The following is a 51,957-nucleotide window of genomic DNA, read 5'->3' as shown; positions in this document are numbered from 1 at the left end:
CGCCCATCATGTGTGCCTCGTCCAAATCCGGATCACATCACATGCCCCAGGCGGATCTCCAGGTTGTTGCTCTTCTTCTTATCAGGTCTCGTGTGACGACAGGCAGGGCCTCTTCTCGATCGCTGCTCCTTCCGTCATCTCACCAACAGCTCGGTTCAGTACACTACACGCGTGCATTTGCGGTACCCCTAGAATCAAGCTCCTCAGCAATCCAAAATGAGGTTGTAATCACTGTGCTTATGCTATGTAATTTTTTTTAGGAAAAACTACAGCGGGTCAGAAGCCAGCCTGAACAATTTTATTGATGCGAGGTTTTGGATACAATCATTTTAGAAAGGGGATGAAGAGAAAGTAAGCAGCAAAAATTAGGTTACATGACCCCATACACTTGCCCAGCAAAGTAAGAGAATCATCCGGCTTAGAACGGCAAGCCCAACTCTGGAGAAACTTTCAGGGGTCTAGACAAACCCCACCCCCTATCTGCAATAGTTTTCTTTAGGCGACCTATCTGCAATAGTTCTAGTTTCTTTCAGGCATTTGGCTTTGCATTTTGCGGTAGCTCGTCGGATTCTGAACGTTTCTGGCGAAATCAGTGTAGGTCGCCTGCTCAAGCTCAAGTCCTCCTCGGTTCCACGCAGGCGTGCCACTTATTCGCACAGATCAGAGCGGGATCGCGAGGATTGTCTAGTGCCACCAAACGGGATCCGTATCTGCACAAAACTAACAACGCGCTGCACGCAGGGACTGTCAACGAAGAGGAATGTGATAAAAAATAGTCGATAAGTCGCTAGTCGCGCAACAAGCTAAGGACTAAGGTTGATTTTTCTAATAAAAATAAGGGGTCAAAGTAATACGGGGTTTATAAGTTCATAAACAACTCCCTGTCTTGTTCTGTTGAAGTGCCCCATTATCCAAAGATCTTGTTTTCTAATCGCCCCAGCAGTGCAGTGCAGACAACGGGAATGCCAACCTATGAATCGTCCAGCTCAAACCATTCAGCATTCAGGAGCTATAAAGTATTTCCATGCCCGGATACACGGCCTGAAGAAAATTTGAAGAGATCGGATCAGATATTCCATGGGATTCGAGTTATTAGTAAACTGAGACTGACTGGTCCAGTTCAAACACCCAAAAACATGTCATTGTGGCTTGGTCGTGCAAGCATCTGTGATATCTTGCAATGACTAGCCAATTGCAAGGGAAGTTGGTGATGATGGCCCTCAAGGACTAAGTGACACGACCTCCAGTTTCATGTCTTACAAATTAATTTATGCAGTCGCTAAATACTAATCGCTGCAAAGATAAGGACTATCCGGCATTCCAGCTTCAACGAGAAATTCTAACATCGTGTCGTCCTATCATGGTAACCCTCTATTTATATTTGCATAGTATATCCTAAGTCAAACTTGTCCACTAGAAAAATAAAATAGCATTTACAAGATCAAATTTGTTTCACTGAATCTATTTTGATATGTATTTTGATAATGCGTATATTTGAGCAGTATAAATGTTGTTATATTTTCTATGAACTTGATTAAATCGAATAAATCCTACTAAGGACAAACCTAATATGATGCGTAAAAAACCCAAAGGTAGTATGCGTTATCTAGATGATATTTTGTAGCAAGGCTTTGAAGATGAGGTGGGAATTATACTATTATTATCACTTTAGGAGAAAAATAAATTTTGTAGCAAAGCTTTGAAGATGAGGCGGGAATTATACTATTATTATCACCTTAGGAGAAAATAAAGAAGGCGCGAAATGAGCGTAGCTCAGCTGGTAAGATTTCTCGTAATGGAACCTGCCCAATTGAGTTTGAGTCCTCAACTCGACACGAGTGTTCGCATTTTGCTGGAAATTCTAGAAATTTAACTGGAGCTATTCTTATAGGCGACGCGATTGTCGACAGTGAGCTGCTTTTGGTGACTTCATCAATCTCAAGAATTTAGTGGCTTAGTCTCTCGATGATCCTCATAGGGGTACGGTTGTGTGCCTGTACGTGAGTATATGTGCGTGTGTGAGGGTATCTATGTCTTTAATGTGTTTTGAAAAAAATAAAGAGAGCAAAATGCGTATTATTCCCTTTCCTTTCTTTTCATTTTTTTCCGAGAACAGAGCAATTGTTTTACCATAGTGTGATGGACTGATGGTGGAAGGCCCAGTTTCTATGTCTAATTCCAACGGGCTGGCGAGGCTGAGCCCAGACATGAACGCGCACATGCCGCGGCGGTGCGGCGGCCTGGTGCTCAAGTTCTGTACCTTTGGGGATTTGGGCCAATCAAACATGAGTCAAGACGAATAACACCACACACTTTCTGCATTCAAGCCCGTACTTTGAACTTGTGGGCCTCGTAGAGCCCAAGTCTTCTCGGCTGCAGACATCACGAGAAAAAGTCCAAACACACTCTCTAGTGTCTAAAAGTCGGGAGTTCTGAAGTCTGAACCCCAATCCCAAGTCAAGGAAAACATTTTCCTGGAGGTGGGTCAGTCACTTAGTGAGATACAGATACCTTGGAGATTAGATATCGCTCGCAAATACAGTAGCAATAACAATATCCGTTGGAGAATCCGGTCGTTTAGAAGCACCAGGATTTATCGCGGGGAGTGCAGGAATCAGATCTCCCCCCTTTGGCCTTTGGGGTCAGCAAGATCTCCCACTTTCTGTCCAGCACCGGAAAGTAAATTTCTCTAAAGGACAAGCACAGTGACGCATCAGCTCCAATCCTCTCCTTTAAAAAAAAAAATTGGGGGGGGGGGGGATGTGCAGTGTAGGATTACCAACCAATCCCTAGAGGGAAAACATATATTCTGCCTCCCGTGCAAAGCAATCCGGCACGAATTCGCACCGTATCCCCTCGGAAAATATTCTTTCCGCAGAGGGAGGGAGAGAAGAAATTCAAAGGCGAAGGCCTTGTTTAGTTGCAAAAGTTTTTGGAATTTTAGTACTGTAATATTTTTGTTTGTATTTAATAATTATTATCCGATCATGAATTAACTATGCTCAAAAGATTCGTCTAGCAAATTACAGACAAACTGTGTAATTAGTTATTTTATTTAGCTATATTTAATACTTCATGCATGCATTTAAAAATTCGATGTGATGGAAAATTTTGTAAAATTTTGGAATTTTGAATGCAACTAAACAAGGTGAAAGGTGATAGCTGCACGTGCCTAGGATCTTACTATTTCCCGTCAAAAAGAGCACGGGAAGGAAGGGCCCGGAAACACCCACACCGCAGCAGCCTGAGGCCACGCCCACAGTGCGCGGAGCGGAGCATGAGCATCGATGGGCGATGGCATCCCGGCCCAGCTCAAGCGCCTGCACACAGCAGAGAGGTCCTTGCAGCTCGGCCCTTGGCCCACACGCCCGGGTCTGTCAGCCAGTCAGTCTTGGCTGTCGACCGCACGCCGGAACAGAGCCGAACCCTCAAAAGCCTCGGAAAGGCAACGCGCGCACACGCGCACCCAATTATTGAGGCCAGCCGCGGGCCGGCCAGTGCCCAATGGGGGTCGCTTCGCCTCGCGTGCCGCTTACTTTAAGATCCGGCGAACTCCCCCCACCCCAACCTCCGGCGATCATCAGCTAGCGGTGGCGATGACGATATTGATTAGTCAACCTTAAACCGGACGACGGAGGCGATTGATGCGACGATAATTAAAGGCAGGGTACAAGCAATTAAAGGCGCCCCGGGCGCTAATGATGCTGCCCCGCGACTACGCGGCAACTATCTGAGGTCGCTTTTGTCCCCTGCCTCTGCACTGCATGCCTCTCACTCATCGCTTTGGCGGTTTGTTTAGTCGGGGCACTAGTAGGATATTTTGCGTGCTAGCCCCTTTTCGGCATTAGTTGGGCGCTTTTGACGTTGTTAATTGCCCGGGCTGCAGGGGCGGCTTTTTGTTTACTCGATGTAAGCCAAGACTATTCAACAAAGATACTAGTTGGTTTGGAAAATTTCAGATATATTACTAGTAGTAGTATACTGTTTATTTGGAGTAGTTGTGATTGAAGACCATGCTGTTTATTTGATTCCTTAATCATCAATAAATGCAAATACATTTGAACAAGACAAGTAATACAGTATCCACTCAAGCATTTGATTGGCTCTATATCCTTCTCTATACAATTATTTTTTAGTATTTGATATTGCTCTAATTAGATGGACTTTACAACAACCTAAACGGACAATCTTTGTGAGATAAAATTTTAAGGCTAAATGAGACGAAGGGAGTAGCTCATACAATTTTTTTTCATACTTAATAGGAGAGAAGAACTTCCCTTACTCAAGAGATAGTCCCGTACAAGCACTTTAAGATTACGTGAGGATGGCGTGTGGGCTTATTCATATTATGAGTCAGATTATTGAAAGAGTTGTTTCATAGAATGCTTAGAGTTAGATACTAGCTCGTCTCATAGAGTGGTTTATCTTTTATCTAAAAAAATATAAGCTAAGCTAAGCGCTCGTGATGCGTGGAGGCAATCAGTGGATTAGGCGCCCGAGTCCTATCCCTTTCTCCGCTCGATCCCTCGGTCCCCCCTTTGTGTACATATATACACAAATGCTTCTTCATATGTCATGTTCTCTCCCCTTTTTCGTGGATCCACAAATGATGCAATCACGAGCACCGTGTCCGCGGAGACAGGCACCGTTAATTTCTCTCTTCATCGTCTTCGTTCTTGTTGTCAAATTAAACAAGATCTAGGCAGCTAATAACATCACAACTGCTACTACGCCACTATCTTGCATCTCGTAGCTTCTACGACAGATGGCTACCTTAGCCCGTTCATCTTTATTACGAGATGCTATCAGTGAGGCTACTAGAAACTGGGGCGCACCGTTGGTGCGCAAGTTTGAGCTCGTCCAGTGGATGTCGTGTGATAGTATTAGCGGAAGGTATGTTCTGCAAATTTAAAAGGCTGTGTAAGTTGAAGTAATCCATTTCAATAAGCAAATGGTATGCATGAGAATACATGGAAATTAGAAGCAAACAATCTCCCATATTTCTAAGTTTCTTTATGGCTAAAAAAAGAAGTATGACCAGCTGAGGCTCTGGTATTGAATCATATACAACAGCTACACTATTTAATACCTTTGTTCCATAGCTGACGGCATCGTTTAGTTTTCCTTTATCCAGTGCCACCTTCGATGATTCCAGCAAGTTTCGACCATCAATTGAGGAGTAGACCACATGCTGAAACAGAAGGAACACACACACACACACACACAAAACAATATAATAAAAAACCATATCCAAGAAACAGACAATATATAGTTTTCTAAGTATCAGAAATATACTACCTTGCATATAGGAACAATGCTGATAATGTCAGACTTGTCGAATGGGTTAGGGCTATTCAAATTATAATCTTTTGCAACCAACTCTAGTCCAACCTGAACAACAAACCATATCAGTGCCTATTTAACAGAACTGTGAACGTTCCCATAATTAACTTCAGTAAACATACCTTGCTGCAAAGCCCTTTCAGAATGATAAATTTTCGCAGGTGTGCAAATTCATCTTTCAGTTTCCAGCTGAATCTTTTTGAAAGGAAGCTCTCTACCCATTTCAATCGCAAATTATGCTCGACATGTGCATCTGTATCAGCACCATTTTCAAGTCTGGGGGAGCCTAGTAATATGTTTAGAGTCTTAGCTATAGCTGCAGACATATTTTGCATGTCATCAACAACAGCAATAACAGCTCTGATGATGTGCTTAAACGACCTAATGACCATTTCATGAATGCATATAGACTGTATATGTGGGAGCTTCTCTGCTAGCTGTAGCTGATTAATTTATAGAAAGAACGTCAGATTCTTATCTTTGTGCAAACATGGTATTAAAAGCAATCATACATAAAATTTACACCCACCACACGACCAAAGGAGGACATGTTAAGTCCCCTTGTATGCATGAAATCTGTCATGGTTCTTCCATCCACTGGAGAAAGTTCCAGGGACGCAAAATCAGACACCTGCGCAAATTGCATTCCAAAAGAAAACAAATTAAGCATTATGGGAGTTAAAAAACAATTAAGTCTCAAGACCATATATGCTTGAGTACCTTAAAGTATCAGTAACCTAACTCAACCCCCAGTACCATAGCACGAGTTTTGTATGATGTAATGTAATTAAAGCACAAATCAGGATAAGATAATTGAAGTATAGAATGTTGATACAAGGCTTACCAGCTTTGGGAGTGCAGTATCATCATAGAAATTATGGGCCATCTCTGTAAGTTCTTCAAGGGACTGGATCAACAAATAATAAAATTAGAAAACAAAACAACAAAAAGTTCACCAATATTTCCTTGGTGAGCTCTTGTATTCCAATATAACAGACTTCGATACAGAACTTCTGACAAAAATCCAGTACTGCAATTAGTTGCTTGCTACGTTTATCCAAAGTGAAATAGCATTAGAAGGCTCATCAGAACATAAGTAAACTTTCATACCAGAAGATATTGATTGATAGTGTTCAAAACTCTAGTATAACTGGCTTTCAAATTATTCAATAGACTTTCAAAATTTAAAACAACTCTGTGAACTTGCCTACCTTTTTGTTGTAGACATCAACAATAGTAGAACAGAAATAATGTACAAGCATTTTAGAGAGAAGTTATTAGCCAATCAGAAGTGTACTTCTAGCCAGCTTAAAACATAATTTCTAAGAGAGTGAACTTGCATAATTAAATCACCTTTTCATGAAGGCCAGCTCCCAAACTCTTCAACCGGAAGAAAGCATCCTCTGACATTAGCTTGCTTATATCAGCCCCCTTGATCGTTTCATCAACAACTATCCTATCTGATTTTGGCATACCATTCGTTGGTGAGCAATTATTGTTAGATTCTTCCTTCTCAGAACCAGAACATTCAATGTTGCATTCTTTCTTTTTTATTTTCCTTAATTGTTCAATGCTTTCCAAGACCTTTGACAGCTGGTTCTTTGTCAGCCTTTATTTTGTCCCCTTTACCATTATCAAACGTTGGAGAATCCTTTTTCTGCAAGTGCTGCAGCCAGGAGGACCCAAGTTCCCATCTGATAATTCTAGGAATTTTGTTAGGCATGCTATCCATCTTTCTCAAGCTGTCCTCAAGTACTGTGCGTATTGTGAATGCAACATTATTCAATCTAGGGTCATTTAATGAGTTCCAAAAAAAAATATCTTGGTTGAACATTTAGGTAATCATAACGTGAAAAATAGTAGTAAAAGGAAACTTCAACTTACGCATATGAATGGCTTCTTGGTCAATTGTAAAAGGATAGAAAGTTGTAAGTGCAGGTGAAGGGCATCGCATTATGTTTATCAGTTCATCCAGATTTGTTATAGTCCACCAACAAGCATAATTGAATGTTTATCAATCAATGGGCTTACATAGATTTGCTTCTTAAATATGTAAGCATAATCACAATTGACGTCCAATTTAATTATCAATATCTAGTTATTACTATGTTATCCAAGAAAGTTCAAGAATCAACATGTCCAAAAAGAAAGAGGGCAAAACAGATAGAGAAGGAAGTATACCTTTACATTAGAAATAGGTAGAGAGAAAATATGCAATGGTACATGTTCCAGGGGACATTTCTTTTCTAAATTTGGATTCTAGTAATGCATATTTGAGCAGGGAATCACTATCCAGCAAAATTGATTCTGGAAATTTCGTACTTACTGAGCAGGACTGATAGATGCTAGCTGCGATGTTAATGCGGCAACAGGAGCCGCCGTTATGTCCGACGAGCACCTCGACCATGTGGCTGATCCAAGCTTTCTCTGCAGCAATCTCCATTCCATGTAGTAGAGATCTTCAAGCTGAGCAGGGAGCGGGAAGAGAGATCGAAATCCAAGCAATATGAATCCTACCTGAGCCAAATCCACCTAGCGTAGATGCACTGCTCCGTAGCGGAGACCTCCAGGGCCAGTAGCGTCGGGGACGTCGACCTCCGCCAGGAGGCGGATCGAGTGAGGACAGATCGAGTGAGGAAGGGGAGAGGGGTCAACGCAGCGGAGGACGCCGACCTCCGTTCGGAAGGGGACCGAGCCGCCGCGGCTGCCACGCGCTGCCCGCAGCGCGCTTGCCGCCCGACGCGCGGCCGCTCGCCCGCAGCGCGCTCGGCGGCCCCCGGTCGCCGCGCGAGGGCCTCCGCCGCCGCGCCCCGCGAGGTCCTTTGCCGCGCCGCTGTGGCCCCGCCGTGGCCGAGCTCGAGGCCGCGGCGCTGCTCGCGCGAGGCCCCGCGGCGTCGTCCGCCCTTGCTCGGCGCGGTCGCCGGCCGCGCACCTTTGCTCCGCGCGCCCGCCGTCCGCCCTTGCTCCGCCCTGCGTGGGCGCAGGGCCGTTGCGGCGGCGCGCGCGCGGTGGGGCGTTGCGGCGGCGGAGGCGGGCGCGGGTGGAGGTGGGGGATTCCCGTAGCCGTTGGATCGCCGATCCGACGGCTGTTTTTTTTTCGGGTGACGTGGCGCCATCTTTGAGCTCGCATGCAGCTAACAACTTGAATGATAGAGGAGATGGACCGTCTTGTATTCCAGAATGATGTCTTTTGTTTATTCCTTTTGTCGATGTGCAGTGTATCAATGGCACCTTGTTACTTGGATTCAGTATTATGCTGCAACTTTAAGTTTTGATTCAGTATTTTCCAGTATATTTTACTGGACTGCTTCTGTTCTCTGAATCTGAGAGCAGGACTAGCAATTTATAATATCCGTGTCTTTTGTATTAAATTTCTTGATATCCTTGACACTGTTGTGTTTTGCTGGGCAGAGAGACACAACTGGATTTTCTGCGGAAAATGCAGAGCTCAAGATAAGGTTGCAGGCCATGGAGCAGCAGGCTCAATTGCGTTAACTTTTTCACAACAAGCTTGTGTGGGATGGTGTCTCATTGTTGTAGCCTAGCTTCATATTAGGCAGACCAGATAACTTAGCAAATGGATGGGAGTTCTTTTTGTTAAGCGTTCTAGCGCGGACCATACCTTAAAAGGAGTCAGCATGTTCATGCTCAAGGTCTACAAATTACTACATTACTAGTAGAATGCCCGTGCTAACGCTACGGCTTAATTGGGTAATTGCAAAAGATAATTTATAATTGCAAACAAACAAAAACTTTTAATATGGTAAGAAAATGACAGAAATTATATATTATATGACAAAAACTTTTACAACTCTGCAGTCTTCGAAACCACAAAGATGTTATCACTAATCTGAAATTCAACTCATTTTTATATACACTTTACACACATACAAACATACTTTTCACAAATATAAATCTCAAGCCTTTACACTACAGAGCAAAGCTGCATACACATATACAAAACTATCAACCTAATGCTATCATGTAAACACACTATTTACAAACATGAACCATACTCCGCATTGGAAACTCTAATGTGGTTTTAAACAAACTTTGTGACGTAGCTGCTATGCAGCTGTTAATCAGTGAAAACAATATATAAATCTGAAAGTCCTTAGCTCCATAAAAATGAGAGCCCATTCCAACCATGACCACACAACTCAGAGATAAGATGTGAACACAACTGTCTGTGTGTGTGTGTGTGTGTGTGTGTATATATATATATATATATATATATATATATATATATATATATATATATATATATATATATATATATATATATATATACTGGATACAAAATAAGCTATTCAGTACCTGAGCTCAATCCGTGGACCCGACCAGACTCCTGCAACCGAGCGCAACACCCCCACCGGCCCGCCCCCGTCCGGTTCGCCTCGTCCGCACGGTTTTTTTCTCCCCAGCTCGTAATAGTCTAATAGATCGTGGGATCGTGGGAGAATTCGGTTCACCGGCGATGCTCTGTTGAGGCGAGGCTCTCTCGCGCGTGGCCCTGCGCCACCGGCTCCCGCGTCGCCCCGGTGGGCTGCATCTCGCGACTCACCTCCCGCCGGCGACTCTCTGGTGACTGGTGAGGCGGGTCTCCTGGTCTCCCCCTCGCGTCGTCCCGGCGAGGTCCTGCGCCGCCGGCTCTCTCGCTGCCCCCGACCCCCTTGCGCCATCCCGGCGAGGCCCTACGCCGCCGGATCCCGCGCCGCCCCGGCGAGCTGCAGCCTGAACACGTCCGCGCCGGCTGCCGTTTTCAGAGGTATCGCTGCCCGTTCCCCTGGTGAGACACTGCGCCGCCGTGGACCCTCCTGTCGTCCCGTCGATTTTTCATCCCATGCCGCCCCGGCGAGTCCCTAAGCCGCCGGCTCCCGTGCCGCTCCAGCATGCTGCTGCCTGCAGACGTCCGCACCGGGCGCCGTTTCAGAGGCTGCATGCTTCCTCGCCGAGACCCTGCGCCGCCGGCGACCCTCCTGTTGACGCGTCGCTGTTCCGTCCTGTGCTGCCCCGGCGAGATGCAGACGGTCGCGCTGGGCGTCGCCCCCCCCCCCCCCCCCTCCTGCCATCTCGGTGAGAGTCTCCCGTCGCCGCGCCGCGTCCTCGAGGTACCCGCCTCCGGCCGTCTCGGTAGCTGTGGATGAGGTCTCAAAATTCTTCTGATACAATGGATCTTGCTTGTGATTTTTGTGCAGTATTTTAACCCTATTTCCAATTCTAATTTATATGCTCCTGCGTGCAGATCTAATCATTGTTTGCCAACCAAATCTTTCGTTTAGCACTAGTTTTTTTTCTGTATGTTCCTGAGCTTCCCAATAGATTGATTTGTTGATTGGATGGCGCTGCTGTGATGCCTGGAGAGGCATGCAGCCAGTGCGATTGTGCGAAGCCACCAATGAGACAGATACATGCAGAACTGCTACTCTGCTAGCGTGGATGAGGTACAATGCCTGATGAGATAGATATGTGCATATGTTTCTTTACGCATTCTCATGCTATTTCTATAATTCCATTAGTACATCTCATTCAGAGAAGCAGACCTAAGCTCTTAGCTCTATTCAACTGATGCATGCTGCTTCTTTCCAGTATACTGATATATTCACGATTCTTCCTGTAGCCATGACATTAATTATTTTAGGATTACATAAATCAAAGCATGCCCTTCATCTCCTGACTAGCTTTAGAAACATTGAAGATTATTCCTTTTTTGACAAGGTTGTATGCAGTTTTGAGCTCTTCTATAAACTATTAACATTGGAGATTATTTCCTGAACTTTTCATTGCTCCTTTTTTTTTCTGGCAATGGCAGAAGCAGAGCAGAGGTGATTGTATCTATTACATATAATTAGAACTGTCCAGTTCTTACCTTCTCTTTGTATTCTACCATTATTAGCTAGACTCTTTGTGGTCATATATATACTTTATTTCATTAAGCTTGCATTGTGCTGCCAGTTAATTAACATTGGAGATTATTTCCTGAACTTTTCATTGCTCCTTTTTTTCTGGCAATGGCAGAAGCAGAGCAGAGGTGATTGTATCTATTACATATAATTAGAATTGTCCAGTTCTTACCTTCTCTTTGTATTCTACCATTATTAGCTAGACTCTTTGTGGTCATAAATATACTTTGTTTCATTAAGCTTGCATTGTGCTGCCAGTTAATTAACCCGTTATGCCATCTTCTTTCCGTGTTCCTGTGGTGCTCCTCGGCGAACTCAGCCTCAGGCATCAGAGATGAGCTCCTTCCCGAGCTGTGGAGTATGTGGTATTCTATTTTTATCGAGAGTTTTGACTGCTTGTCCAGGAGAAGTAATTGTTTCAATTCATTTGCAAAACCTGATGATTTTTAGGTGCTCCTTGTTGGATCATATTAGTTCTTGTTCCAAACCTTGATTTTGTAAGCAAAATATCTTATTTTTATTTCATCTTGAAACTGACAGGACAGAAACTTGGACCTGGTTTAGTTATGCCATCTTGAATGTGACAGGAGGCTGAGGAACTCGCGGTCATTGCATCCAGGTGGAGCATAGAGTCAGATAGGTGCCATCATGGTAGCATCTCAGCAGGACTTCTTCATTGACAGGAAATCGTCATGCAAATTCTTATTGTCCATTCAGTTTTATGAAACCAAGCCTAATCTGCTAGTGATGTGGCCTTTTTTTAACTCTTGTAATAATACTGTACAAGTGATGTACACACGGCACTTGTGCCATTATTGGTGACCAAAATGCTAATTTGATGCTTGGTTGCAAGTAATTTCATTGTGTCCACACTATCATTTGTTTACATGCGTTGCAAATAAAATTGGATCAAGTAGTCCATCAAAAAAAAACTTTGAGCCAATCAATAATGTTCAAACAAGTATTGATTAGATCATGCGCCTAAGTATACAACCGATAGCATTAGTCTGTAAAAAATATGCCACACCAAGTGACTCCGGAACTTAGTACTAGAAAGCGTGAAGGCTACGCGCGGGAGAGAAAAAAGGGCACATGCTACCTGAATAAAAAAACCCACCGCGTGGATGTTAGCGGCAGCAGATGTGTGCGCGCGCAAAACCGGACGCGGGGAGGGGTGTGTGCGTGTGATGCGCGCAGGCCAGAAAAACCGGAGGCTTGTTTGAAAACCACCCCTGCGAAGGCAGGAGAAGAAAAACCGGCCTCCCTCGCCTCGGATCGGTTGGGTGCTGGCGCGCGCGGGTGGGGCTGGCTCGGGTATGGAATAGTTATTTCATACCCAGGGTAGAGATTAGCCATATCTTTTATATATATATATATATATATTACCTAAGCATTCCGATCCAGCAGCAGCAACTTTTTTCTCTAAGAGGTAGGAAAATACAAACGGCACTTGCATCCTTAACAAATTGACCTGCCAAAGAATGGCAAATATAATAAATATATAAATAGAGGCATGTTCTATCAAAAGGCTTAAAAGGTATTGCCCCCTTTTTCCCTCCTGGGACACAGAGGACAATAATTTTAAAAAAATGATGGTAGAATACAAAAGTTAATAGTAAAAGCATTTCGTGTTGAGAACTCTCAGCATGCTTTCCATTAGTCTTGTGGAAATGGAGGTTCTGTGACACAAAGCAACAGCCAAGGATATCATACTGCAATGGTACAGAGGCGAAGCAAAAGAAATTAAGGCAACCAAAAGAATCACCAGACAGCAACCTTACATACACCTAGGAGTGCAGCAGGAAAGCTGTACCAAGCAAGACATAAAGCCACAAAGCCATTACTATAACTTAGATGTCAGAAAAGAATAGCATAAATACAATATGCCAAATATGGAAATGAAAGACAAATCGATTGATAGGATCAGCTCATGTAATTGTCGAGAAATTGTGATGTCTATCAAATCCATTATAGGCCTAATTTTGAAGGGAAAACATGCAACAGTAGTTAAGAGTAATTTTCATAGATACAAACATAATTTTCACAAATATAATTCCCAAGTCATTACGCTAAAGCTCAAATCCCACCCACTTGTATTGCAACAGTTGCTCTGGTCTGCACCAAGCCATTATATTGCATGCAGAGAAGAGAGTTGGCTCAACATATATACCACTTTTCCATTTTTTATCAGTAGCATGCTGTAGTACTTGACCTTGTACAGCAAAATCATAACATAAATTGATTAGGCCATAGTTTTTTAAAAGAAAAGCTATAAAAAGCACTCTTTACAGGTTATGATTTCCATAAATCTTCTATTTCTATGCAAAGCAACAATACCATGTAGTCATTTAAGCTGAAAGTACATACCAGACGGAGAGAGAGAGAACACATAGTTTGATCTGGAGTAAAATAATCTGGAATTATGTATACCATCGTGCAGGTAGTTAGTAGCAATTGGAAGCCACCCTCTGAAAATTACAATGGTAGTTGTGCTCACCTGGGTGTAGATCATGATCTGTTGACCGGGGCAACCCCTTGCTACCTGCGCTAATTTTCTTGTATTCTTGTCTCCGTTGCAATAACATGCATAACACAATCATTCTAAAAGGCCTCAAGCAGGAACTAACCCCGTAAATGCACTACAAGTCACAGAACTTGACATAATTGAACCCCAGCATATCAGATAACTGATTATTGCTCAGAGCACGTCCTCCCAGAAGTCAAGTGCCTCAACCCCATATTTCATTCAGACAGAGAAAGCCAAAGTTTTGTTGAGATGTGGGTTTTTTTCAGTTATAGTTAATTTTATCTTAGTTCATTCTTTCTGATTTGTAGATCACACCAAGCTTTGGTTTGCAACTTCGCATACCTTGGGCTGGGCAATGTACAGGTCTTGGATCCACGGGAGTGGAGGACTGTGAACCAAGATCGAGGCAGGACTGCTCAATCTGCATTGAACCATGTAGTTTTCTCATTATCAAGAAGTTACTTTCACCAACTGCTACTAACAGAACTCCGAAGAAATATGCCAAGTACTTTCACCAACTGCTACTAACAGAACTCCGAAGAAATATGCCAAGATCATTGGCCTTGCAAGTTGCAAGTAATGACAATAAAGGGGGATAGAAATCTGAAGGAAGTTACTGAGGTTCCTGAATCCGAAGGAGCTGACGATGGAGTGGCGCCGATAAGTGGAGCAAAGGAGGAAGAACGCCGCCCAGCTCATCGCCGTTCTCCTCTGTTGCAGGCTTAGGTCCAGCCTGCACTCACCGGATCTGTCGAATCTGAAGGAGAAAAGTGAATCTCAGAGAGAGAGAGAGAGACAGAGAGAGAGACACGACGGGCCAAGGGCCGACCTGCCTTCCGGCTGTGACGCGAGCTGCCCCATCCAGGGAGGGCCACCGCGCATGCGCCGCCCCGCTTGTGGTGAGGCCCGGACACCGAGCAGCGAGCGGCGGCGGCGCGCCGGGTCGGCCCCTCCCTCCCACGGGCGGGAGCGGAGGCAGCGCCCTGGGCGGCCCTTCCCTCCCTCAGATGGGAGCGGCGGCGCCGGGTCAACGAACAGGAGCGGCGGCGGCGCCGTGGCTCGGAGCCTCCCGCAGACGGGAGCAGTGGCGGTGCCCCGGCTCGGAGTCCCGGCGCGTAGGTTATGGACGACGGCGCGCGGAGCCCAATGGGAGGGTGGAGCGGCACGGCACGGCGAGCCCACGGGCAAGGCCGCGGAGCCCAAGAGGAGGGCGGGCGGGACGGAGGCCGCAGAGGAGGAGGCGGCGGCGGCGGCGGTGGAGGAGCTAGGGTTAGGGTTAGGGGAGGCACGGCGCGGCGCGGATGGAAGGGAGGGGAGGCGCGGCGCGGCGCGGTGAGGAAGGAGGGGATGGGAGGGCAGGTGTGCGCGCGGGAGGAGGCGGGGGATTCCCGTCGCCGTTCGATCGCCGATCCGACGGCCGTTCGTTTTTTTGTGACGTGGCGCGGCGACAGGCCAGGGAATCGACCCACGAATCGTGTTATAGAGATTCGGTCCAACCATGTGGTGGAATCTGACCACTCGAGATTCAGTCTTCAACTCGGCATGGGTGCTCGTATTTTTCATTAGTTTATGTCAAGATTTTATCATCGTTATTGTTTTAGTGGTAGGCAATATAACCGTTGACAATAAGGCGCATGTTGTGACTTCGTCAAACTCGATAATCGATCTTCAAGCTCAGTCTCTAGGAGATGCTCATAGGGATACTCATAGGGATAGGGTTGCATATATGTATTCATAGAAGTGAATGCTCGTTCGTGTCTGCAAGCGGTCTTCGGGTGTGTTTAGATCCTGCAAAATCCTGTAAAATTGGCACTGTAGCGAATTGTAGCACTTTTCGTTTGTTTGTGGTAAATATTATCCTATCATGAGGTAACTAGGCTCAAAAGATTCATCTTGAAATGTACATCTAAACTGTGAAATAAGTTATTTTGTTTACCTACATTTCATACTTCATACATGCGTCTTTTGGTACATTTAATGATTCGATGTGATGGAAATTTTGGAAAGTTTGGAGGAAGCTGGGGGATACTTCATAGGGATACTTCATACAGCCTTCGTTGTTTTTTGAAAGAAAAGCTATTCGATGGGTCCCAAACTAATACCGACCATTTTGTTTCTACGTGGCATGCGTGGTTCTTTATGGATACTGTTGACCGATCGAGGATCATGATAGGCCCCTTTACGTTCAACTTCGATCGTGCTGTAATGTTGGACTCACAACGGTAGTTAAGCCAAGCGGGACGTTGGGTTCGCCAATTTTTGTGCCTAAGGTTGCAGGGATGGTCCTGCACCGTCGGATCACGTATAAAAATGGCAGCACACATTACATTGCTGGCAGCAGCATAAACAATGCGATCGATCGATGTTGTTGCTTTAGGGGCGATCAAGTTGCGTGTTTTAGTGCCCGGTTAGCATCATCTTGCTGAAAGCACAAGACTAGCTACCTTCCGGCGGCAGTCGTGCTGCCCTCGATGTAGCCATCACTGCTTTCCTTTCGTCGTCGTCCTTGTCTTTTCTTTTCTGTTTCTCCGCCCGGAAACAGGCTGGAGCTGGAGCTGGAGCTGGAGCTTATCCACACTCGACACCACGCATTGGCTGGAACATGCATGCTTCATCTAACCAACCTACTCGCTAGCTGCTACTACTACCGTCTCGTCCAATTAAAAATTAACAGTGGGCTATACAGTTAATATAAAGAGCACGCATGTCACTGTCACCCTGTGGGGGACTCATAGCATGCAAGATAAAAAAAAAGCGAATGGTGGTGGTAAATAATTTAATCAATTAATTACCTCCTCCCGTTGTAATCTAGCGTGTGCAATTCCTCCAGTTGCAATCTAGCACGCGATCGCAATGTTCTCGTGTGTTGTTTTGCTGTCGCGGGCTTAATTTGTTTGCTTGCTGTACATGTTGGTACTTGCATGCGGTCCGGATGCACCATCAGTTACGTTTGATGATACGGATGGTTCCCAATTTTTAAAACGTTTTTAAATTTGGTCCTTCTTGTTGTTATTTGTTAGGAGAAACTGTGACCGGGATCAAAGAGATGCTCCAGACCACTAACGTATGCAGAGGAATTGAGGAAAGAAATAGAATGGGGCCTTCTTTTTTAACAATGCGTCACCGGATCAGAGAGTTCTTCCTTCTTCTTTTTTTTTCTGATAAGGATCGGGGAAGTTGTTTTCACAGAGGAACCAGGGAGGCAGCCACGGTTTTACGCTGTGCGCCACACGAGCAAAAGTATTCCCCTTGTCCACTGCGTGTACTGCCTTTTAACTTTGATGTGCCATGGGAAAAGAAGCTTTGGTGGCAAGTGACGTGACGTGAGGCGTCGAATGCTGTAGCCTGTAGCCGGCCGGTCGGTCGTTGGTAGTTTTTCAAGCATGGTTTGCAGGAAAGAAAAATTAAAGATCGAGATCAGCGGAAGAGACGATGAAGAGGCAACGACACCCTGGACGTGCCCGGCGAGGTCGTGTCGTGGCTGGTGCTTGTCTCTCCGCTGCCTTGGTCCTTGGTGCTGATTACTATTTATTATCGCCGCCTTCCCGGTGGCATGCATGACGACACATGTGACTCTGTTCTGCTGGCTACTTCACCAGCCAGCCAACAGTGTTTTTCTCTCACACCAAATCAACACCAGCCATTAGCCACCAGTCATTTAGCAGTAATTTTCTCTCACAACAAACCAGCACCAGCCACCAGCTACAGCCTGCAGAACAGAGTCACAGCACCCTGGCTTGTTCTATGCTAGGCCCTGTTTGGTTTCCTTCCTAGCACAAGTAGCACAAATTTTGACTAATAATTAGAGATACTAAGAGCATCTCCAAGAGACTCTGTATTTGATCTCACTCAGCTACAAATAGAAGAAATCAGAGAAAATCTTCATCCAAGAGCCTCGCTATCATGGTCTGATCGCCATCCTACTCGCCATACAGACCCCCTTGCTCGGCAATTTTCACGACGGACTCCGCCTCGCCATCTCGCTCGGCCCCACCCATCGTCGAGGCTGCGCCCGCCCATCTAGGCCGCGCTCGCTCGTCGAGCCCTCCCGGCCTGCCGTCGTCGAGGCCGCGCCGTCCGCCGTCGAGGCAGCGCCGCGCCCGCCATCGAGCCCTCCCGGCCACCGTCGCCTCCTCCCGCCGTCGGGGCCGCCGTCGAGGCCGCGCTGCACCCGCCGTTGAGCCCTCCCGGCCGCTGTCGCCTCCTCCCGCCCTCGTGGCCGCCGTCACATGTCAGAGGAGCGCGACGAGTGCGACGGCATGGCCACCGTGGTGGGCGACCGCAACCCACGACACCTACAGCTGCGCCCGACCTCCTGAGCAAGCTGCCCTCTGCCTTCAAGGCATGAAGATCGTCATCACCGTCCACCCGCTCTGGCACAACGCCTCCTCCAATGGCTCCCGACGTGCAAGGAGAGCCTCCGCGGCGACGCGCAGGACGAGGAGCGCCGCGTGGCTGGCGTTAATCACTGTCGCCGCAGCTGCTGTTGGTGCTTTCTGTTAGGAGTTTGATTCCCATATTTCTCTGAACATTTTTTGTTCTATTTGTGTGCTTTGCTCCATTATATTTGCTCTCATTTCATGGGTCTTCATCAACTTCTCTGCAAGTGAAACGTATCGACTATCGAGGAAAGTTAAGCAGAACGAGAATAGCTACAGATTCAGTAAAAGATTGGGATCATTCATGCCTTGCGGCAGACTGAGGAAGAAGATGACCGAGTTTTGGGGCTCCGTTGGTGGATTCAACTCGAGAAGAGCTCAAATGGATTGGTGGTAATCTTACGATGCGGTGTATGTAAGGAATCGAGCTGAGCACAAACAACTGCGATGAATTTCAGTGTCAAAGGGAGCTCGGCTAGGAGGGGATGAACTGACATGAAGGATCCAGAAAGAACAGGGAATATGATGGTCGATTGAAGTAGAACCGGTTTTGAATATAGGCACCCAGTTTACCTAGTCTCTTGATTACCCCATAGAATTAGGTGGTTTTCTATTTTTACAAAGGGTAACATCTCCAAATTTAGCTAACATAATACATAAGTTATTGGAGATGCTCTAAATAATGGTATTTAAAAAAACTAATTTCACGACCCCGCGCTACTTTGCAAGATGAATTTAATGAAATCTTTGACCATATGATTCGAGGATGGTTACTATAGCATCACTGTAGCCAATCATCGATTAATTACCGTCATTAGATTTGTCACGAAAAGTTACACTCATATGTGAAAAAGTTTTTCAAATAAATTTTGTTTATTACTCCATGCATACAAAATTCTTTTTTTAAAATGCGTGTGCTAGGAATGTTAGGATAAACCTAACAGGGCCCTATATACGTAGTACTGATGGCTCTTTTCTCCTCCACAGACAGATAATTGCCCGGTCGTGGCACGGGGAATAGCAGGGTATACTATTTAATTTCTTGCATTTTTACATAATTTATTTGTAAAAGTTCAGACATGAGCGTGCCAAGACTATATATTTTCATATCATTCACTAGCACCAAGTAATATTATATATAGATAATAAATAAATATAAACAAGTGTCCATAGCCAGTGATTAATAATACCCACCATGGCTCTGTTGTGCCCCACCATGGCTCTGTTGTGCTACACAGTATTTTTTTCTCACACCAAACTAGCACCGGCCACTAATCACCAATCATTTAGCAGTAATTTTCTCTCACAGCAAACCAACACCAGCCATCACCCGCAGCTCAAAGAACGATACCCCCAACAACTCCAGCAGACAACTGACAGAGCGACACGTATGTACGGCCCCGCTACCGGGTCTCTGCAAGTGGCTTCAACTGCGTGCCACCAAGATCAATGTCAGGCGCAAGTTGCCCGCCCAACTTGCAGCGGTGGTGGTCGTGCATTCCGAAACAAGAAAGGGAGGCCGCCGGTAACTAACTAATTCAGCTGAGGCTGTGTTTAGTTCTAATGCAAAAAAATTTTTGCAATGAAATATTGCTAATTTAAAGTACTAAATGAAGTCTATTTACAAAACTTTTTGCACATATGGGTTGTAAATCGCGAGACGAATCTAATGATTCTAATTAATTCATGATTAATCCATAATTAGCAGATGGTTACTGTAGTATCACTGTTGCAAATTATGAATTAAGTAGGCTCATTAGATTCGTCTTGCGATTTACAGCCCATCCCTACAAAAAGTTTTGTAAATAGACTTCATTTAGTACTCCATACATGTGTCAAAATATTCGATGCGATTTTTTTTACGTTTACAGGATTTACGGTTAAAAATCTAAACAGGCCTGAGTGTGCGAGCCACGCCCATGGCACATGGAGTGACACCAGCAGAACAAAGCAACTGACAAAACACCAGTCCTGCACAGCACACACTGCTCAACAGAAGATGCATCGTCTCTTTGTAGTCTAGCTTAAGGGTGTGTTTAGTTGGTGAAAAAGTTTGAATTTTGGTACTGTAACATATTTTATTGTTATTTAACAAATAATATTCAATCATGAACTAATTAAGCTTAAAAGAATCATTTCGTGGTAATCAGCTAGACTGTGTAATTAGTTACTTTTTTCAATTCTATTTAATGCTTCATGCATGTGTCTGAAGATTCGATGTTACGGGTACTTTAGGAATTTTTTTGGGAACTAAACAAGGCCTAAGGTGTTGTTTAGTTCGAAAAAAATCTACAGTACCTGTCACATCGAATATTCAGACACACGCATGGAGCATTAAATGCAGTTGAAAAAAATAACTAATGACACAGTATAACTGATTAGCATGATATGAATCTTTTAAGCCTAATTAGTCCATGATTGGATATTATTTGTCAAGTAACAATAAAATGTGTTATAGTACCAAAATCAATAACTTTTCACCAACTAAACAGGGCCTAAATTGATTGATTGTTTATGGGAACTATACAGTAGCTAGCACCACAACGTGAGACGATGTAAAATCACAAGCACAACAATTAGCTGTATATATATAAAATAACCTTTTTTCGTTAACACATAGTATAAAAAAGAAGGAGGGAGACAGAGATTGGATGTGAAAAAGAAGGTAGTACATGAGAAAAGATTGCATGCAGCATCAGCGCTTTGATGGACCGAGTGCTAGGATTTGGTTTCTTTTCCACGAGGTTTGGGAGATGCAGATCATCAGTCATCCATATGCCGCGTACTACACATGGCCGAATTTCGCCTCTTCTCTTTTATTTCTCTTTGGCCCCCTTTGAAAAGTACAATGGTGGGGATGGCGGGCGTGCGGTGCTCCCCACAGGAGAATTTGGTGTCGCGCTCAGCGGTTGGCTTTGGCCATCAGCCCATGCCCCATCAGTAGCCCCCTTTCTTCTCCTCTTTACTCCATTTTTTTTCTCTTTAGTTTTGGTCCTCTTGCTTCGCTAGTACGCTAGTACTACAAGCGAGCTCTAGCTCGTGATTCTTGAACAATGAACATTCAACAAGGGCGGAAGAAGAAACTGCCGAGCTTTATCTTTTTTCTCTACTCATCAACTTGTGCACTCTCTCTCTCTCTCTCTCTAAATAAATAAATAAATAAATAAGCATATAATACAAGAAATATGCATGATAACGAGTACAGCAACAATTACAAATTCCTACTTGACAAAGCAAACTATACTTTAAACTATTAAGATCATTTGAAAATGTGTCAGTCCATACGTGATAGGTTATAAGTAATGTTGAAGCCCATCTGGTGTATTGTGCCCAAACAACCAAACAAAGAATTCCAAGAATAAATTATTATGACATGCACACTGTGGCATCTTTTTTGATTGGTTGGTGTGGAGTCCAATGATTATCCAAAACTAGGCAACCTGCTACTGTACGTTTCGGTTTCAGATACCTCCTTTCTTCATCTTTAGGCAAGGTACTGCTAATAAATTTCATAAAAAAAGTGATATGATATATGCTAGAACTATGAGGCTACAATAGTAAGTTTCGTTTGTGTGTGTGTTTTTTTTGAGTTGCCACTCATGCATGGGCCCACGAATCCGCACTTTATGAGACCGTTATTCCTAACTTAAAGGTAAGGTATATATTGTATTGATAAGTGCTTCATCTTTATGTGTCGGGTCGCAAGATTCTAAAAAAAACTAGGGCTAATCCCAATGGCAATAAATTATATCATTAGATGCAGTTAAACCATATCATCTTGTTATATTTTCATCATATAATCGCCGAGCAAATGCTAGACTCAAATGTGTATCCTACTAAAACATTACTTAATTTTTGACATACATATTTGCATAGTAGTATAGCCAACATGAAATATATAAAAATTCTGTTTAAAAGCTGTAATCCCGTACCTTTTCTCTACGCATACCGATTGCAAGTGTCTTGCACTCAAATCTATTGGGTTTCCTAATTATTTTCAAAGAGCACAAAAACCATCGAAAAGCCGCTACTGATTTTTCACCGTGTCTTGTCTTGGGCACCAGGAGATTTTTTTTTTTTTTGAAGAGAGGCATCAGGAGAACTTAGCTGTCCTCCTTCAACAAGCTGCGCGGCGCCCACCACGAGCGGACTAGTTTCACTGTCGCGCTGTTGCTTCCTTTACAAGAGCTCTAGCACAGACAGCTGGGGCCCACATCTCCAAACTTTAACTGGTCCCACCTGTAAATGGGCTATCAAGAAAGGCTTTTGCACGAGTGCTGGTACGCCAGCCATCTTTTTTTTTTGAACAATTAGGCAGGAGCACTGCCGAGGCATTTAAGAAAGAAGCAGATGTTTACAGTTTAAACAAGTAGACAACTATTATAGAAATAACTAAAAAAACTCCTCTTCGACATTAGCAATAAAATTACTCCACGGCCGGCTGAACGCAGGCTACTCTTCTAAGTAGCACTTCCTCCTTGATAATACTGAAAACATTGTGAGGTTGCAAGCTTTTTGAGTCGAAGACGTGCCTGTTTCTCTCCTTCCACAGGTTCCAAGTGGTATACATAAGAACAGCAGCTACTGGACGCCTTTGAGATTGTGACAAAGAAGACAGGCTTCGCCTCCACCACTCCTCGACGTTTTCAGATGGGTCTTCTGGCATTGTTACTGAACCAGCGGTCCAATTACTTACCAGCAGCCAAACCTGCTTAGCAAAAGGACAGTGCAAGCATAGATGAGCAGTTGTTTCCCTCTCCTGATCACAAAGGACGCAATTCTGTTCACATGGCCAATTCCTAGCCTCCAACTTGTCTGCCGACAAGATTTTGGTTTGAACTAACAGCCATGCAAAGAATTTGTGCTTTCCTTCAGCATACACGCGCCAAATTGATTGTGCATCAAAAGTACAGTAAGCTCCTTGTAGCTGCGCCAAGTAAGCCGACTTCGAAGTATATGCGCCATTAGAAGTCCACCTCCGAGTTATTTCATCAGGCCGATCCACAAACTCCACTTGTTGAACAGCATCCCAGAGAATTACAAACTAAGTCATTTGTTCCACTGAATTCATCCTCCAAAGTCCTCTAGTCCATTGGTGATTTGTGATATCATCCTTGACTGATCTGTTTTTGCGCCAAGCTAATTTGAAAAGATCAGGAGCAATGTCCCTAGGGGCTCTCCCATTTAGCCAACTGCAGTTCCAAAATGAAGCTTTTCTCCCATCCCCTAGATTAACCACAGTGCTGGCCCTGAAAAGTTGTATATCCACTTCATCACAAGGTGGTGGGGAACCGACCCACGGCCTCTCACGCTCTGTCCAAGCAAACCACAACCATCTTAAGCGCAAGGATCTTCCAAAGCATTCGAGATCAAAAACTCGCAACCCCCCCCCCCAAAGTTTTGGCAATACCACCTTTTTCCAATTGACTAAGCAATATCCTCCATTTGCTTCTTGTGTCCCCCTCCACAAGAAGGATCTTCGTAACCTGTCAATTCTCTTGATTGCCCATTTTTTCAGTGGAACTCTGCGGTTACTGTTAGCGATTCCATGAACAACAGCCGGATTCGAGATTCCCCTTGGGCCCACTTGCCGAGGCGGCCCATCCCGCCCGGTCCAAACTCCGCGGTTTTTTTATTTTTATTTTTATTTTTTGTTTTTTACAAAAATATATTTTCGATTTGGAAATTTACAGGAATATACCCCGGTCGCCCCGGCCGCCCGCTGCCGGGTCCCGGTCGCCCCGCTGCCGGGCAGCCGGGTCCCGGCCGCCCGGCAGCGGGGCAGCAGGGGCATTTCTGAAAAAAATTTCGCGGAGAAAATTGCGCGCAGGTCCCTGGGAGCCGGTCGCCCGGTAGCGGGGCGGCCGGCCCTGGCGCCCGGCTGCAGGGCGACCGGCTCTCCCACCCTTATATAAGGGTTGGCTGGTCCCCCCACCCCTCATTTGCATCACTAAAATTCCAGAAACCAAGAAAAAAGAGGGAGGGAGGGAGAGAGGCGAAGCCCTGCCGGATTTTCGAGCCGGCAACTGCAGGTATCCAAAATTCTTCTACGCTTTACAAATAGATTATGTTGTAATTATTTTTGTTGAAACAGTAGATTATCAATCAATTTAATTATTGTTAGGAGTGATTAGTGGTACATTTAGGTGCAGTTACTTGTAATGATTAGCGTTGATACAGTACATTTAGTATTAGATTAAGTATTAGAAAGTACTAGAAAATTGTTAGAGAAATATTAGAAAGTCTTAAAAATTGGAAGATAATATTAATTTTTTTTAGAAAATGTTAGAAAATTGTAGAAAGTATTTTGTTGAAACAGTAGTTTAGCAATCAGTTTAATTATTATTAGGAGTGATTAGTGGTACATTTAGGTGTAGTTACTGATAATGATAATGATTAGTGTTGATATAGTATATTAGCAATCTGATTGCTCACTTGTGATTGCCAGGGCTCAACACCATGGCATCCTCAGGATCCACCTACATTCCATAGAGTAAGGTGACAGAAACAGTCCCCCAAGGAGTCTAGGTGCCTATGTGTTTTTGCGGATCCTTGTGCAAACTAATGAAATCAAGGGTTTTGGGGGACGTCTTTGGCAAGAGGTTCTTCATATGCGAGAATTACGAGTACGACCCGCCCAAGCATAAGGCAAGGACCGAGCAAAGGTACTACAAAACACTATCAGAGTTTGTCACTTTCAGATCTAGTAATGACTTCTAACATGATTTGGGGAAAGACTCCACCGCCTCTATGTGATTTCGTGCAGTGGTTAGACACCGAGCAATCTCAGCAGTATAAGGACCACGTGGAGCGTCAAGCAAGGTGGGCTGCACAAAGGTGGCAACGAATGCTGCATGAAGAACAGATGGAGGAGAAGCGCAAGAAAAACCAGGAAGAGATTCAGAAGATGATTGCAGAAGTGGAACGTCAGAAGGCAGAGGAACGTGAAGCTGATAGGGAGAGGAAGCGAGACAGGGCCCGCCGTGCTAAGGAAGCATGGTCTGAAGCTATTAGGAAGGAAAAATATCCCCGGTGCACTCAGTAAAGCACCACCATGTAATCCCGGCATTTTACATTTCCTAAGACATGTTAGGTTTACTCACAACACGAGGTTATCGTATTGCACATGACATGCTTTTCATTGTTCAAGTACCTAGTAGTACGAACGCCTTATGCCTATCCTTTGTAATCATGGCATTGTTTACAAAACTGTATTGCAAATCGAAAATTTATGATTCGTAACTACTCTTCTATTTTCAGTACACTACATTCAGTGAGCAATCTAATTGAACCAACCTACACATTTAGAACTGCAACCAAGAAATCTTACTACACAAATACCTTCGTAATATTACATGCTACAATCTGGTGCAAATACATATCCATACATAACGAAATGTAATTATCACATATAAGTCGGAATACATATCCATACATCTGGTTCAAATACATATGCACACATAACGAAATCTAGACGCGATGGGCCCCAAAATCCGGAGGCAATCCATCAGTGGGATTTCCAGAAGGTCCAACCTCAGCACCAGCATTATCTTCTTGTATTTTAGGGCACTTCTTGTAAGTGTGACCCTCTGCTCCGCACAGGTTGCATCGTTTTTTCTTCTTTCCTGCCTCAGACTCATCCATTCCGTTACGGATACGAAGTGTCTGCCGTCGACCTACCCCTCTCCTAGCATCTGGATTGGGAATGTACATTGGAGAGATATTTGGTGTAGTGAATGATCCCAGACTGCCTATGCCATATATCTCATGGTCTCAAGTGTGCACAGCGGCTTCTTTTCTATAATATTCTGAAATAAAAAGCCCAGTATCCGACCCAGATTCTGAACATGCCGCAATGACATGGGAGCATGGTAAGTGAAGAAGCTGTGACTTCTTGCATCTGCAAAAAACCTTGCCTTCCGGCGTTATCAAGCAATCCTGAACGACCCTTTGTCTGCGGACACCCTGCACTGTCCTGTCCTTACATGAAACCTCAAACCTTTGATTCTTTGTGCCCATGGAGACCACTCTGTGATATTGAGCCTTTTCAATCTTTTCTTTCATGTAGTTAGTGATCCTATTAAAAAAAATCACTCCTGGATCATTAAGTAAGACAACAGCTGCCTGGTACCGCTCTCTGAAGGACCTTGTGCATCCGTACATGATGAACTCAACTATGCCAAAAAGAGGAAATCCACGAACATGACGCATGACCATATTGTAACACTCTTCGTGGTTGGTTGTCTCAATCCCATATCGACGACCACCAGTGTCGTATAGAATTAACCACTTATTCTTAGGTGCATCCTTAATCCACTGTGTGAAAGGTCCGCCGCGGGAACGTCTCCGGCTGGAGGTTGAGGCCTGTTCCTTTAGCAGCTCGGCGCACATGTTATCTAGCACCTGCCACAATGCATCAAACTTCCGCTGCTGATTCTGAGTGCACAACCTCTTGAACAAATTCATAAGTTCCTTATTCTTGAAGCGCTCATAAAAGTTTGCACCCATATGCCTTATGCACCACCTACTCACAACATCTGGCCATAGGGGAGGTTGTCCTCGACTTCCTTCATGTAGTTACCTTATTGCTGCTTGAAGACCTGCATGTCTGTCACTGATGAGGCAAACATCAGGCCTTCCAGCAACAACGTGAATCTTCACACGTTCAAGGAACCAGTACCAGCTCTCTGTGTTCTCATTCTCAACAAAAATAAAGGCGATGGGAACCACCTGCTTGTTGCAATCAACTCCAATCGCTGTCAGTATTGTCCCCTTATATCTTCCTGTCAAGAATGTGCCGTCAATACATAGAACAGGAAGACAATACATAAATGCCCTCGCACATGCACCAAGGCAGAAGAAAGCACGAAGCAGAAACCCAGATCCCACAGATAAACTCGGTACAATGTAGGTATCAATCGCGCTTCCAGGATTTCTCTGCACAATTGCTGACAGCATGTGAGGCAGGTTATCATATGATGTCTCATATGTGCCGAATCTCATCTCAAACACCTTTTGTTTTGCCCGCCAAGCCTTTGCATAGCTGATTTTGTATTGAAAACGTTCGTCGATGTCCCTAATTATCAAATTTGGCTCATAATCAATTTTGTCCAGAATCACCCCAAATATCTTCTTGGCCACGAAAGTGGATGTGATGTTACGGTGAGTTTGCGCAACAGCAGTTAATCTACATGTATGTGGTGTAACAATTGAACACTCCCAATGTGTCTTGTACTTGCCCTTGTAGGCATGTACTCGCTATGTACAATCGCCATTGACACACTTCACCTCATATTCTTTGCTGCTAGACTTCACAACTCTGAATTCCTTCCTCAACGATATAGCCCAATTCCTTCCTCAACGATATAGCCCAAAGCTTCACAGCATCTTTCACAGCTTCAATGCTAGGATACTTTGCCCCCTTCACAAACTTATTCTCTCTGTATTCGTACTCATTACTCGTAATATCATGTATCACTGGATTTCCAAAACCCTTGTCTCGCCATTCACCTAGCAACGGGTAGTCCTCATCGTCTGATGAGTCCCCACATTCTTCCATCATTCGAGCCTCTTGGTCTTCATTCTGTACAGCTTCCACTATTCTAGGTATCCGCTCCCCCTGCGCGCAATTTTCTCTGCGAATTTTTTTCCAGAAATGCCCCTGCCGCCCCGCTGCCGGGCGGCCAGGTCCCGGGCGCCCGGCAGTGGGGCGGCCGGGGTATATTCCTGTAAATTTCCAAATCGAAAATATATTTTTATAAAAAACGAAAATAAAAAATATAAAAATAAAAAAACCGCTCCAAACTCCAATCCCGCCCGCAGCCGTCCGATCCACCCTCTCCACAGCATCTCCGCCGTCCCCCGCCAGCGGCCAGGATGCGCGCATCGCCCGCCCGGTGCGTTTCGTAGGCCGACACTTGCCCGCCAAAATGGCAGTTGGAGTAATTAACACCCAACGCCGTGGGCGGTTGCGCCGCCCCCTATAAAACAAAGGCTTGGGCGCGAGGAAGGCCTAGCGGTAGGGTGTTTAACAACAAAGACTCCAAACCAAAACCCGAAGCGAATTTTTTAGATCAAACGGGCCATAGAAAAAGGTGGGGTTTTATTCCCAGCTGATCTATTTAGCACGCGACGGGGGAGGGGAGCATCTCGCTCGATTCGCACCTTCTGAATCGCCCAGCCCCGCGGCCGTGCCACTGGTGGCGGAGCTCGAATTCGAATTGGATTTGCGGCTGCTTCGGTGGGGCTGGAACCTCCCCGTGGGGCGAGGTGAGGAGAGGCGGCGGCGGCGGTTGCGGGGGAGCTCGTCCTCGCACGCCACCATTGGGCCGGGCGCCGGGCGGGGCGGAGCGGTGGGCGGCCGCTGGCCGCCGTTGCTGGAGGCAGCTCAGGCAGGTGAGTCGGTCGGATTCCGCGGGTGTTCGTGGGGGATTTGGTCGGTTTCGTCGCGGTGGTTGCTTCGGTTGTTAGGGGCGGCTTAGTTGTGGTGAGGTGGAGGCTGGGGGATCTCCTGGTCGCCGCCCGCTCGCCCAGGGACTTCGACCGGATCCTCCTCGGGACTCGGAAATGCGAGGCTTCTGCAGGAGTTGAGCTTGCCGCTTGCACGCCTCCCGAGGCGGAGTCCCCTCGGTGTTCGTGCTGGGTTCGTGGGATTCGGCCTTCGGGGGGCTTCTCAGCTGCTGAAAAGCTTGTTGCGCTCAGTTGTGTGATTCTTGGGAGTGTCAATTTGTGCAGGTTGATCCAAATTTGAGCGCCTCGGGTTCGTGGACGATCTGGGGGCGTGTTTATGGCCGGCTAGATCGGGAATTTTTCAGCTGCTCTGGGTGTGATGGCAGCTGATTCCAGCATGGGGTTTCACCAAGGGATCACCGCCTCGCTGTACAACCACCACCACATGCTGTCCTTCCAGTCCAGCAGCGACGTTGGCATCGGCGGCGACGCTACCAGTGGTGGTATGGTCATGGCCCCGAGGAGCGTCAGTGGGAGCAGTAGCAACGCCGGGCTGTTCCTCTCCCCAAATCCTGGCGTCATCGGCAACGCGTCGGGGGTTGGCCCATCAAGGAGCTCGTCGGGGGATGTGTTCCGAGGTACGGGCTCGCCCAAGTATAAGTTTGTCACTGGTTCGCCTTCGGATTGGACTGATCGTGAGTTGGACATACTGAAGGAAGGGCTTGCGAGGTAAATTCATTGCCCTTTTGCTTCCTGAATTGCATGTGCCTGTACCGACGTACTGTACTGGTGTAAATTGTTGCCTATGCTGATGGAAGGAACTTGGTTATGCAGTTAGCTTTCTTTTCGCACCTTTGATGTGTTCCAAGGTAGTGGAGCATCAACTAGAAAGTCTAAAGCAATAATTATGCAACCAGACCTTTTTCGTCGTCAGTTTTGAGCAAAATCAAACTCTCTATTGTGCTTTTCTTGCTATTGAGAATACTTTGGAACAGCACTTAGTTTCATCCATGACCACCTCTCAATAGCCACACCTGAGTGCTTTATGGCCAATTTTTTTTTTGCATTATCAATCTGGCCACAAAACTTTAGCCTATTAATTGTTGGCAAGCGCTGCCATCTGCTTGACAAATTTTATCTGAGAAACTATTCATTTCCTTTCCACATGTAATTCCTTCTTCATTGGCATTGGCAGATATGCTCGTGAACCTAATATCATGAGGTACATTAAGATAGCAGCTATGCTGCCTAACAGGACCATCAGGGATGTTGCGTTGCGATGCTGGTGGGGTACAGTTAAGTCATTTTTTTCAGATGTTTTGATGCTTTTCTTATGTTTGTTTGATTCCAATGTTGGTTCTGTCCTAATTCTGCACTCCATTTCTTAAAAGATTCTTAGTTTGGCCCAAAAGAAATTTATGAGATTATATACACTGGACATTTAATAATATGCTTCCCTTGTCTCCTCTTTGCTCTTTGGAGGGGTGCTTTAGTTTTTCATTAGTTTATTTTTCACTGTGCTTCATTTCCTTGGGGCAGTTATTTAGATACTTACTACTTATGCTAACTTGCTAATCTGTCATCATATATTGTAACAAAGAATCTGGCTCGGTACAAGGGAACCTATATATTGCACTTGTAAGTTATACTAGGTTACCAATTAACAGGGTAGATAAAAGTACGACATATAAGGGCCTAATATTGCCTTTCCCTGACTAGTAGTTTATGCTATACTCATGAATATGGTATTAAACATGTTGAGATCTAGCCCTGGGGATTTCTATTGGGGTTATTGTGTGCCTTTTTCTTCTAGCATCATTTCACCGACATGATTCCTTTGATTACCTGCATTAGTATAAGCAGCACATGGAAGTAAGCCACTATGGTCTGCTGACTTGATTCAGTTATTGCAGGGTAAAGACAGAAGGAAGAAACCTGACGGATTTTATATAGGCAAAAAAATTAGAGACATGAAGGTAGTTCTCAGTTTGTGTGTAGATCATTGAAAGCATTGTCCCTCTTGGTTGCTGAATCTTTTGACTTGCCTAGTCTTTTCTTCATTTCTTTTTCTGATGTCAAACATGTTCGTTCTGACAAAGTTTCTCAACAGCCAACCCAGGATAAAATGGTTGCATCACTCCCAATGGCTAATTTTCAATTGGCACCTACAAACAATGTAACCCCTTTTTCGATATCAATGCAACATCCAAATCAACAAAGTCAGGTTCCCAAGGAAGGTTAGCCTCCGTCCATCTCTTTTCTTGTCGAGCTGTTCTTAGCACCATCTTCACTTCACCTAAAAAGGTCTGGTTTGAGCTGCTGTTTGGTACAAATTGTCACTCAGTAATTTCATTAGATTGTGAATGGAGACAACTATCAGAATTTCTTAATTTATAGTGGCATGTACATGGTTTACTTGTCATCTGTATGGAGCTAAACATTAAATTTCCCACTGGTTGGCAATTGGCTATTTCTCTCATATTCATACTGTGATAATTAGAAGTTGGTGATTTCTAGGATTAAAAAGCCAACTTCATTTGCTTGTGTTCATAATCCTGCTCTGCATTTCCTAGACCCAATACAAAGCATGAGAATGAATTAGGACAAAACACAAGTAGCAAAGTTTTTTGTAGGATTGTAGATCCCTTACCACATGTTTCTAGAACCTGTTAATGTTGAATTACATTGACAAGGTGGGAATGGTTTGCTGTACTGTTATTTCATGACGACAAGCTTATAATGCCATCTGATGTCGCTTCAAGGATCACTCACATATCATATGCCAAGTAGGCAAATAATCTGCTTCCCTTGTACACACCAACATTCCTTTTGCTGTTGCTCTTCAGCTTCTCATTGGGAAATGTAATCTTCAAGGAAGATGATGCGGTATTAAATTTTGGGGTTTATTAATGTTCAGTGCATAATTATGTCATGTATGTAGGTCTTGTTTTTATTTTCTGTCCAGATCGAAATTCTGAGGAACCCCTTTGATGGTAATAGAAAAGTAGACTTTCATCATGAACTGCATCCTTGTGTCCAATGTTAGTCTTGTTATCTTCCATCAATTTACATTTCTAGTTCATTCATTCTGCTGGAGTATAATACTGGTAATGTTAAAGTGAACTTTCCTTGTGTACCTGCATATATGTATCTTATGTTGATCTTATTTCTAATAGCATTCATTTGGTTGCATTCTGAAGCAGCTGCTGTTGTCGACAGTGCAACCCAGCATCTTCTGGAGGAAAATAATCAATTGCTCAACCAGATTGCTGCAAATATTGAAACATTCAAGGTCTGTATATATTTAGGCTTCTCATGTCTGCAGCCTAAACCTGCCACTTCTACTCAGTCACAGGGTACATGGCGTTTGTAAAATTTCAAATTTAATTATGGCTGTTAGTTATACAGTTCATACCTAAGTATTAAAAATGTTTCTCTATCTTCGATAGTGTTGTTAGTTGGATCTGGGATGAAACTGAAGAGAGAAATAATCAATCAACAAATAGCAGATGCCTTGCATATTTAATGCTTGCATGGACCTGAAATATAAGGGCAGAAGAATTGCCTTTGGCTTCTGTTCCGTAAATCTCCCAAAAGTTCCATTATTTTCAAGGTTTCATTTCACCCTTAAAGGAAGTATGATTTTAGTCATATTCTTTGAAAGGATGGGATTGACATTTGTTGCATGGGAACATTAATAGCTGGGAAATCATGTGAAATAAATCTGTCTTCCATCATACAATTGATAGGGGCAAATTTTTGGTTTGTTGGAACATGTCACTCTCATTGGCTTGATGAAGGATAACAGTAGCTTTCATCGGTTTTTATAAAATGTGATAATTGTGGGAACCATAGTTCTGAAGGCGTCGGAGTCCAGGCGGACCCAGCTCGGCTTGGGCAGCAGCCACGCCTTGTCGCCTTTATAACACTGGTGGGAACACATTGATCATATCTATTTTCATGCCTGATTTTCTTACAGACAGTGGAGAACATGGATCTCTTTCTTCGGACGAGTAGCAACATCAAAACAATTTTAAGCAGGTACATCATTGTGATAAATTAACATAAGTTGAGGCCTGAGGAATTGGTAAACCTTACACTACTGATATTACTTGCATTGTTCTGTACTGTGTTTCAGAATGAGTGAAACGCCTGGTATTATGAGTCAGATGGCTTCATTGCCATTGTCTATAAATGAAGACCATCTATGCTCGCTTATTCAACTGAACAGAATGGTAAGAACACACGACCTGTAAGCAATAGGAGAGATGGATGGTGTTTGCCTAAGATGTCAGCAGGGGACTCTTAACTATGTCTGACCTACATTGTCTTGTCATGAAAGGTTGTATCATATGGCACACCAAGCATGTCTCATCATACGAAGCAAGAGCCACGAAGCTAATGTACCATATACTGAGGGGAAAATGAGACGAACCGATGGCCGGAGCTTCCCCAATTCTTAACGTGCTGCTAGGAAGCCTTGCAAGTTGTTATACTGACCAAGCACCAAGGGCCGTCAGTGCTTTCCAGAGTGTTTTTGCAGTGATATGATTGTTTCCAACCCGTCTGCCTGCCTGCCCAACAATTCTTGAAGCTTTTGGAAGAAGTCTGCAGTTATGGTACGAGACCCTCAAGGTATTTGCTGCTGTTTCTGTTGTATGCAATATCCGACATATATACCTGAGTACCAGACACTTGGTCCGGGACTCGGCAAGTGACTGTAAATATCGGATGGCTGGAGGCGTTCCATGTTTTGTTTCTCTGATTGCTCATGAATGTATTTCAATTTTTTGTCCCCTGAAAGGGCACTGCATTGCTGATTGCTCCCAGTATGTACAATAGCCATTGTACTAGAATGGTAGGGGTAGACCAACTCCATTTTCTGACAAATTGGATACTGGAACCCACACCTGTGTTGTCCTGACGATCCTCATTCCTTTTCCACCTCAGAAATGGCTGTGCTTGAACGTTGGCAAAAGCAGCTTATGTAGTCAATTGCTACAAATTCTACCTGAATCATCGTTCTACCATCCATACACTACAAGCATTTTTTTTCCCTGTCAAGTCCGTGATGTCGAAAAGTCAATACCAGGACTGCTTGTATGTATACCTTGGGAGTCTTAATTTAACACAAGCCGTGACACTGTATATGATGTCAGCTACATATTTCCAAACTTGATGAGTCGCCACAAATAGTACAGCAGAAAAGCAGGTTGTTATTTGATGCATCGATGAACAAAGAAATCAGTTCTATATTGAAAATGAAAATAATGTCGAATGCCTTTCAAATACTATACACTCAATAAACAAATGGGTGAAAGAAATGAACATCCTATCATCATTCAGGCCCATCTGCTGCGACAAGATGTCAGCAAGTGGGCGTCGTCCTGGCACCCTAGGGGCTTAGTAAACCACGATGAAACCACCAAGAGCTACCAGTTGCTACACACCAATTATGCACGAAGTATGGTACTCTATATGCTACATGGTAGTTACAAAAATTTGGACAACCCGACACAAATCCGATGCAATATTTCACACGCAAATCTACAGGAAACGAAAAGTTCAACTGGCAGGTTGGTCACTGCTCGCCTTCTCCCCAGAATCTTCTGCAGAGAGTTCTTCAACGGTTGGTAGGCTGCTTGCAACAGGGCTTACAGCACCCGAACTTGCAAGGCTTGCACCAGCTGGGCCAATGATTATGTCGGATTGAGAACTAGGACTCTCCTTGCCAGAATTAGGTACCAAGTCATGGTCCTCGTTTTGCCGGGAACTGTTGAGGGCATTGCAGTGAGGACAGTAGTATGTGATGAACCCAAAGTCCTCTTTCCTTGCAAGACCTGGCAGAAGGAAAGACGTTAATATAGAACTTGTAGAAGTTGGTTGACATAAATAGACAGTTTTTGTCACCTACCATTATGCATATGGCAGTTGCCACATATTAGAGCATAGCACTGCGTTGGATCCTCCCCTACAAGAAGAGCAGCCATTCGTGCAAGCCATCCCCCGTCATTACCAGCTGGACCTCTGAAGTGCTCAACAGTCCTCTGATTTGGAGTGCCGGGGCTACCTTCTTCATCACCATCATACGCATTTGAACCGTCAAAAGGCTCAGGCGAATGGGTCCTTCCAGTGCCATTGTTTAAGTGAGCTGGTTTTCTTTGCCTAAGTCCGGTAGTTTGTCCAGGATTATTATTACTACTTTTACGCAGCGTGGCATCGCTGCCTGATTCATCTCCCAAAAAGACTCTCAATCCAGAATCTGCACCCAACTTCGATGCCAAAACAGTAGCTGCAGCAGCCTTTGCAGCAGGGTCAAGATCGTATCTCTGGTTAACCAACATAAAGAGTTAGTTGTATGTAGACACCGACAAGAACAACAACAAAGCCTTTAAATCCCAAGAAAAATTGGGCTAGGCTGTATGTAGTTTGTATGCACAAAAATAGTGCAGCAAATGAACCTGTATAAGTTGCTGGGTAGTGTAGTAATTTGTTCTCTCCTTCAATTCATCAATCTTAGCTTGCCTTTCAGTTCGAAGCTTTTCAAGAGTATGTTGGTCTCTATTATCAACTGCAGATAAGGTAGGGCAGTACTAATAAGACATGATTGTCTGTGCTAATAATACAAATTTATTCTGTGCTCATTGCTCAGATATGATGCATTAAAAAGCTTTTGGGAAACATGTAAATCGCACATTTTTAGTCCCTTACTTTTGTTCAACTAGAAATACCAGAATATGCAGCTCTCCTAGGATGTGCAGACGTGTGTGCCACACCAGAGCATGTAAAGAAAGATGAGCGTACACTTACGCATTTTGGTAAGGCGTGTAATTGTTGAGTAGATTAAAGCAGCTAGAGCAGGAACCAGAAACATTGGCAGCACCCGGACCGCCCTCATCTGCCAGCTGAGGTCCGGTGATCTCGTAGTCATGATAGCATATCCAACTGCAACAATCTGATCCAAAACGAAATAGCATAAAACCATATCAAAACACAATTCATCCTGATCTAATGTGGCACTCGTGAACTCATCACAACACAATGCAATTCCACTCGACATCTGTTCTAATAACTGCCTGCTGAACTGAAGCAATGTATGGAAGTCATGAACATCTGAAGAAATGACAGAATAGGCGTAGTTGCGGCAACACATATTGCAGAGCAATGTAACAGACATGCGGCTCGGATGATCAAACAATCCTTGATTCGACCATGAGAAATCATATCGATCCCTGAGAAAAGGGGGATTTGTATTCCTCTACTGCGCACAATCACGGCTAATTGAACGGCGGATACTTGCTTCAAACGAAACGAAACGAATGGAATCACCTCAAGCGCGGCGGCGAGGGCGAGGACGTTGTGCGCGGAGTTGCGGGAGGCGCGGGCGCGGCGGCGGAGGCGGGCCCGCACGGCCTCCTCCTCCTTGGACAGCGCCTGCAGCAGCTTCTCGACGTCCTCGCGGCCGCCGAAGATGCCCTTCCACACCCGCGACACGAGCCCCCGCTGCCGCCGCTTCAGCGTCGCCGGCGTCTCCGGCGGCATGGGCGACCGCGGGGACGCCGTGACCACCGCCGGCGCCGCGGCGGGCGCGTCGCCTTCGGCCATGCTCGGGGTCGATCGGAGTCTCGTAGGATCTGATCCGATCAAGGGTACCCTCCGATAAAACGCCTCGAGCTCGTCCGGCCGATGCCCGATGGGAAAGGCCGGTGGCTGTCGGGACGCCGCGGACTCCCCGCGTGCGGATCCTTGGTGCGCTCCTCGATTGCTACGCGAACGCGGAATGGAGGATTGCTTCGTGGAGGCGCGCTTTTGGGGAGGGCCGGAAAGGCGAAGGCCAAGGCCAAGGCGAGGCAGGAAAGGAAGGAGAAAGAAGGAAAGGCGTGGCGCCGCGGGGTCGGTGGTACGTGTCACCCTTTTTCCAAGTTTTTTAACCGGAGGCGCGCGATCGTGCTGCGGTTCTTCCTTGGCCAGGTAGACAAGGTCCATGGAATCATGTAGCGGCAGAGCGTTGGATGCTTGGGATTCACATCGTGGACTTGGTGTATGGAAGATTGGGGGGGGGGGGGGGGTCCTTGAGCAGAGGGGATCCCGATGCCCTGCCTGATTCCTGAATCGAAGCACGCGGTGGGCGACCAGTATGTCTGAACAATGGTCGTGGACCGTGGTGCCTTCAGACGCAGTCGGCTAATCTGATGCTGTCGCCTGGATTAGCGTTCAATCACGGCGAAATTGGTCAGCATTTTCCAGCTCCCAAGTCCCAAGCCCTTGCATGTTGAACACGGAGCAGAGCACCCACAAGAAATGACCCGAACAAATTCTACGATTTCCTCCTCGTCTTGGCAAACAGTTCCACCCATCCAGAAGAGAAGCACGCCTCAGTCAAAAGTCAAGACCATAGGAATTTGGATCTGATTGGTTGATGGCCAAGTATTATTAGCATTTGCTTCCATGCCACAATTTTAAGTTTTCTTTACCATGGTCCCATACTCCCATATGCGGACATGCCACTCTTATGAAGTTGTTGCAACATGTCATTTACCAGGCTAAGATGTAACTAGTTTTTTTAAAAGAAAAAATCAATGTCAGACAAAGAAATACAACCTTGGCAGCCTTAGGAGTTAGGACAAAGGTGCTCTTAATCGATTTTTACAAAATAAAAATCACACAACCCAATCCAATTTCCAGCTGATTTCAGCATGTACGTCTCCCGCATCCCGAATGAAGCACCCAAAGTGAACATTGAACATAAACAGTAGAATGATCGACATCTGCTTCCTTCAGTTCAGTACATGCACAGGTTGACTCTGAAGCTACATTAACCTAATGATGGCTGATTATAGCAAAGAAAATGTCTCCTGTATGATTCGTTGTACAGTATCAGTAAGGTGGATCTAATAAATTTAACGCTCACATTATATACAGCACACTCATCAACTGTGAACCAATCGAAAGAAGAGACACCACTTGCCACAGACAGGAGATCCACTGGATGCCTGCCTGATTTGATATCTAATTGGAAGGCTCTAATGCCAATCCAATTTGGCGTCATAAAATTAGATGACGCCAAACAGCTTCAAATAATGTGCTGCTAAAACCAGCACATTTATGGTACGGAGAATCCTTTGTTTGTGGCCCAGCTTCATGAGAAGAACTGCTCAAGACTTGGAGAATTGAATATGTTGGCTGCAAGCTGTTCTCCTTCCATCGAGGAAATAAATAGTTGACATCGGATGAACCGCTGATAGCAAACGAGAAAACAACACCATGTAAAACGTGAATTTTAATGGAACCCTGCTCCAAGGAGAAGTAAAGATAACAACACAAGATAACATACCGATAGTTGAGAAACTATCTCAAGGCTCGTATCGATGTGAAAATCTGCCTCCAATTGTCGCACAAATGAAGTTCTTCCAACTTCAGTGCTACAAAAGAGCACCTGGAAAGTAGACATTTTTTTTCCATTTAGACACATACAGGAGAGAGAATCAGATAACTAAACCAGTTAAATATTCACAGGTATCCACATCTGGTCTAAGTGTCAAAGGGGAACTATTATTAACCAAAACTTGCAAATATTCTCTATGAGTGAAGAACGCATATGTGACTATGTGAGCCATCTTATTTCGACTGACATATCCAAATCTAACTATGATTCCAGGAGACGAAAAGATGGTTCAAGTTCTATGATGAGAACCATAAACGAGATATTATACATTAACAAATCTAAAGCGAATTCATCACCTTCTCTTTCATCAAGCCACCAGTCCTGAAAAGTCCAGCACTCTCCAGTGCCATGAGAGCATTCTCCTGAAGTTATTGATTACTCAGTCATGATCCAGAACTATCAATGTAACCATTTCAAAGACGATATGTTGTATATCATGAAATTAAAACCTCGCTCTTGTCATCAAGTACAGTCTCCATCAGGTAGAGATCACAGTGTCTGGATATTTCCAGAAGTAGCTCTACCACTGAAGGTCTAACTGTGGCGTGTTTCTGCACCAAGAATGGATAGCAGAAAGTTTAGATGTGGTAATAGGAGAAATGTATAAATACCCGATGAGCATTGCTAATCGCACCTGAAGCTCCTCAGGAGTTTTCTCCTCAAAAACAACACCTAGAAGTTGGCAGGTAACCTGCACAAACAATATGTATTGAGATTCTATGAATTCTTAGAGCATACATACTTTATTAAACCGAAGCACTGTCATTATTTATGAAGATTGTGTCAAATCTGATCAGTGCAGTTTTCCAGTGTAGAATATTCTTTTGTCTGTATCTTAAAGCAAATTCCTTAAACTGTTTCATTACTAACATGGTTCATCTGAACACAACACTATCTGCATCATCGAGCAGATAAATTCCTAATAATGTGCACTATTTTCCTATTTAAAGAACAATTAACTTTAAAATTTTAATACTACGAAGTTGGATGCACATACACTATTCCGAACACAACCCTAAGCACAAACACACCACTCGGTGCAATGGGAGGAGGAAGACGCACCTTTCTGCACCCACTCAGTCGTTTTGCCACAATTTGCCGCGTTCCCAGCTGTCAAACACAATTTCTTGTCACAAATCGAGCCTCACGCATCCAACAATACGACGGAGTCATCGTTCCAGCAAAGCCTACCTTGCCTGAGTCACCAACAGGCTCGGGCGCATCTGAAACAACCGAATCGGGCGTCCCTGCAGGGGTAGCCGGGGGTCGCTTGGGAGCAGGCCTGCGGGGGCGGCCCTGCGATGGGCGCAGGAACCTCCACGCGAACACGACGGCGATGGCGAACCCCGCGACGGCGCCGAGCGATCCAGCGCTCTGGGGAACAAAGCGGAGCAAAGCACCCACCGCACACGGTCAGTTAGGGTTAGGGATCGGGGGCGAGGGAGCCGGCTTTACCTTATGGTTGAAGAGCAGGGCCACGATGTCGGTGACGCGGCGGTTGAGGGCGCGGGCGACGCGGCGCACCAACGAGACGGCGTCCTGCTGCGAGGCGAGGCCCGGCATTGCGGGGGTCGGAGAGAGGAGCGGAATCCGAGTTCGATCTCCCTTGCGGAGTCCGGGGCGAGGAGGGGCGGTCAGGTGGGTGTGGAGAGCTTGATTGCCTTGCCGGATTGGGAGGCCGAGGTGGTGGAGGCCGGAAAAAGGCAGGAGGGAGTCGCCGGCCGCGGGAGGAAACGAGGGAAGGGAAGGTGCTTATCTTCTTGCCCGGGGAAGAGGTCACGCAAGTTGAAATAAATGAGTTCAAATGAGAAACCAGACCGTTCAAACGACGGATTGTTTAGTTTGCGAAAAAAAAACTTGGATTTTGATACCGTAGCATATTTTATTTTTTTATAGTTAGTATTTAATTATAAATTAATTAGGTTTAAAAAATTTATCTCGCATAAAACAGTTAGACTGTATAATTAGATTTTTTTAATTATCTTTAATATTAAAAATTCGATATAATAGACACTGCGGAAATTTTTTTGAAACTAAACGGGCCTCAGTGCCCGCTATTTCACTCACGAGCACGACGATGAGGAAGCCGCCGGCAGAAGGGCGCGCCGAGGTCGTTTTTTTTTGGGATGAGGATCTGGGCGAGGGGACCCTGGGGTGCCCGGTGTCCACCCCTTGGGTATCTTACGCCCGTTGGATCGGATCTGGGCGGCCGCAGTTAACCCAATCCAAGCCCCGCCCGCCTCCACCCCAGGGCGCGCCGATGCATGTTATGTTGACGCGGTCGGCGAGGCAGGAGAGCGCGGAGGATGCGGACATGCAGTTGGTGGAGAGGTTCGCCGTCGCTCCGGCGCCGCCGCCACGGCGTGGTTCTCCTTGGCCTTGGGGTTTGGGTGCCTGGGGACGAGATCGCATGAGCGACGAGCCGACGAGCTCTGAAACTTTTGAATTTGAAATGACCACGCTTTTGCTCGCGGTGGCGTCGCACCCTTGATAACGAGCGGTTTACGGCTGCGCCCACCGCGCCAGCGCGTGCCGCTCCATGTCGTCGCGCCTCGGCTTCTACACCCTCGAGCCGGCGCTCGCCGCGGCGGCCGAGGCGCTGTTCCGCTCCGGCGCGGTCCTCCGGCGCGCGCGCGCGCGCTGCACGCGCTCCTCCTCGTCTCCTCCCTGCCCTCCGCGCCACGCCCGGCGACCTTCCTCGCCAACCAGCTGCTCGCCCTCTACTGCCGCCACTCCGTCGTCCCCGACGCCCTCGCCCTCGCCCTCCTCCGCTCCACGCCGTGCCCCACCGTCGTGTCGTACAACACCGTCCTCTCCGCGCTCTCGCGCACCCCGAGGCACGCGCCCAACGCTTTCGGGCTCTTCCGCGGCCTCTACGCCTCGGGTCTCCGTCCCACCGCACCCAGCTTCTGCGCCGTCCTCCGCGCCGCTGGTGCGCTCCGCGACGGTCGCGCGGGGGCCGCCGCGCACGCGCAGGCCGCGGCGCTCGGCTTCCTCGCTAGCGACATTGTTCCGACTGCGCTGCTCCAGATGTATTCTGGGTGCGGGTCGCCGAGGGACGCCAACCAGGTGTTCGATGAAATGGCAACGCCGGACGTGGTGGCATGGAACTGCGTGATGCACTGCAGCGTACGCTATGGTTACCTGGAGCGGGCACTGAGGAAATTCTGCCGGATGGTGAGTACTGGGCTGGCACCTACAGAGAGTACGCTTTCTTCGGTGCTGAGTGGGTGCGGGCGATCTGGGGACTCACACCATGGGCGTGCACTCCATGGATGGGTGGTGAAATCAGAGGAGCTTGATCTTGATTTGCCGCTGCAGAATGCGCTGCTCGATATGTACTGCTGCTGCGGTGATCTGGACACTGCTCTGCTTGTGTTTCAGAGGATTGAGGCACCAGACTTGGTGTCATGGAACACCATAATTGCTGGATTTTCTGGCATTGGGGATGGATGGAGCGCTGTGCAGGCCTTTGTGCAGCTCAAAGCCGTATCCTGTGAACAGCTTGCTCCTGATGAGTATACACTTGCATCTGTGGTGTCTGCTGCCGCTGCATTACCAGCAATGTGTAGTGGCAAGCTGCTTCATGCTGACATAATCAAAACTGGGTTGGAGAGCAGTGTCTTTGTTGCGAATACACTAATCAATATGTATTTTACAAATGAGGAGCCAGGTTCTGCCCAGATTTTGTTTGATTCCATTATGGTGAAAGATGTAATCATGTGGACTGAAATGGTTGCTGGCCATTCAGCACCAGGTGAAGGAGAATTGGCCCTGAAGTATTTTATTAGGATGCTGGAGGAAGGGCACAAGGTTGATAACTTCTCTCTTAGCAGTGCTTTGAACTCCTCAGCAGATCTTGCAGGCCTTAAGCAAGGGGAAATGCTCCACGCCCAAGTGGTAAAATGTGGTTACGAAGGAAATATCTGTGTCTCTGGAAGCCTCGTTGACATGTATGCAAAAAACGGTGCTCTTGGAGATGCCTATTCAGTTTTCTGTACCATACATAAGGCAGATTTGAAGTGCTGGAATTCTATGATAGGAGGATATGGCAATCATGGGGATTCTGAAACAGCATTCAAACTATTTGGTGACATGATTCACGGTGGGCTGCAGCCTGACCATGTAACTTACATCTCTCTCCTTTCTGCCTGTAGCCATTGTGGACTGGTTGAGAAAGGAAAACTTTATTGGTCCTGGATGATCACTGATGGCATTGTGCCAGGGTTCAAACACTACACTAGCATGGTGAGTTTGTTGAGTAGGGCAGGTTTATTGCAGGAAGCAGTTGATTTGATTAACAAAGCCCCCTCTGCCAAGAGATATCCTGAGCTATGGAGAATTCTACTGAGCTCTTGTGTGACATTTAAAGATTTGTCCATTGGTGTTCATGCTGCTGACCAGGCATTGGAGCAGGATCCAGATGATATCTCAACACATATACTGCTTTCAAACCTCTATGCCTCTATAGGGAAATGGGACAATGTGTCTGCAATTAGGAGAAGGATCAGAGGGCTGATGATTGAAAAGGAGCCTGGGCTTAGCTGGATTGAGATTAAGAAAACGGTCCATGTGTTCTCTGCAGACGATGAATGCCATACTCATATAGATGATTGTCGTGATGAGTTGCTTAGAATCATGGGAAACATGGGACTCTTGGATAGTTGTGAAAATGAATTAGTGTCCAGTGGCTAAATTTCCTTGAACTGATTTCAGTTAAACAGGAGTTGTCATGCTTTCCCTCATGACACCATGAAAGCTGATGTGTATAATTAAACATTTGAGTGTAACAAATAATGAAAAGTTGCATATCAGCACTTGATCGGCTACCCAACAATTGTTCAGGTATGCTTACAGACAAGCAAGTTTGAGCCAATGTTCGTCTACTGCGTCAATGTGAACTTTTGCTTCTGTTTCAGCTTCTTTGTCATGAACAGCAGAATTTCTAGATAGCTTTTCTTATACTGGCTAAACTAAATGCTCTATTCTACTTGTTGAGTTATGTTTAACAAGCAATTCTTGAGTTTACAGGTTCAACATTTTTCTGGCTTAACACTTTCTTCTGCTAAATAGATTAACTAGATACACACTGAATATTACAGGGCAAAACATCCCAGATTTGTCCTGAAAGGTTTGGTCTTAAACGAGGATTCGTGTAACTTCGGAAGGCACCAAAGCAGCTTGTCCCATGCCAAACCTTCCTATCATGTAAGGTGCCTGAAAACTGAACCACCCTTCCTTGGTATATATTACATCTGATCCCAAATAAAAAGTCCTTTTGGGATTGTCCTAGGTTAAGCTTTTTTAACTCTGATCATCGACTGATGAAAAGCAATATAGATTGACAACATGAAATTGATGTTAATAGATTGATGATGAAAAACTGTTTCGATATCCTCAAACGCAAATATACAATTCTTTCAATTTATAGTGATATCATTCTATAGATATTGCTAGTCAAAGAGTGATATTGGAGACCATATTGATATGCTAAAGGACTTATCTAAGAGGAAGTAATATTTGTGTTTTGGTTTGTCACGTAATCACAAGCTTTTAATTTAATAAGTTCCTATAATCTAACCTTGTTGATCTATCTAATGCTCATTTAATACTATATTTTTTCCTGCTCATCTCGGACCAAGTAAGATATGAATTGTAACAAATCTGGGTATATAATGATTCGCCCTTACTCTCATGACATTATAGATATCCATAGTTTGTTTCTGCTCATTTTATCCCAAGGAATCATACTAGAAAAAAACGAAGACAACTGTTTGGGTTTGGTATATATTTTGGGGACCCTTTAGTGTAGCATACTTTACTCTTTTAGTGTTCTATACATTTTTTTTTTTGCTTTTGAAGTACACTGCCAATTTTTCCTCAAAAATGAGTGCAAATGCACCAATTGAAGATCTGATTCCCTAAATCTCTGATTCATAAGACGCCGAACTTAGTTTCAAAAGGAGCTATTTTTTCTGCTTTCCCTTTTTCCCATTAATGTCGGCAGAAGAGCTGCCGATTATATAAAAAAGAAATGGAAATTTTATCAGGTTTTGCAGACATGGGCGCCAGATGAAATGGCTGGGTTGGTCTAGTCGGCTACTGTTGGTTGTTTCTCGCTACATGGCACCGAAACCTGTTTTGTGAACCACGCATGGGAGACCAACAATTACACATTTACACTGCCCTCGGTATTTCTTGGGGCATTATGAAGTTGGTATTCCTGAGCGGAGTCTTCTGCCTTCATCTTCATCAGCCTTCATCTTCATCAGCAGAAAAGGCTTCTTGAGGACTTCAATAATAGCAATCGGAAGGATGGTAGGACCTGGTCCTTCTGGTTAGGGTTCACATTGTACTGTTCAGTTCCCTTGGATCAGCTTGTCGCTGTCAGCTATCTAACAGTTCAGTCCACCTAGAGTTTCAGTCCCTTTCAAAGTCCCATTCACCTATGAAAACTGGACTTCCATGTTGAAATGCTGATATTTTGAACTGGTCATTGGTCAATTCCTTCGGCACCATCAGCTTGCTTCTGATTCCTCGATTAACTTTCCTGGAAGTTAAGCAACAAATATCTGGTGTTCTCAAGCAAGTCTGATCCCCCTCACCCCACACACGAATCACCCCCTGCCAATCGATGTGAAAAACAACTGGATGAACATCTACATGAGCGTGGGTGTGTTCCCAACACCTAGGACGCCCGATGAATCTCCTCTGCATCTGCACCCACCCTCCTGATACAGAGGACTTGGGTGCCCCCCCCCCCCCCCCTGCGTAGCTGAGCGGCTGTATCCCTATCCCTAACTCCTAGTAAGTCCTAAGCACGATCGCTGCTGCAGTGGTCAGTTCCCACATTCCACAGAACCACAGCGAATGATTCCCACCATCACGCCACGATCAACCAACTGGCCTCGCATGCCCGCATCGCAGCATCTCAGTGCCTTACCGGAGATGGTAGCCTACAACTGTCTCGTCAATTTCCTGATCGCCTTCGTGCTGCTCCTCGTCCATGGCTCCGGTGGTCGGTCCCTGAACCAGACTTGCGACCACGCCGACCTGGAGGCGCTTCTGGCCTTCTCCAGCGGCTTGGATGGAGCCGGGGCTCTCGGATGGGATCCTAACGACACCTCATGCTGCTCCTGGACCGGCGTCTCCTGCGACCATGGGAGGGTGGTCGGGTTGGATCTCTCCAACAGGAGCCTAAATCTAAATGGCGGTATACTGTCCTCGATTGCCTCCCTCGATAGCCTCGTGGCTCTGAACCTCTCCCGGAACTTGCTCCGCGGCCGGGCGCCGGCAGAGCTGGGTCAGCTGGTGAGGCTGCGTGTGCTCGACCTCAGCATCAACTTGCTCTCCGGCTGGTTTCCTGCGAGCGATGATGGTTTCCCGGCTATCGAGGTGGTGAACGTTTCCTTCAACAAATTCACTGGCCCGCACCCTGTGTTCCGCGGCGCTGCCAATCTGACGGTTCTGGATATCTCTGACAACGCCTTCTCCGGCGGCATCAACGCCAGCGCGCTCTGCTTTGCGCCGGTCAAGGTCCTGCGGTTTTCGGGTAATGAGCTCACCGGCGAGCTCTCGCCAGACTTAAGCCGGTGCAGGACACTCGCGGAGCTCTCTCTAGATGGCAATGGCCTCGCTGGTAGCCTCCCCAGCGAACTGTACACGATGTCGGAGCTGAGGAGGCTGAGTTTACGGGGGAATCATCTCTCCGGCACCCTCTGCCATGAGCTCGGTAACCTCTCCCAGCTTGTGCAGATTGACTTGTCATATAACATGCTTACAGGTCCCATCCCTGATGTGTTTGGGGGTCTGAGAAGGCTGGAGTCCTTGAACTTGGCCTCCAACGGCTTCAATGGCACATTGCCTACTTCCCTATCGAGATGCTCGATGCTGAGGGTGGTTAGCCTAAGAAACAACTCGTTGTCCGGTGAGATTGCTGTTGACTTTAGCTTGCTGCCAAGGCTGAACACATTGGATGTTGGAGTTAACAAGCTGAGTGGTTCTGTACCGCCCAGTCTCGCGCAGTGCACCAAGTTGAGCACACTGAGCCTCTCTCAGAACAAATTTGTCGGGGAGATACCAGAAAGCTTTAAGAATTTGAGATCCCTGTCGCACCTCTTGCTGTCAGGGAATGGATTCACTAATTTGTTGTTGACATTGCAAATCTCGCAGCACCTGCCTAACCTGACGAGCTTGGTGCTGACCAGGAACTTCCGTGGTGGTGAGAAAATGCCAGTGTATGGCATCAGCGGGTTCAAGGGCGTGCAGGTGCTCGTCCTGGCAAATTGTTTACTCTCGGGCATAATCCCGCCTTGGCTGCAGAGCTTGGAGAGCCTCAACCTGCTGGACATTTCGTGGAACAAGTTAAATGGTAACATCCCACCATGGGTAGGCAATCTGAACAAGCTCTTCTACATCGACCTATCGAATAATTCATTCAGTGGGGAGATTCCCGAGAGCCTTACACATATGAGGAGTTTAATTTCAGGTGATATCTCAAGTGAGCAGACACCAACGGAGGACCATCCATTAGTCATCATGAGGAATTCAAGTAGCAGCAGGTTGCAGTATAATAGAATCAGCAGCTTCCCACCGTCACTGATCCTCTCTAACAACTTGCTGGTTGGTGCAGTATTACCAGGTTTTGGTCATCTTTTGGAACTTCATGTGCTGGACTTAAGCTGTAACAACTTCTCTGGGCCAATTCCTCATGAGTTGTCAGGCATGTCTAGTTTGGAAGTGCTGAATTTAGCCCACAATGATCTCAGTGGGAGCATACCGTCATCACTAACAAAGCTGAATTTTCTCTCCAAGTTTGACGTGTCATACAACAATTTGTCTGGAGACATCCCAACTGGGGGTCAATTCTCCACATTTTCAAATGCGGATTTTGCTGGTAATGCTGCGCTCTCCCCTCTTTGGAATGCCTCCTCCTTCCATCAGACATCGGAATCAGAAAATAAACAACATAATGACACAGATACTGCAATGCCGATCACTTACATCATGGTGGAAATGGGATTCGCTTTTGGGCTTCTGCTTGTCTGGAGTGCACTGTATTTTGTGAGGCCTTGGAGGGCTGCATAATTTTGGCTGGTTGGTACTTAGTAGGTTCTTTGCAGCGCCATATATGTGGACAGTGGCGAAAGTGACCAGCCTCAGAATAAAAAGAAGGAACTAAGTTCAGCCTTGAAGAATATTCTGGTCTGCTACCCTCAGGCTTAACCTGGCACTTGTATACATATTTTTTTTTTGTATGCAGAACTTTATTTCATCAAGTAGATGTTGTTCAGTTACCCTCAGGCTTATCATGACTCATGCAGGCTAGCTAGTTAGCTGAAAAGATCAAGTAGATGTTGTTCAGTGGATCAGTGGCTTATTAGAAATACTCTTCATCAGTCATGATGTCAAATATAGCCTATGAGTTTTCGACGCCACGGTCTCTGAAGACAAACGTCGCGTCTCCAGTGCCACCGTTTTTCCGATGCCTCCATTAGCTCCAAAGTAAAAGATGCGATGATTGGAGTTCTGGAAGGCATCCTGGGCTTTTGGGCCCCCTTGGTCCTTGGGCCCCCCGGTGGTCGCCTCTGCTGCATGGCCCCTGAGCCGGCCCTGAATTTTTCACGGCAAACGAGATTAGGTACTGTATTAAATTTTCTCCAGAAATTGTAGACTTAGGTGTAAATATGTAACTTATGTCAAGATTATAGAGAGGCAGCTAAAGTCCAAATGCCTCATACCTCGTGGATGATATGTCTCCCTAGCTCAGTTCTTTAACACAATCCTACAAATAAGAGTTTAAATTGACTACATAGAAATGGCATCTACAGGTTGGTCCAGATCTCAATATTGTAGTTTTATTGGAGTATTTAAACATGTATTTACAATAAGAAACGGGTGTTAAACTACAACTGTGCCGCAATTATTTTCTGATTAGTTTTCCTTTTCAAAGTTACGTTGCTGTCAAGAATGCATGTTGTCCTGTACGAACAACAGACTTAAGTGAATAATATGAAAAGATCAGGTATATTTTTTTCAGTGACTCGTGGCCATTACTAGAATTATTACAATTCAGCCTTCATCAACCTGTTGAATCTCTAGGATCAACACAGTGCACAGATCGAGTAAGATTTGTCTTCTTTTATTTACATCAAGAACAAGAAACCCTAGATCTATTGCATAACCGGTAAAATAAGAAACGCAGTGAGGGAGTAGAGAGAGACCGTCACCACCAACACTTGAGCTCGATCCAGCGGCCATCTCGGGTTCGTTGATGGAGATCCGCTCAAGGGCGGCGACGAGTGAAGCAGAGAGGTCGACGCCGGGCCGACGGTGTCGAGGACAGTGGCGGTGACGGCGGGAAGGAGTCGGCTGTAGCGGAGGAAACGTCAGTGGAGCAGAGGCGGCAGTTTCCCGTTGCTCCTGCGCACCCTCAGATCGGGTTAGGGTTTTCGGTGGGTTTGGCGGCGCACTGGTGAACCTCGTACCGTGTGCCGCCGGCCTCCACCTTTCTTTATAGCGCAGCGCAACGGGGGCCCACCAACCATTAAGGGTTGGACGCCCCCGATCAGGGCGCGGATTAAGGGTCTAATAGGCCGTTGGGCCTATTAGGAAGGAGATCAACCTAACATTCTCCCCCTTGATCTCACTTTGTACTTTAACTTTATACTTTAACCTGAAACTTTTCCTTTAGTTGTTCCATCACAGATTAATGAATAGAGCATGCTTTATCATCACGGTCCAAGACCGATAGACTCAACAGCTACCACACACATCACTGTTTTGAAACAAATTCTTTATCTTTTGGGCCCTTTTGTTTTCCAGAAATCACAGGCTTTCCCTTAAACCCATGCCGGCTATGTGTTCCATGAACACATTGGGTGGTAAGCCTTTAGTGAGCGGATCCGCAAGCATTTTCTTTGTACTTATATGCTCGAGTGTAATAGAGTGATTCTGGATTTTCTCCTTCACAACATAAAACTTTATGTCAATGTGTTTGGCAGCACCATTTGACTTATTGTTGTGAGCATAAAACACTGCTGGTTCGTTGTCGCAGTACATTCTGAGTGGTCTTTGAATGCTGTCTACCACTCTTAAACCGGGTATAAATTTCTTTAACCATTCAACCTGCCCCGAGGCCTCATAACATGCCACAAATTCAGCGTACATCGTCAACGACGCAGTGACGCTTTGTTTGGAGCTTTTCCACGATATAGCTCCCCCTGCGAGTGTGAACACATAACCGGATGTGGACTTTCGGTCATCGATGTCCCCCGCAAAATCCGCATCTGAGTACCCTTCTATCTCTAGGGAATCGGATTTTCTGTATGTTAGCATGAGGCCTTTTGTTCCTTGCACATAACGTAATGCTTTCTTTACCATAATCCAGTGTGTCTGTCCTGGATTACTTTGATATCTGCCAAGTATCCCGGTAACAAAAGCTAAGTCAGGACGTGTACAAACTTGAGCATACTGTAGGCTTCCGACAGCTGAAGCATATGGAACCGCTTTCATTTGATCGATCTCATACTGGTTCCTGGGACATTGAAATTTCCCAAATCTATCGCCCTTGACTATTGGAGGAGGTGAAGGCTTGCACATATGCATACTGTATTTCTTTAGAACTTTTTCTAAGTATGCCTTTTGTGACAGTCCCAATACCCCCTTTGTTCTATCTCGATGAATTTCAATTCCCAAAACAAATGAAGCTTCACCAAGATCTTTCATATCAAAGTTTGAGGACAAGAATTTCTTTGTCTCCAGTAGCAGACCAACATCACTACTAGCAAGTAGAATGTCATCCACATACAGGATCAGGAAAATAAATTTTCCACTTCTGAACTTTGCATAAATGCAATTGTCCTCCTCATTTTCTTTAAACCCAAATTTTCTTATGGTTTCATCAAACTTTAAATACCACTGCCTAGAGGTTTGCTTTAATCCATAAATGGATTTTTTTAAGCGACACCCCATATGTTCTTTTCCTTTCATGACAAAACCTTTTGGTTGTGCCATGTAAACATTTTCATACAAATCCCCGTTAAGAAATGCCGTCTTTACATCCATCTGATGTAACTCTAAGTCATAATGTGCCACCAATGCCATTATAATCCTGAAGGAATCTTTACACAAAACCGGAGAAAAAGTTTCGTTATAGTCTATCCCTTCTCTTTGCGTAAAGCCTTTTGCCACGAGTCGTGCTTTGAACCTTTCTACATTCCCTTTGGAGTCATGTTTTATCTTATAAACCCATTTACAGCCTACTGTTTTGGCTCCTTTAGGAATTTCCTCTAAGTCCCAAATACCATTGGAACTCATTGATTTCATTTCATCCTTCATAGCTTCCAGCCATTTAGATGAGTGAATACTTCTCATGGCTTCTTCATATGAAGTGGGATCACCCTCCATATGAACCTCTTCTGTATTATAAACTTCATAGTCGCTAGAAATAGCCGACCTTCTTTCTCTTTGTGACCTTCTAAGGGCCACTGCTTGTGGCACATTTTGTGCCTCAACTTCTGGCATATTTTCCATAGGGGCTGTAGCACCTCCTCCTCATGTCCAACCGCGGGTTCAGGCGGTTCCTGGATGACAGGTTCCAAACCTTCGCTCACTGTTGGTATGGGTGGAGTTGCGACAAGTGTTGACACCGTAATAACTGGAATAGTTGGCGCAGCAACAACCGAAGAAGGTACTGACATCACTATTTCAGGAATTTTTGGTGCAGCATCAACAGGTAGTGAGAAAAATGGCTCTTGAATCATAGGAGTAGGCACATACACCCGCTTCTCCTCAAGGTCAATTTCTCTAGGTACCATGCTCCCCCTGATCATTTCACTTTCTAGAAAGACAACATGTCTCGTTTCTACAAACTTTGTATGTCTGTCTGGGCAGTAGAAACGAAAACCTTTCGACTTTTCAGGATAGCCTATAAAATGGCAGCTTACATTTTTTGAATCCAGTTTTCCAATATTTGGATTAAACACTTTAGCCTCAGCTGGGCTCCCCTAGACCCGTAGGTGAGTCAGTGAGGGTTCTCTTCCTGTCCATAGCTCATACGGCGTTTTGGGCACCGATTTGCTTGGCACTCTGTTGAGAATATGGATGGCGGTTTTCAACGCCTCCATCCACAGACTCAATGGCAATGAGGAATAACTCATCATACTGCGCACCATATCCACTAGTGTACGGTTGCGCCTTTCAGCTACTCCATTTTGCTGAGGCTCCCCCGGTGTAGAGTATTGGGCAACTATACCATTTTTCTGTAAAAACCTCGCAAAAGGTCCAGGAACTTGTCCATAAGGGGTATGTCGACCGTAGTACTCCCCTCCACAGTCTGATCTTACTATTTTAATTCTTTTGTCAAGCTGATTTTCAACCTCAGCTTTGAATATTTTAAATTTATCCAATGCTTCAGATCTTTCTTTAATTGGATAAATGTAACCATAGCGGGAGTAATCATCTATAAATGTTATGAACGAATCATAGCCATCCACACTTTTCACAGGAAACGGTCCACATATATCAGTGTGAATTATTTCTAACGTTCCTGCACTTCGTTTGGCACACTTTTTAATTTGCTTTACAAATTTTCCTTTAATGCATTCGACGCATTGTTCAAGATCAGAGAACTCTAACTGTGGAAGAATTTCACTCTTCACTAATCTTTCAATTCTCCCCCTCGAAATATGGCCTAAACGACAGTGCCATAATTTCGATGAAGTATCTTGAGTTCTCTTTCTTTTCTTTGTTTCTTTCTCTGACAAGGATTCATTCACATTCACATTACATACAGAATGCACTTTATCACGCATAGATAATAAATAAAGATCATTGTAAAGGATAGCATCACCAATACAATTATTATCAAACCATAGTTCACATTTGCCATTCGCAAAATGACAACCAAAA

At 45.3% G+C, this 51,957-nt stretch overlaps 8 protein-coding genes across 12 annotated transcripts; 3 read left to right on the top strand and 5 right to left on the bottom strand.

The window, feature by feature from the left end:
* Window positions 1-987: 987 nt before the first annotated feature.
* On the bottom strand, window positions 988-6,853 carry LOC120642084 (protein TSS-like). Of its 2 annotated transcripts, none has more exons than XM_039918483.1 (7): window positions 6,697-6,853; window positions 6,188-6,250; window positions 5,873-5,974; window positions 5,466-5,786; window positions 5,299-5,391; window positions 5,090-5,191; window positions 988-1,041 (listed from the first exon to the last, which is right to left on the bottom strand). In XM_039918483.1, exons 1-7 carry the CDS (start codon window positions 6,814-6,816, stop codon window positions 1,003-1,005), a joined length of 840 nt encoding a protein of 279 aa, XP_039774417.1. In that variant the 5' UTR covers window positions 6,817-6,853; the 3' UTR covers window positions 988-1,002. The 2 variants fall into 2 exon arrangements, with proteins under 2 accessions (XP_039774417.1, XP_039774415.1); XM_039918481.1 differs by lacking the exon at window positions 988-1,041 and adding an exon at window positions 4,608-4,900.
* Window positions 6,854-6,881: 28 nt separating this feature from the next.
* LOC120640387 (atherin-like) lies at window positions 6,882-15,273 on the bottom strand. Its single transcript, XM_039916214.1, has 5 exons — window positions 14,603-15,273; window positions 14,399-14,530; window positions 14,116-14,194; window positions 12,633-12,717; window positions 6,882-7,098 (listed from the first exon to the last, which is right to left on the bottom strand). Exons 1-5 carry the CDS (start codon window positions 15,271-15,273, stop codon window positions 6,911-6,913), a joined length of 1,155 nt encoding a protein of 384 aa, XP_039772148.1. The 3' UTR covers window positions 6,882-6,910.
* On the bottom strand, window positions 7,516-9,529 carry LOC120642086 (splicing factor, arginine/serine-rich 19-like). 2 transcript variants are annotated; one of them, XM_039918484.1, is made up of 2 exons: window positions 7,861-9,529; window positions 7,516-7,780 (listed from the first exon to the last, which is right to left on the bottom strand). In XM_039918484.1, the coding sequence occupies exons 1-2, from the start codon at window positions 8,457-8,459 to the stop codon at window positions 7,666-7,668; spliced, it is 714 nt and encodes a 237-aa protein (XP_039774418.1). In that variant the 5' UTR covers window positions 8,460-9,529; the 3' UTR covers window positions 7,516-7,665. The 2 variants fall into 2 exon arrangements, with proteins under 2 accessions (XP_039774418.1, XP_039774419.1); XM_039918485.1 differs by having other exon boundaries at window positions 7,516-7,770.
* A 12,902-nt stretch (window positions 15,274-28,175) lies between the features above and the next one.
* LOC120642083 lies at window positions 28,176-33,534 on the top strand. 2 transcript variants are annotated; one of them, XM_039918479.1, is made up of 9 exons: window positions 28,176-28,547; window positions 28,887-29,330; window positions 29,797-29,896; window positions 30,515-30,577; window positions 30,712-30,838; window positions 31,802-31,893; window positions 32,581-32,642; window positions 32,740-32,836; window positions 32,944-33,534. In XM_039918479.1, exons 2-9 carry the CDS (start codon window positions 28,981-28,983, stop codon window positions 33,001-33,003), a joined length of 951 nt encoding a protein of 316 aa, XP_039774413.1. In that variant the 5' UTR covers window positions 28,176-28,547; window positions 28,887-28,980; the 3' UTR covers window positions 33,004-33,534. The 2 variants fall into 2 exon arrangements, with proteins under 2 accessions (XP_039774413.1, XP_039774414.1); XM_039918480.1 differs by having other exon boundaries at window positions 31,805-31,893; window positions 32,944-33,508.
* Window positions 33,535-33,835: 301 nt separating this feature from the next.
* LOC120642082 (uncharacterized protein At2g24330-like) lies at window positions 33,836-36,496 on the bottom strand. The gene is made up of 5 exons (XM_039918478.1): window positions 35,931-36,496; window positions 35,412-35,556; window positions 35,063-35,172; window positions 34,516-34,930; window positions 33,836-34,441 (listed from the first exon to the last, which is right to left on the bottom strand). The coding sequence occupies exons 1-5, from the start codon at window positions 36,204-36,206 to the stop codon at window positions 34,167-34,169; spliced, it is 1,221 nt and encodes a 406-aa protein (XP_039774412.1). The 5' UTR covers window positions 36,207-36,496; the 3' UTR covers window positions 33,836-34,166.
* An 824-nt stretch (window positions 36,497-37,320) lies between these two features.
* LOC120642081 (peroxisome biogenesis protein 22-like) lies at window positions 37,321-39,812 on the bottom strand. The gene is made up of 8 exons (XM_039918477.1): window positions 39,502-39,812; window positions 39,238-39,420; window positions 39,109-39,156; window positions 38,681-38,737; window positions 38,496-38,597; window positions 38,343-38,408; window positions 37,936-38,037; window positions 37,321-37,839 (listed from the first exon to the last, which is right to left on the bottom strand). Exons 1-8 carry the CDS (start codon window positions 39,607-39,609, stop codon window positions 37,741-37,743), a joined length of 765 nt encoding a protein of 254 aa, XP_039774411.1. The 5' UTR covers window positions 39,610-39,812; the 3' UTR covers window positions 37,321-37,740.
* Window positions 39,813-40,499: 687 nt separating this feature from the next.
* On the top strand, window positions 40,500-44,542 carry LOC120642080 (pentatricopeptide repeat-containing protein At3g50420-like). The gene is made up of 2 exons (XM_039918476.1): window positions 40,500-42,891; window positions 43,149-44,542. Exon 1 carries the CDS (start codon window positions 41,077-41,079, stop codon window positions 42,739-42,741), a length of 1,665 nt encoding a protein of 554 aa, XP_039774410.1. The 5' UTR covers window positions 40,500-41,076; the 3' UTR covers window positions 42,742-42,891; window positions 43,149-44,542.
* Window positions 44,543-44,824: 282 nt separating this feature from the next.
* Window positions 44,825-48,084, top strand: LOC120642079 (phytosulfokine receptor 2-like). Of its 2 annotated transcripts, XM_039918475.1 has the most exons (2): window positions 44,825-46,607; window positions 46,679-46,883. In XM_039918475.1, exons 1-2 carry the CDS (start codon window positions 44,917-44,919, stop codon window positions 46,731-46,733), a joined length of 1,746 nt encoding a protein of 581 aa, XP_039774409.1. In that variant the 5' UTR covers window positions 44,825-44,916; the 3' UTR covers window positions 46,734-46,883. The 2 variants fall into 2 exon arrangements, with proteins under 2 accessions (XP_039774409.1, XP_039774408.1); XM_039918474.1 differs by having other exon boundaries at window positions 44,825-48,084.
* Window positions 48,085-51,957: the final 3,873 nt, after the last annotated feature.

This window comes from Panicum virgatum, chromosome 7K, assembly GCF_016808335.1.
Source record: "Panicum virgatum strain AP13 chromosome 7K, P.virgatum_v5, whole genome shotgun sequence".
NCBI lineage: Eukaryota > Viridiplantae > Streptophyta > Magnoliopsida > Poales > Poaceae > Panicum > Panicum virgatum.
The sequence above is the reverse complement of the archived record's forward strand: the minus strand, read 5'-3'. Positions and strand labels throughout refer to the sequence as shown.

Bases quoted from the DNA above. Each gene is read 5' to 3' on its own strand.
- LOC120642086 (XM_039918484.1), bottom strand. From the start codon at position 8,459: ATGGCGCCACGTCACCCGAAAAAAAAACAGCCGTCGGATCGGCGATCC. The intron at 7,781-7,860 runs GTAGGATTCATA...CATGGAATGGAG, and splicing joins GCTAGGTGGATTTGGCTCAG to ATTGCTGCAGAGAAAGCTTG.
- LOC120642083 (XM_039918479.1), top strand. From the start codon at position 28,981: ATGGCAGCTGATTCCAGCATGGGGTTTCACCAAGGGATCACCGCCTCG. The intron at 30,578-30,711 runs GTAGTTCTCAGT...GTTTCTCAACAG, and splicing joins AAAAAATTAGAGACATGAAG to CCAACCCAGGATAAAATGGT. The intron at 31,894-32,580 runs GTCTGTATATAT...ATTTTCTTACAG, and splicing joins CAAATATTGAAACATTCAAG to ACAGTGGAGAACATGGATCT.
- LOC120642084 (XM_039918481.1), bottom strand. From the start codon at position 6,816: ATGCCAAAATCAGATAGGATAGTTGTTGATGAAACGATCAAGGGGGCT. The intron at 5,975-6,187 runs GTAAGCCTTGTA...CAATTTGCGCAG, and splicing joins ATACTGCACTCCCAAAGCTG to GTGTCTGATTTTGCGTCCCT. The intron at 5,787-5,872 runs GTGGGTGTAAAT...TAAATTAATCAG, and splicing joins TGTCCTCCTTTGGTCGTGTG to CTACAGCTAGCAGAGAAGCT.
- LOC120642082 (XM_039918478.1), bottom strand. From the start codon at position 36,206: ATGGCCGAAGGCGACGCGCCCGCCGCGGCGCCGGCGGTGGTCACGGCG. The intron at 35,557-35,930 runs GTGATTCCATTC...GTTTTGGATCAG, and splicing joins CCCTCGCCGCCGCGCTTGAG to ATTGTTGCAGTTGGATATGC. The intron at 34,442-34,515 runs GTAGGTGACAAA...TCCTTCTGCCAG, and splicing joins CAACTGCCATATGCATAATG to GTCTTGCAAGGAAAGAGGAC.
- LOC120642081 (XM_039918477.1), bottom strand. From the start codon at position 39,609: ATGCCGGGCCTCGCCTCGCAGCAGGACGCCGTCTCGTTGGTGCGCCGC. The intron at 39,421-39,501 runs GTAAAGCCGGCT...TTTGTTCCCCAG, and splicing joins CCCTGCTCTTCAACCATAAG to AGCGCTGGATCGCTCGGCGC. The intron at 38,598-38,680 runs GTGCGATTAGCA...TTCTTGGTGCAG, and splicing joins AAACTCCTGAGGAGCTTCAG to AAACACGCCACAGTTAGACC.
- LOC120640387 (XM_039916214.1), bottom strand. From the start codon at position 15,273: ATGGTTGGACCGAATCTCTATAACACGATTCGTGGGTCGATTCCCTGG. The intron at 14,195-14,398 runs GAACCTCAGTAA...GGTTCAATGCAG, and splicing joins GTCAGCTCCTTCGGATTCAG to ATTGAGCAGTCCTGCCTCGA. The intron at 7,099-12,632 runs GTAATATATATA...CAATACGCACAG, and splicing joins TGCTGGATCGGAATGCTTAG to TACTTGAGGACAGCTTGAGA.
- LOC120642080 (XM_039918476.1), top strand. From the start codon at position 41,077: ATGTATTCTGGGTGCGGGTCGCCGAGGGACGCCAACCAGGTGTTCGAT.
- LOC120642079 (XM_039918474.1), top strand. From the start codon at position 44,917: ATGATTCCCACCATCACGCCACGATCAACCAACTGGCCTCGCATGCCC.